Source organism: Accipiter gentilis, chromosome 8, assembly GCF_929443795.1.
Source record: "Accipiter gentilis chromosome 8, bAccGen1.1, whole genome shotgun sequence".
In the NCBI taxonomy this organism is placed as follows: domain Eukaryota; kingdom Metazoa; phylum Chordata; class Aves; order Accipitriformes; family Accipitridae; genus Astur; species Astur gentilis.
In genome coordinates this window covers 36,095,399-36,159,932 of record NC_064887.1, presented here as the reverse complement: position 1 = coordinate 36,159,932, position 64,534 = coordinate 36,095,399, and the positions used below count along the sequence as shown (strand labels likewise).

The 64,534-nt window shown below is 50.3% G+C and overlaps 1 protein-coding gene across 2 annotated transcripts; it reads right to left on the bottom strand.

The window, feature by feature from the left end:
• Positions 1-16,384: 16,384 nt before the first annotated feature.
• On the bottom strand, positions 16,385-57,047 carry PRRX1 (paired related homeobox 1). Of its 2 annotated transcripts, XM_049809340.1 has the most exons (5): positions 56,430-57,047; positions 23,036-23,211; positions 22,235-22,416; positions 20,675-20,743; positions 17,326-17,458 (listed from the first exon to the last, which is right to left on the bottom strand). In XM_049809340.1, exons 1-4 carry the CDS (start codon positions 56,668-56,670, stop codon positions 20,692-20,694), a joined length of 651 nt encoding a protein of 216 aa, XP_049665297.1. In that variant the 5' UTR covers positions 56,671-57,047; the 3' UTR covers positions 17,326-17,458; positions 20,675-20,691. The 2 variants fall into 2 exon arrangements, with proteins under 2 accessions (XP_049665296.1, XP_049665297.1); XM_049809339.1 differs by lacking the exon at positions 20,675-20,743 and having other exon boundaries at positions 16,385-17,458; positions 56,430-57,041.
• Between the last annotated feature and the right edge of the window lie 7,487 nt (positions 57,048-64,534).

Genomic DNA, 64,534 nt, shown 5'->3' with positions numbered 1-64,534 from the left:
GGGCTTTCCACTGACATTTGCCCAGGGAGCTTATGAGGCTCAAGAAACACTGGTCCTAGCAGGATCATGAGAAATGATTTCTCTGCGCTATTTACAGCAACCAAGGACATATTTTTCCTTTCAGAAACACCGCAAGGAGGATTTTTCTCATGGCTGTTGAGAAAGAGGGGTCCACCTCGGGGAATAGCACGGGTTGGGGTGCGTAAGCTCGGAGCAGCAAAGCAACACATCAAAGAGAGCCAAGGACACCAAAAACGGAGTTTGGCCACTTCCATGTCAAAGTGCAGGGTTGTTGGCACCAGCTCAGACTCTTGCACACAAGAGGAGTGTCAACAGGCTGCAGAGATGTCTAATGAGCAGAGGCACCAAAAGATGGCTCCTCTCCATGTGCATGGGCCAGAGGCATTTCCAAATGCATGGCTGCTGGGTGCAGGGCACACATGACAGCTTCCCCGTCCCACGAAGCAACCGATGGGCAATGAAAAGGCTATAAGCGGTGAGCTTCCTACCGTGTCGATGGAGCTCCATAACCCAAAGGGTTACCCAAAGTGCTTCGTATCTCCAGAGCTGCAGGCTTCAGACAGCATGAGAAGCTCAGAGGGCTCCATCTCGGCCACAAAGCCTCCAAACATACTGCAAGAACTAGTGGAAGAGAGAAAACAGCACACCAAACCAGATTGGGTCAAATAAGCCTAGATCCATGAAGATTTCACATTGTTAGCAGCTCTTGGGTGGCTGTTGGGCTAAAAGCACCTGAGAGGAAGCCACCAGCCCCGGGAAGCAGGGACCAGGAGATGCACCTTCTGCTCTGAGCTTAGAGCAAAAGCAGAGCTACAAAGACCTGCACAAATAACATCATCCAGAAGCCAGACAGCAGGGATAGGAAGGCATATGTAGGAGGGCATACCTCTGCAAAGATGGGGAAAGAAAATAGATTGTTCAAGTGAAGAGCGGCATGGGCAGAAGGCTGAAGAAATACCTCCTTTCCACATGCAGTATTCCAGTCCCTGTAAGTCCAAGTGGATTTTGCCATTAGTGCAATCAATTCTCCTGTAGGAAATCCAGCATCTTCTCATGGAGCCCCTGATGCCACTTGCAGTGACTTCAGGTCAGCCCCATGTCCATGCCGACAGGCGGCACAGCCCAGAGAAGGGCACACAGCAGGATAGCAGCTGGCACTCTCCTACACACACCTTTTCCCTGCACCCCTTACGCTGCTGGGTGCCACCCAACACCATCAGTCCCTCCCAACCGCTGGTTTCCAGCACAGCAACAAGCTTCAGATGGTGGCTCTGGGGTTTCCACTTGTGCTGCCCCCTCCCAGGCGTGCAGGAGCATGGCCTCATCCCTGTCTCCAGCTCCATCCTCAACCCATTCCCCAGCTCCTCTCCCAAAGAGCTGTTGTTTGACCTTTCTCCTCCCAGCTCTCCCGTGCATCTCCAGCCATTCTCACTGGCCCCATCCAGCCTTTCACCATCCCTCTTGGGGCAAGGCAGAGCCAGGGCTGCAGGACCAGCCCCAAGAGGCCCAGGTCCATGCATAGGCACTGGCCCACAATCCTGCACCAAATCCCAGGGTGTCACCCAGTGGCAGAGAAGCATTGTCCTCCGTCACCCCTGCCCACCTTCCTCTTCTCTTGCACCACAGCTCCTCCAGCCCCTCCGCATCACCGTGAGGCATCGATCAGGTGATGGATGGGCTCCGTACTATTGCTGACATGGGCTGAGTCAGTCCTGGTGGTTGCCAACCATTTAGAAGACCACAAAGTATCACCATGATCGCTGCCGGCACCAATTCCTCCTGCCACAGGGCCGGGTGGCCTCTCTCAAGACTCCTATGAGCCCTCCAGGAAATATCCCATAGAGAACAAAATTAGATGTCAAAGAGCAGAAGGATTTCAGCTCTGGCAGGTCCCCAAAGCTGGGAAGGAAAAAAGTGTTATGAAAACACTTCAGAAGGCAGTGAGAAATTAGATGTAGGTCGCTTGAACTCCAGCCCTGAGGAAAGGGGTCAAGCCCGCAGGGTAAAGCCCAGCTGGATGGGAGGAAGCCAGCAGAGTTTTTTTGGAGGAGGAACTGCTTGGTTTGTTAATTTGATGACATCCCCTAGGCTGGGTTTTTCCTTCACTTGGGGATACAGGTCTGGACCCACATGCTCGCTCCTGCTCAGTGAGGACAGCAGTGCATCTCCTGCCAACACCATGGAGCAGCTTGTGCCTGTGTGTGATATTTAGATTTTGGGCACGGGCCACCCAGCTGGCAGCACTGTTGGATGATTTTACTAGACAAAGCACAAGAGCTGCTTGCCCGTAGGATGCAAACAGGTTGGGCACTAATGACATGGTCCAGCCCAGGATACTGGGATTGTAGGTCTGGTCTAAGCAAGTGGTAGTATGACGTGAATCTCCTTTTAACACACATTTTCGGATTGCGGAGTGGCTTTCTGACTGCTGTTTGACAGCCTTTCACAGATGCCAAACTTCCACTTTTAAAAGCAATTGATTTTTGAGCACATTGTCTCAAAGGGACTTTGTCTCCCAAGAGAAACTTCCTTTCGAAAACAGTCTCCTAAAGCTCTAAGGGCTCTTGCAACATGTTTTGCTTTTATATTACAATTTTTAAGGACCCTTTAAAGGAGGATGTGAGGCAATGGATGGGACCCCATGAACGAATTAAGTTATCGGCAGTCCTCCTGTTTATTTTTTTCCACGGCAAAAAGTCCTTTTTCACTTTCAAGTATTTAGAGTGGCTGCATGCACCAACAGAACTCACAAAATGTTTCAGTTACCTGGTCCTGCATATTTTGGACATGCTACTGAGCAGATTAACTGATGGGTTGACCTCCTGAGCTCATTCAATAATGTTGTAAATGTTTTTTGAGAAAAGCACAGCATCGCTGGAGATGAAAGAGAGTATTCGTTGGGTTTGATGGCTTGCATGTGTGAGTGTTCACTTTGAAATCGTGGCCTTTTGAGGATGGAATAGGTTGACTCCTAATAAGATGCTGCTTTCTACCCCAAGGCATCCTGAGGGAGTGTTTGGGCCGGTCCTCAACACAGCCCTGGAGACTCTCCAAAGACAGCATCTCCTCACGCATCCCCCAGGAGGTTGCTCCATCCAGGTCCATGCAGCGCCGATCAGCAGGCAAGTTTATTCTCCCTCTACTTCCAGCTTCAGCTTACTCTGGAAAGATCAGCATCCTTGTGAGAGCTACTCCTTGGGAGATTTATAGCTTGGCTCGGCAGCTGTACACAGTTCAGAGTTTACATAAATGTTGGGCATGGTCCCAGCACTGGGTGCTGACTCAGGCGCCCGCCCATGCGATGCTCCCACGTCACCGGTTCAAACGGACCTCACAGAGCATCCGCGCTGACATTTCACGCTGTCACGAACCATCACAGTCACTGGTGCAGCCAAATCACAGGGCTTCATGTTCTTGGGAGAAGGGGGTTTAAATCTTCCCCTCCCCAGCCCCTGACCTCAGGCAAACACAATGTAATTGGGTTGTCCCAGTTGGTGACGGGCTTGATTAATTTTCCTGTGGAGAAATCTCTCTGTCCGGTTGCACAAAGAGTCTCCATGGTCCTGGCTCAGTTTCTAGCACCTGCAGAAGGACTGGCTCCCAGGACCCCCTGCCACAGCCCACAAGCACCCACCAGGCACAGCCAACCCTTGGGATGCTGTCACAGGTGATGGTGGGTCAAAAGGCTGATGCAGAATAACGGTCTCACCTGCTCTCCAGGGGAAAAAAATGTTCTCCACTGCAAGAAAAAGCAAAGTGTGAGAAGTGAGGGAGACTCCCAAGATGAGGGAGAAGGGCACCATTGCTGCAGCCACTGAAGGAGAGGGTAATGGGAATGAGATGCTGTAAATCTTCCCCATTATGGAGATGCCCGCTGCAGCTCCGGGGGCAGATTCACAGCTTCCAGCCTGGGTGCTGCTGTTACGGATTGTGCTCCAGCTTGACATGGGGATTCATTTGCAGCCTGGGATGCCAAAACATGGCACAGAAAGGCTTTTTTTTTTTTTTTTCCTTCTCTTTTTTTTTTAATTACCCAAGCTGTCAAAAACCTCCATTATTTCTTACTTTGCCGTAACGGTACATGGTATTTCATTTTGTACCTCACTGGGGGTTTTTGGAGATGCCTGCTTCTCACAAGCCCCTCCCTGTGCATCTGTATCTCTATTCCTCTCCTGGGAACCCCCCCCCTCTCTTTCCTGAGAAGTGGAAGCTGCAAATGCCATAGCACCATCTGGCTGCAGCAGAAAACTGGTCCTTTCTGCAGCAATTAGGCTGACACCCCAACTCAACCTGCATCCAAACAGACCCTCCCATATCTGCTCTTCCTGACCATATCTCCATTCCTGGAAATTCAAGGCACAGCCAAAAGCCTTAGACCTGTTTATGACTTGTTGTACAAAAGTGATAAATGGCTGCTCAGAAAACATCTCCTCTGGGCTGCTCTTCATATGCTCCTTGCCTGCATTTTAATAAGCTAATGTTTGGGAATAGTTAAGTAGCTGTCTTGACTTGTTTAACTCGATAGCCACAGATATTTCACTAAGCTGACATGGGATTTATGTCTCAATAATGCAATAATGTTTGGTAAGCATCGTGGTTTCAGGGAGATTTATGTCCCATCAGCAATCTGAGAGGGATTTATAGGGCCCGTCAGAGGTAGGGTTACAGGAGGTGCCGTCTGAAAGACACCAAGAGCACTGTGTCTTACTGCTTGAGGGCAATTCCTTGGAGAGACCAAGTCCTGGAGCATCGTAGCCTGCTGACATATTGCCCTGCTAATGTTTTTCATTAATAAAACTAAACACGAGGGCTAAGGGAGCTGCCTGGTGATGGAAAGCATTTTGTAATGCACTTCCATTCTTCCAGCTCCGTGACGGGCAAGGAAAGGTGGTGGGGAGCCCACCACGACCCAGCCCGCAGGAGAAAGGCCATCCCCATCACCTAGCTCATGTGCTTTCTGGGAAGATGCCGGTGGTGACCACGCTGCTGCCCCTGTAAAGGTCACAACCAGCCATCACCAAGAGCCTGGAGGCAGCGGAAGGATGCCTGGAGCAGGGATGAAGCCCAGGAGGCAGCAGTGGGGCTACAGGGCACCCACTTCCGAGAGATGGAGAAGGACCATGTCTCCCAATCACACTCTAAACCAAACATTCCACAACACTGCCATTTAAATGCAAACTGTACAAGTTAGGGGCAAGCTGCATTACAAACAATCAAGTTCAGTGTTGCAGGTGGCTTTTCAGAGCAGTCCTGGTATGTCAGATCCCCTCTGTCTGGGCTTTCCCGAGGATGCTGGCTGGGAAACAAATCCTCATCTCCAGCAAGTTCAGGAGATCTTTCTCTCTGCTGGGACAGCCTACTTACTGTTTTTTGACTGCAAGAGGTTTGACCGGTATCTTTGCAATTTCCCTGCCAGAAATCAAGCCAAAGAAAACCTTGGAAATATAAGGGAGGGGAAAAAAAGAGAAAATATTTTTTCCTTTGTTTAGGAGAGCTGGCAAAGTCTGTGTAAACTTCTCAAAGTGTGATAGACCTGCGAGAGGCTCAATTGCACCCGAGGACATGAGCTCTGGAGCATCGCTTTTTCCTTGAGTCTCAACAGCCAATGTACTTCCCAAGACAAATTTCTTTGGGTTGAAATTGTTCCCTCCTGGGTCTCAGCCTAGACATACATCATCAGCAAGATTCATATGATTAAAATAACTGTAATAAAGTGATTGATTTTGCAAGAAGCAGGTGTTGGAGGGAGAAACAAGGCTCCAGAGCAGAGCATTGGAGCTCTGGAGCTGAAGGACTGCAACGCTGCGAGCTGCATCATCTTTGCTTTCCAGCTCTCATGGTGACAGAATAAAACAGGTCAGGACTGATGAGAATTAAACTACTTCAGATGTTGTTTCACTCCTGACAGTTATTAGGACTAGTTTGGTCTTTACTTCTGCAAACAACAGCACTGAATTTCCTGTAACAAAGCAGCACCATGACTTGTTCAGCCTTATCAGGAGGAGACCAGGACATGCTTTGGCTGCTCCATTCAACAGCCCTTTGGCTTAAGGGTAGCATTTACTAATTGCAGAATTGGCCAGATATCCTTCAACCAGACCCTCCACTGAGCTGCCAGAGCTCAGCTGGGATGAAAGAAACCTGTTGTATCATTTGATACATCCATACAACATCAGGATGGATACATCCAATCCTGAGATGCTGAGAGATGGAGTAAAGCAACTTACACCTCCTAGGAATGACCAAAAAAAAACCCAAAGAAAGGGTATGAAAAAAAGTTTTAAAAAAGTCCTTCCTCACTGGCCAGTTTTTGATCAACTGCTCTGAGCAGGCTCTGGCACCAGAAGGAGCTGGCGATCCCCAGGTTAACAAGCCAGTACACCAAGCTTTGAAGCCCAGCTCCTTCCAGTTCATCGCTTTTGTTGATAAGGTGGGAATTGCTATTAAACACCAAGTGTACATGTTCCTATTACTCATTCATAACAAGACATGGATGACCACACTGCCATCCTGGCCAGCACACCAGCATCTTCAAGCTTTGTTTTTTTAATGACCCATACCTTCAAGATTACCCAGGAAAAACAAGCATAGACAGAGTCACCCAGTGTCAAATAAACCACAAGTGTTAGAATTCATTGAAAAAGTGATGTTTGAGTACATGAGAGTTTTGGAGGGGGTTTTCACATTTTCAGTCTTCTCTTGAAAGGTTTTAGATTTGTTTGTTCAGTGTATTTTTTGGCCAGGAAACCCAATTTTTTTTATTTTCTAGACAATTTCCTCCAACTTTTTTTTTTTTTTTTTTTTTTTTTAAACTATGAAAGGTGAACAAAAATCATGGAAAAAAAGCAGCTTTTCAGCCACACTAACACAAACTCACTCTTCCTCCTTTACAGAAAATGAACATTTGGGACAAAAGCCCCCATTGCACCAGCCAGGTGCAGGGACAGCAGGTCTCATCCCAGCTCTCTCCAACAGAGTCCCCCAGTCCAGCCTCAATACACAGCAGACACTCCCTCCAGGCTCTGCCCACGCTCACCCCATCCTTCCCCAGGACCTACCTCCTCTCCATCCCTTTCTCTTTCTTTTCCCTTCTTCCTTTTGCTGCCCGAAAAGAGCTGTGCTACCTGTTAGCATTCGATGAAGAAAAAGGCATGCAGGGTGGCCAGATGGGAGAGCAGAGCCTGGACCCTCGAAGGGCAGCCACGGGTATACCAGTGCCGTGAGGTCCGAGTTGGAGGCAACGTCACAGCTCCACTGCAAGTCCATGTGCAAACCATCCCTCATGCAGCAACACGAAGAGCACGGCGTGCCTGTGCTCTGCTCTAAACACACTGCCGAAGGATGTCCACACTGCCTGGTGTCCTTGGTCAAGGTCCCACTAGGGCTCCTCCGGGCAGGATGAGAGCCTGCAGGAGAGGAGATATGCAAACCAAACGAAACAAAATCACATCTCACCACTGCTGTCCTGACTCTTGCACCTACAGCTGTAACTGCACACATTAATGCAACACAAGCAAATATTAGTTGAGTGTGTGCAGCACATGCAACGCACGTTCTCCAAACACATATTTTTGAGCACAGGCACCTTCCCACTACTGTTCAGCATGTGCTTCTCCCTGCTGGTTTCAATAAAGCCAATGCATACAATAAAATTAGCTTGAGGTTACACACATGCAGCAATAACAGCTCCTCAAAGGGAAAGCTATTGAATGGGACCCACCTTTGCATGCACAGATTCCTCAAGTCGTGTGCATGTGGCTGCATGGGCGCATTCATGCTTATACCTGTCCTATGCCACCTCAGTCCCCTGCGCTGGGACATCAGGGGCTGAAGATCGACCACAGCATGAAGGCACTGCCAGGGCTTCCATCCAGCGGAAGGAGAGCGAACATCCTGGCACCATTAGTGGTCTATATTGTGTTTTTTTAATTAGGAAAATAACAACTTTGCTGACTTTTCTATTCCAATCCTGTTCCGTTCTCGGTAACGGCTCTTATTGTAATAAACAGCATTGTAGCCCAGACTCGAAGCTAATGACTGTTGATGGGAAATATTTTGTTTCATAACAGCGGCTGCAGCCAGCAGAGCACATGAGAACATTTTTTCAGGAACATGGAGGATACTATTTTTAACTGTTCTCCCCCATATTTATGGTGCTTGGAGGAAAGATGGGCCAGTTTAAACACGTTGCAGCAATACGCGCCATTTAACTCTGCCTGTGCCATGTCGAGAGGGTGCACAGAAGTCCCAGTCTGGTGGCTGGGCGGTGGGATGACCATGCTCATTGTAGGCTAGTTTCCTTGCTGTCCATCCATCTACAGCTTTACAGCACCCAACACCAAGACTATCATGATCAGGACGTAACACGGCGCTCTGTGAACTGACACCCAGCCCCAAAATGCACCTTTTGGGGAGAGAGCAGGATCTGGTTGAGCCAAGCACTGCAGACATCCAGAGAATGACATGAGAGCCTGAGCAGAGCAAGAGGTGGCCGGTAAAGACGGTCACCAGGCGCGTGCAAGTTGCCCAGGTGCCACCCAATGCATTCCTCCTTTTGTTGGCAACCTTCTGCCCCTGCTGGGAGGGTCCTTCCCCTCGAGCAGGGACCAAACCCCATGCCTGCTATCTTTCCCACCTTGCCTCCTTTGGGATTATAAAGCCCCATTCAGCATCATGGCTTCCATTCCTTAGTGCAGCACAGATCCACAGAAAATCCAGACCTAATGAGGCTGGAGAGGCTCCACGTAGGTCTAAGAGCTCCCAACTGCAGCACCAGAGATGTTGCAAACCCAACAGCATTAATGCAGACAGAAGCGGCATTTAAGAGCGTAGTAAGTTGAAATCACGTTCCTCCATGTCCAACAAAAACACGTTCTTAATAGTCGTGGAGCTAAGTGGAGTCACCCAGAGTTATGATTTCCTTTCAGCAGATATTTCATCTTCAAGCTGTCACTTTCACTCAGGCCATGATTAAAACAATAAACCCCAGAGAAGCCATCCTGCCCCCCCATCAACAGCTGCTTCTCCTCCACACACTGCAATGGGAGCCATTCATCACCAAAAAGAGGGAGGAGAAATTAAAGACAGATTATTATTATTTATTATTCAAAGCTGCCATGTTTGGCCAGTGAGCTTCCTTGGTAAAACGAGAGTGGCCACGGCTATCCCCCTGCAGATTTTGATCAAGGAGGGAGAAGTCCCCCCATGATGTAAGGGGTGCATTACTGCTGCACGTGCTCAACACCTCTAGGACTTTCATCTCTCTTCTCATGCAATATGCAAGTCATTGTATTGGAAGGATTCCCCTTATTTACCTCTGACAACCTTGGACTTTTGCATTCCATCAGTGAAATCCCACCTTGACAAGCAGCTTGCAAAGGAAAAAAAAAAATTAAAAAAAAAAAAATAAAATCAAATGTCATGCATTGCCAAAATAAACAATGAGTGTATCACTGTAACTCCCAGCCCTGGTCCTCGTGATTTCGGGCAGGCTGTTCTGCTGGGTTTCTGCCCTTCCCACCCTTTGTCTGAACCTGGATGGCACCATGGGGTCCTCATGGCCTTAAAAGAACTGGCTGATGGGGAAGGAGTGGGCACCCAGGTTGTCCTCTGAAACTGCAGTGCAGTTTTGACCGTGCGTGCAAGTACTGTAGAGATGACAGGCAAGATCCAGCCACCTGGGCTGACCGCAGGGCTCATTGTGCAGTCGGAGGAGATACCTAGAACTAGCCCTGTGGCAGAGATGTTAGGGAAAACAGCCTACATCCTGCCAAGCTCAGACATGAAGCATCCTGCTCGGACATTTCACTTGGGCCACAAAGACAGGCATTGCAGAAATGCAACAGTTTTCTTGGAGTTTGTTTTCCAAAGGCTCAACATGTTCCACTTCAGTAAGGCTGGAAAATCTATCGTGTCAGTGCTCCTGCCATGCCTGCGCATATTTGCATTTTCCTTGCAGTATTTTTAGAGATTTCCACTCCTCAGCCTGATTTGGGATGAAGTCAAATATGTGAAATCTTGGAAGCTGCCACAGGAAAAGAAATTCCATTTTTCAACCAGCTTTAGATACAGCCTTCGGCCATGGCGATAAATCTTCTGCCAGCCTGGAGAGCTGCACTCCTCTCCCAGATAAGGGGCTAACGTGGTCCTGAAGGTGTTTGTCCCCCAGCCAGCCTGGGGAGGTGCTGCTGTCCTACCCCTCTGAGGATGTGCTGAAGCTTCCCACAAAAGGCCACTTCTCTCATGGGAGGCAACAGAAAGAGAGGGCACATGGCAGAGCTCCCTGGCTCCTTGTTCCATCCAGCCCTCCCGAGCCAGAGGAGTGGAGAGCTCAGCTATCTCTCCATGCTTCATTAGCTCTCCTCCAAGACATCCCTGTTCCCCAAGGGTCCCATACCTATAAGACCCACACAGAGGAGGAAATGATGGGGCTGGCTTGGAAGAAACTCAGTTCGCAGCTCTACAGAAGGACCAGCCTCAGCTCAGCCATGCCAACCCACATGTCCACTGACGACTCCCCAGCACCGCTCCTCCAAAAACCATTTCTACCTGCACTGCTACAACAGCCAGGCAGTTTTGTGGGGTACAGTCCCACAGGCAAAGCACCTGCTGTGGGAGTCACCTCTTTCCACTGTGGGATGGACCTGGTTTGTTGCCCTGGTCAAACACATGCCTTTCTGGTCTGCACTGAGCAGCACTTCCCAGGTAGGACGGCTCTCACCTGAGCTCGCTCTCTTGTGGAAGAGGAAGAGACCCTTAGTCGTCTTCACACCCCTCACAGCAGGGGATGAAGCACACTCTGGAGCTGCATTAATCCTGCCTTCACTTCTAGTTTGACCGTAGTCCATGTGTGTTACCAGGCCAGTCCCAAATCTGCACATCTGCTAGAGGGAAAACCACTGAGTTAGCTCAGCAGTCTTATGATGACCCATCTCAGTTCATGGTGTGACCTTTCCTTTCCCAGGATGGGCTTTGCCAGCCCCGTGGTGGGGATGGGCAGAGGGAGCAGTGGAAAATCCACATGTTCCACACTCACCTCAAGGAAATCTCACCACCTACCTCCTCTGCTCATCGGGGTTGACCACGGAGGAACGCTCATCTCCTTCACACATGGCTGCTTTTTGGGCAAGTGGGACTGGTCTCGCTGCCCAGCCCTGGGGCAGCCCAGCCAGCAAAACGGGGTGCTTTGTGGTATCCCAAGATGTGTTTATAGCGTGACTAATTTTAGCACCTCCCATTCACAAGGAGGGCTCCACCCGGCCCTGTGCTGAAACCACCTCTGGGCTGGAAAAGAGCAGCTGTGAGACAACATCTGGCATCGCTCGGACAGGCAGAGGCAGGAAGCAAAGGAAAACAGCATCTGTCCGAGGCTGCTGAGGGACTTCAGCTAGACAGAGAGCAGAATTTGGCCAAGACGCTGGAAAGAGTAACTCTAATCTTAAAAAAAAATATTAAAAAAAAAAAAAGAGAGACATAAGATGCCGGTTGCCATTTGTCATCCTTCAGCCTGCTGTTAACTCCCACTGTGCCTCTCCCTGCCATGACATGGAAATGTCAACCCCTCCTTCCTCAAAGTTGTTTGGACTTCATCTTCCCAGCTGAAGACCTCAGTGTCCCATCCCAGCATTGTCCCTGGGACCCCAGTACATGGGCTGGGAGGCTGCAGGGGGAGCACAGGGCAAGGTCCAGCCATCTCCTGGCTCCACTTTGATAGGGGACAGTCCCTTACTTTTCAACTTCATTTAAAAATCAACACCTGGCTCTTAAATGATGCAACAACTTTGCCAGGGTTCCCCCCACTCAGGGCACTCTGGTCCCAGCAGCCCCACAGATGCGCTCCTGCCCCACACCAGGCACCACTGGGTGTGGATGACGGTTTGGGCACAGCATGTAGTCCTCACCAGCCCCCCCAGAAGTGATTGCTGGCCTCACTTCCCTCCCAGAGAGTATTTTTTGGTAAGACCCAACTTGTGAATGGCCTCAGGTGCACACCACATCCCTTAACTGTCTGCTGGTAGGAAATGCAGGTGCTCCAGGCTCGTGAAAGGAGCTGGGGTTTCCCTACTCCTCTATTCTGAATGAGAATTCAGCCCACCTGGATGGGGTCTCCTAGAAAGCCAGGAGCTGAAGTCCTGCCAAAACTGCTCCTCTAGCCTGAAAGCCCCGCACATGCAGCTGCGTGCGGGGAGGCTGCCACACGCTGCTTCTGCCATGGCCTTTATTGGTCTTGCTAGGAAATCCAGGCCAAACTAGGAGCTGGAACTCCATGGGTTGGCAACTCCTAGTGCATTGGTGACTGGCAGCCATCAGGCAAGGAGCCACAGGACAGCAGTGCCAGGTGGGGAGATGGACACTTGCCCAAAGGATGCTCAGATGAGCCAGCCGCAGGTCTGGATGGACATCTGAGGCTTGGTTTAACTCAGTCCGAACCACTCCAGTCTCAAAATCAACTTGGAAGCTATGCTACTTGCAAGTCTACTTCTTTTGGCAACCAAGAAGTAAGTGAGAGACTGATATTATTATTTCAGCTTCAGAGGGGTGAATAATCAGTTTTGCAAGGAATGCAAGCTTGGCTGACTGCTGAGGGCTTTGCAGAGATACCCATGTCCCCTTAACAGGGGCTCTCTGTGGGCTGGGCTGCTGAAATTTAACTGTCCCTTGCATTCAGCCTGGTTAACAACCCTAGTACACACTGCCCATGGAGGGTCAAAAGCCAGATCAGCAGGGAAACGTGAGGCCAACCCAGACATGCTCCAGATTCCCAACATTTGGCTCAAGTCTGAATGAAATCACTTACAGACCAAGAAGGGAAGTTGCAGAAACCCACCAGCCCCAGACCCCCAGCCTCTCACTCCCCACCCCCAACAACAGCTCCCAGCAGAGATCTGCTCTCTAAATCACAACTCTCCAGCACGGCTTGTTATCTTCCCCTGGCAAAAGCCTTTTGTCAGCACCTTCCCCCGCCCCTACTTCAATAGCCTGCACCAATTAGCCCTCATTAGCCTCTGAGCTCCTTCTGAACATCTCCTGCTTTGCGGTGGAGCAGTCTCCCTACTGAGCCCATCTCTTTTTGCTCCCTGCACAGGTGATGGGACTCAACCCTTTTCCTCTCCTTATTTGTGGCTTTCCCTCCCACCACCTCCCTGCTGCTCACCCACCCCCAGTACCCACATAGGGATGCCCAGCCCTCCCTCCCCTCTCTTCTCTGAACAGAGACCCCCCATGCTGGTGTCTCCCCAGCCCAATGGGGTGTAGAGAGCTGGGGGCAAAGCCAGGGGTGCGTCTTGCCTCTTCCTGAAAACCATCTCTTTTAGGAGAATTCTTTGTGGATGCTTCCTGCCTTAATGCTCCTGCTGAACTCGTTTGCAATTGCTTACGTTGACAGAAGGATCCTGTGGTGCGGGCAGGGGTCTCGACACGGTGTCTGTCCCTGCCTGGCTCACTGGCTAGCTTGCACAGCGTGTGCTGCAGAAGGGTCCCCATCTCCACTGGGGTCTCTCTGCAGTTCCCCGAAGGGCTGCACGGTGTCCCCAGGATACCTCTGCTGGGCAGGCAGCCCCAAGCCCAGCTCTGCTGGCCCCAGTCCCCCTGTCCCCCCACCCAAGGCTCCGGCGTGTTCCCAGTCCCAGCCAACGCTCTAGGACACCTCAGGGCAGCAACACACAAAACGTATGTGGCAGCTTATAGAAAGGATTGGGGAGTCTTTTCCCCCTTTTATTGAAAATGATCATTTCTATTCTAGTACAAACACTGTACATTTTACATCACAAAGCAAGAGATAATTTACAGGATACACTTCCATCTGGGAATCCTTCCTGTGGCTTCACGCGTCAAGCTCCACCAGCCTCATCAATCATCCATCCCTGTCATGCTCAAAAATCCCACTTAGAGGGAATCAGCCACCTATTTCTGCGTCAAGAAAGGGGGGGGCCTGAGAAAACAGCGCTCATACAGAGCAGGCGAGAGGAAATGTGCCTCAGGACCATCTTCTCCCCTGAATGGTACCCAAACTTAGTGATAACCGGGGTAACCATGGCAACTTCCTAGAGCTGCAACCAGAAGTCTACTAAAAGCCTGGAAAACTCCATGCTTTCAGGACATGGCCCTTAATTTGCACATATATTTACATGGTTCAGTAAAATACAGATTAAACATACACGATCATAAAATTTCGCTTTGGCTTGATAGACAACTAGAAACTGCCTGTCGGCTGAGGTCATCATCAATTAAGAAACAAACAACAAAACCCATCCATTCATCCAGCTGCACTCTGTTTAGCAAATCCATGTAAATGAAGCAATACTGTCTCGGAGGCTCTGGTTTACGTCTTGATGTTGCCCAGCTCAAAGGTGATGTAAAGGTCTCATCTGGACTGACAACAGCCCAGTCAGCTGTGATGGCATCCCCAACCAAGCAGCCCAACCCAAGGCAAGACCCAACTAAAACTGGAAGTACAAAAGCTCACACAACCTTCCCGCAGGAGCAGCCCCATGCAAGTCAATTCAATTCCTCACACAAATGAAGTGAGGAGGGTGAACAAGGGTTTGCACAGGGATTTATGTGAGCCCCTTCATGTAAACATCACAGCGTGGTGGTAGGGATGGTAATCTCAGTCCACAGATGGGTAATGGGGTACCAGGAGCTTCATGCTCTCTGAACTGTCTCCTTGCTAACTTCAGAAATAGGTGCCCACACACAGACTCCAAAGCAAGCTGCTCAAGGTGATTCTTCTACTGCAGAAAAGGTGCGCAGAGACTACGGGAAAGCCACAGGCCACCACGATGCTGAGGGAAGCAGCTGAAACCTCCTGGGTGGACACTCGGGCAGCCTCAGGCCACCACAGGGGAGTTTGTTCAGGCTGCTGTCACTGTGGGGGTGTTGGTGGTTGCGGAGGTGGGCAGCAAGGCAAGGAGAGGGGAGGGCACCAGGCTAAGGCACTCAATAACTGGTTCAACCTCTTGAGTAACGCTACATTGGACCGGGTCCTTTTTCTTTCTGATCGTGCAGGACATGTTCTTCAATAGTTTCTCCATTTGTGTAGGCACAGGAAACAAGAGTGAGTTTCTAAGTAAAGGCTGAGATCACTTGGCTCTAGGAGCTGGAACCACACTACTCATGATAGAAATATTTTGGTTTAGAGACGTTTAGCTTCTCCAGACTACAGAAGGAAAGGCCAAAAACAGGGGATCAAACAGAACATTATGGATTTCTTAAAATGCAGTGCTTGTCCAGCCTCACTTCCCCTGCTGGTGTTCTGTCCGCAAGCATAATCTGTGACTTCTAGCTTTTTGTCCTGATCACAGTTAGATTTTTTTTCCTCAAAAATATCCATACAGGGAGGAAAAAAATGCCATTAGCAACACACACAATCACGAGCACAACTTACACCACTTTGGATGAGGGGCTTTTTTCCCAGTGTTAGCTCAAATACTTTGGCTGGATTTCCATTCATCCTCTGCCAGTTTAATTTTCACCTTCACTTTAAAGAGATCTATTTCTCATTTCCTGCAACATGCTGTTTTAGACTATCAAAGCCCACTGTCAGACACCTACATATGCCCAGCATGTCTGCAGCAAACCCCAGGATGGAGACCTAAGCCACTCTACCAGAAGTATCCTTCATGACTGAGCTTCATTCTCCTTCCCATATGGCCCAGCCTGGACCACGGAGTAGCTCTGCTGCCTTCAGTGGGACTATTCCACGGCAAAGTCCCACTCAGTTTGGGCAGGTTTCCTGCACAAAGCACTTATTTGCCATAAATAAGGCCCCTCCTCCCCCAAATCTGAAAGAGGCAGGCATCACCAGCAACACGAAAGATCCTAATTTCCTCAGGATGCTTGCATGGAAGAAACCTCTTTTGGGTTGCATCTCCTCTACTCTTCATGGAGAGATCAGGTGCTAATTAGCTCTCCAGATCCCGAGGAAGGACAGCAGGTAAGGAGAGCAAAGGAGAGTGGTTAAGGCTGCGGGACAAGCGTCATTGGGCAATGTACGGGAACTGGGGGCAGATATGGTCTTCATGTGGGATACACTCTGCTGAGACATTACCTGTCCTCAGAGGGGCTGGCAGAGACTTTCCATGGGGATGTCCTTGCGTGTCCCCAAGAGCCACATGAACCTATCTGACTGGAGAGGAGATCCTCATCTTATCCTATGAAGCTGCAAACGCCCACGGGGAAAACCTGCACAGAAGCATGGCTCCCTCCAGCGCCACTTCTTTGGGGTTTCTCATGGGAAGACGTGAGCTGGCCATTTCGAGCGTCGCCCGAGGCTACCAGGAAGAGCTCTGACAAGGGCGAGAGAGGCTGCGGCTAGAATTCCAATGCATGGCTCCAGGAACCTGGATGTAGCACAAACATCCCAAACATTTTCAATGGATTTTATTTTGTTTAATAAAAAACACCAACCAAGCTTGCATGTATATCTTATATATATAAATATATACAGTATATATAAAACAAATGCATCTGGACAACACCTTTCCCTGTGGCGCAAACTGTAAAGCATAGAAAGGAGTATCCCAACAGTCCTATTCTTGGCACTACAGAGCGATCCCCCCACTATGCCTCCCTGGCTCACGCACCCACGTTGGCTTTTCTCTCTTTGTTGGCTTTTTGAGACAGCAGTGCTGGGAATACTCAAGAAAGCCATGAAGCACTGCGAAGCCCAAGAAGGTCCTCCTCATGTCTCAGACTGGTCCAGGCAACCCAGGCAAGATGACCCCATCTTGTTGCACTGTTGGGCTTCTTGCAGAATAACGGTAACGGCGCTGGCTCTGTGGCACAAGGGACTGGAGGGATGAAGGGTCAGGTGGATACAACGGAAAGTGGTGACCAAACCTTCTTCTTCTAGGGTGAGCTGGGGCAGGGGGGAAGAGGAGCAAGCTTTGCATCTCAGCGTGATGGTGGATGGGACAAGTCCATGGGCTGAGATCAGCAGAGGTTTCTTTTTGCAGTCCCATACAAAAATGGAAACCAACAAGGGTGAGACTGTCCTTTACTGAAGAAGCTCGTAGTATATTGAGCAGAAGCAATAAACCTGACAATAACAAGAAAAAAAAATGGTGGCATTATCCCAAAAGGAAGGAGGAACCTTGTCACTCATGAGCGGTTCAGTTTGCTCCCAGTTTGGTCCCCATGCTCAGTTCTGGGTTAGGGTTGGCTTTTTTTCTTCTTTTTTTTTCTTTTTTTTGTGTTTTTTTTTGTTTGGATTTTTTTTTTATTTCAGCACAAACAAGTTGCGAAGCAGGACGGGTGCTGTTGTATTTTCTCCTTCTGCAAGGCAGCTGCCTCCAGTCGTTAATTGACTGTGGGCACTTGATTCCTCTGTAAACTATATTCCTTTGCCTTCAGTCTCAGGTTGGCAATACTGTTGGCCATATTCATGCCCTGCGCTGGGCTGGCATTGGTACACGTGGCGGAGTAGGTGGCCATGGCGCTGTGGGATGGAAAGAGAGAAACATCACGTCAGACGTGGTCTTCACACCATGCAGAGAGCAGATGCGCGCTGCAGAGAGGTTAAACCCTGGGGTTTCAATACCTGCGGGATGTATTTCTTACGTAAGCAGGGAACGATCACTACTTTTTATGTAACACCCCTGTAAATCTCCCTGCTGCAGTTCACTTACCCAGGGACAGCCAACAGCAAAGCTGGTTGAAGTCAACAGGAAAATTTCCATTTCCTATTTTCTAACCCAAAAGGTTTACAATGAGGTCAGGGTGCTGAGCCTGCCAGTTAGACCATTGTCTTTAAAGTATTCCCACTGGAAGCAATGTCTTTTTGATGAGAGCAATTGCTGGCTTTATTGCCTGTGAAATCATGTAACTTCTGAAACACATTTTACATTAAAGAAACACTCTGGGAAAAAAACATTTCAACAATTGTGATGTTTTTTGGTTTCAGCCTTTTGGAATGAAAATTTCCACATTTTTCCCTCAAAACTTCAGCTGATCATAAAGAGCATGCCTTAAAGGCTGAGGGGAAAAAACCCCAAACATTTTTTCTCCCTTCAAATCATGACTATTCATGAAAAACATTACTTTTGACAGCAAAGGCTGAACAAAGATCTCCAAGTCCTTTCTTATCCTACCAAAAATTTGCAAATCTGCTTTCCAGACCACTAGAAAATGTGCTTAACCCATGCGTCCCAGGTTTCTGTGAAAAGCAACCCTCCACCCCAAAAACCAGCAAACTACCTGTTGCACTTCCTGTACATGGGTCCACGGATCAAATCCAGTTGAAAAACACTGAGTGAACTAGATATACCCATTTAACGCAGCCAGCACATTCAGGAGGAAACCACAAATGATCTCCTGGAGGCAAGCTCAGGTCTGGTGCTGACCCCTTCCATCTGCCTGCCCGGGTGGCTCATGTCTGAGGCTCTGGGAAACACTCTCCTCCATCCACAGCCCCCAAAAAAAGATAGCTTGTTTTCTTCCTTTTTTCTTTTCCTTTTTCTTTCTTTTTTTTAAAAAATTTCTTCCAGCACTGACCTCCACAACTAGAAGAGCCTTTGCAACAGCAAATCTCCCTTGAGGGAAGTGGGCATTTGCTGCACAAACAGACCCAGGCCATGGGCATGCATGCTCGCCTCAAAGTGCTGGTGGCATCTGTGACTTTGTCGGGCAGAGCTGACCTGCGAAGAGTTTAAATGCAATCCAATGCTGTCTGAATGCTCAGCCTCCAGGAGATCCAGACCAGGTAATACTAGTAGGTCCCATTCCATTCCAGATGACTTCTCTTTCTCACTTTAAAATCAGGGACAAGAACTTCTTCAGGGAACAACTGTCATGGTTGCATCAGTGGAAACACAACAGCTTACACACAGAGAAAGGACAGGTAAGTCCCGTAGATATAAAGCTGCTTACACCCATCCAAGCACCAAAAACTCTCTCCAGGAGAGCAAACATTCAGGGCACTTTGAGAGTCTCTAACAGCTACTGGAAGGGCATGGGGGATGGACATTAAAATACACACATCAAAATACAGGCTTGACCCTGGCCAACTCGGGGTGCATTGGCTGCATTTCGCTGGTGTCCAGGGCACGATGGATCGGCGTGCCTGAAGCCTTCCCCAGCCGGCTGCGCACCCCCTCAGCTCCCTCTCCATGGCTGGGTTGGTGACTTTACCCTCTCCTTCCCCATTAGTCAGCAGCAATGTGAGACACCAAGTGCTGCCTGCAGAGGCATTGCAAAGTTTCACAAGGTGTATAGCCGGTGGCTACTTATGCACCCATTCCTACCTGCTTCCACAGGGTAAATCTGCCCCGTGTTTTTGTGCTGGTCGAAATTAGAAGAGCCTCAAGGATACTCTAGATTAGATAAAATAGGAATTTTCAGTCTTGGGTGTAAACTGTCCCCATTCAAAATCAGACTGCTGCCCAAGTCTGGTCTAAAAGTCCAGGGAGCCTCCTGCTCTCAGCTCCTCAGAGGTGGGGGGAAAATTACTGTTGCCCAATGAAATCTCTGCTAAATCAAAAATCTCCAGAAATGCTCTTTTAGCAAGTTATTCCACAAGGAGCAGCGCGCAAGAAGGCTGTCTGCAAACATCGGTATAGCTTGAGGGTTGCTCCAGAGACCGTCTAGGGTCTAGTAAGTCTTGAAGTCACCCTGCTGCCCCCTCCTTCCACCCCATTCAGGCACAGAAAGGGTCTCCTTCCTCTTCTCAGCTGCCTGCTTTCATGAAACACAGAGGAACATCATGTTTCTGGGGCCTAAAATCCTTCTTTCAAATATGATTTTCAATGGCCCATGGAGTCAAAGGTTGTTAGAGTGGGAAGTACAGGCTGACAGCACGACTGCTAGTCTTGTTTTCTTAGGAACCTATGCTAAAAAATGTCTAAGCAAAACATTTCAACTTCAAAAAAATAATAGTATCTACTTGGCTATCCACGTGACACTGATCTGCAAATAGCTTTGGTTGACCTGTGGCTGAATGTATTTGGAGAATAAACACACTGATTGAAAACTTTCCCCAGATCTAAGAGTAGAAACAGCACCAGCCACACAGCTCTCAGCCCTGCTCTCAGCCCTCTCCCGGACTAGCCATTAATCAGGGGCTGGTACAACAGCGCTGAGGAGATGGGGAGGGGGGCAGAGGGCCATGCAAACACTCTGCATGGCTGTTTTTTACCAAGTGTCCAATACTTTAATAACCCTACTCAGTTCAAAGCTTTAATCAGGCTGTGACAACCTGGCCCAGGTGCCCATTAAGATGACTGCCACTGCTAAGAGATGACCAGTAGGATTAGAAAGCCTGGGGAGCATACAGTGTCTGAGGGTCCTAACCGCCCCACATTGTGAAAACCAGCTGCTCTGCTCCTCTGCCAATGCCTTCTACCCCTCTGCAGGTCAGTGGGAGGGTGACAGTCCATCCTGGTTTGGCATGTCAGCCAGTGGGGACGGCTATAAGCTGCAAATGCCTTTGCTGAACCATCTTGGCTTAAGACAAGGGGAAGAAGATATCAAGCCAGTAAGGATGCGTCATCGCACCATGGAAAGGCACATCCAGGTCTGGACTTCAGGGGGAGAAAAACTATCCCTAAGGCTTTCCTTTCTCCCTTGCTCTCCTCATCCGCACATCCCAGATGCCTTGGGCTTCTCGTTGCCCAGGGTGGCCCCAGACAGCCCTTCCCAGTGTGCCCCTGGAAGTTACCTTTGCAGGGTCTTCTCCTAGTAGCCGTTATGAAGCCCCTTGTGTAAACAACATCTTGGGAGGGACGATCTATTTTTAAAAGTGTGAGAGGTAGAAATAAGCCACGAGTATTCAGTAAGGATCTGGTACTGTGACCAGAGCAGTCTCAGCGGGGTGGGGAAGGACGTCTGCTTCTTTCTCTCCCCTGAACTCACCACCCAGACTCCTCCCTAGGATGCTACACCAAGAAGCACTTCACAGAGAGAAAGCCTTAACCCCAGAAGGGGGATTTTGCCAGACAGCAGTCCTCAGATAAAATCCAAAGGATAAGGGCCATCTCTAAGATCAAACTGGTGGTCATCAAAAGCATCCTTTCAGTACCTGAAGTGGGTGAACCTATGACTTGTTCTTCTGGAGCTACGGGGTGGATGAGGAGGACCCCATGGCACTGAAGCAACAAACTATCAGGAAAGCCACGTGTTTGCAGACCTAACTACGCAAACAATGTTTGGGTGCAAGAAGGGGGTCAAGGTGACTGAGGAAGAGAGGTCCTTGGCAGTGTGGCTCCCAGAAGCCAGTGAGAAGCTGGCTGCAACCAAGCCGGATGAACAGGAAGAAATCCAGCCAAAGGCTCCAAGGTCCTGACCAACAATGAAGCCACTGTGCTAAAAAACACCCACCAACCTCATTTTTAACTGCCTACAAGCCAGCTGGCTCCCCACAAACCAATACATCCTGTGGATCTTGCGTCCACACCCAGTTCCTGCTGGGCTGTGGATGGCACGGAGGAGGACAGGGAGGCCTGTGACATGCATGGACATCCCAGATCCTGTGAGCAGATCGGGGCTGCCACATCTGCACTTCTTTCCTGCCACCCCTTAAGCAGCACTGGCCACAGGAGGTGGACATTGAACACCAGTCTGCCACCCAGAGACACCTGGTCCTTACTGCGGGCAAACCACAGCACAGCACAACAGCACAGCTTGTGCACGCACGTTTGTGCTCTAGCAACTAGAAGGAAATTGCTCACCAGTTCAGTGCTGACCATTGAGGGGAGGATTGGGAGCAACATGGAGTGAGTTCACAGCCCTTCCTTGCATCCCAACCAGTGACTGCCGTGGGACAGCCACAGAACTCCCTCTTCTGGCCACTGTGTGGTGGCTGAACCTCCCTAAATGCTCTGCCATCACCTCCCCTGGATCTTTCCCCATGGAAAGGTTTCTTCCTTGCTTTAAACTGGATGCAGTAGGGACGCCAATGCAACCCCTTCTGTTTCCATGTATTTCGACCTGATCCTCTTTCAAAACTTCCTGAATTGCAGAGAGACACCACCAAGAAGAAGCCGCAACCTCCCACGGAGCCAGCTGCCAGAAAGCCACAATGATGCTGAACCAAGCCCACCTTGTAAGCCTGGCAGTGAGATGGGGTGGGATGGGAACAGGTAAGGAAAACCAGTGAGGTGGTATCCTCCAGTTGTCCCATGCAAATATAAACAGGCCATTAGAGCTGTCTGAGGGCCACTCTCAGGCTGCTCTATACTATACCAGAAACTGGTCAGTCCCAGGGAGGTTACTGACTCACCTGTAAGGCGAGGCGGTACCCCAGGAGAGATAGTCGGTGGGTCTCGGAGCTGGGCGAGGTACTATGGGCTGCTCCACAGCGGTCACGTCCCCTGAGTAGGATTTAAGCAGAGAGGCATTCTTGCTGGCCAGCATCGCCCTCTCGTTCCGGCGAAACTTGGCTCTCCGGTTCTGGAACCACACCTGGGGTGGGAAGCACACAGACCCACCAACCATCACAACCAGCTCTGCTGCAACACTCGCCCTTTCACCGCACCACCTCGGCCCTGCTGGGCAAGACAGGACTCTGTAAAATCAGGCTGCTTTAGCATGCCTGTCACTGGAAACTCTCATGACAAGACAATCCTGATGTCTGCCCTGATAAAGCCCTTGTGTGAGGAATTGGCTCAGTGAGGTCCCCAGGGGACCAGGTCTGCCTGGTGCTGTAGGCAGCAAGGTCTGGGAGTGCTGTACAACATATCAAGTTCCATGGTCTGCTTTGACTTTCAGAAGGTGCAGACTTGCAAGCTAAGAGCTGAACAGCTCAGGATAACGTGAGCAGCCTGAACACAGGACATCCAACATCTTGGCCTTGGACGAACAATATGAACACATGGAATTGGGAAGGCAGTACGTATGGTGACAGATCAGGCCTGGCAGTCCTCCTCAACGCACGGCACGTTTGAGACTGCAGTACAGCATGACCCAGAAGCCTGGTGACCCTAGTGTGCCATGCAGACCTCGAGGATTTCTGCTGCCGTACTGGAATGGCCTGATGACCCCCCGAGGTGAGGTGTGCCTGGATACAAGCTGTGGTGGTTACCTGAACTCTGGCTTCAGTGAGGTTGACTCTGCGTGCAAGGTCTTCCCGTACAAAGGCATCGGGGTAGTGTGTCCTCTCAAAGACCCTCTCTAACGCCTGGAGCTGGCTGCTGTTGAAGGTAGTCCTGTTCCTTCTCTGCTTTCTTTTCTTCTTCTCTTCTGAGTTCAGCTGATCATCTAGGAAAGAAAACTGGAGATGTGAAAGGCTAGAAAGCTAAGAGCCCACAGCAATGGGGCAAATAACCCCATTTGGAAATTGGAAAGGGCTTAGGAAGAGGCTTGCACAATTTCAACACTACACCTTAACCGCGCTGTGTTAGTCCCCATGTAAAAAGGAGGTGGAAAGCACACTGACACCAAGCATTTATTTCCCAGCTCAACTGCCTAAGACTTGTACCAGCTCTCTCAAGCTACCCCATGCCTGTGCTTCCTTACCTCTAAAAAGAAACAAAAAAGTTCAAAATGCACGTCCCCATTCCTGGCAATCCAGGCTTTTCTGACCATAAAGAACCATGAACCCGTTTTCTTGGCTTCAGATTTCCAGGGCCTGCCCTCACAGCCCTCTGGGGTGAGCACGAGTCCTGCGCCAGCTCTTACTGACTGTGAGAAGGTGTGCCCGTTTCTAAGTAAGAAAAGCTCAAGGAAACGGCTATTACTCTGGGCTTGACTATAGCCAAGGTAATGCTGTTCACTGTATGTAGCTCCATTTGGCTTAAATGAGAACTGTATTCTCTTACTCTCCCCACATCCAGACCGAGAGGCGTCAATTTGGGCAGAGATGGGGAGCTGTGAACAATGAAGCATGACTGATATGGGCCTGAACAAGAGACAAGCACAAAAGCCAGTTTCACTTGTGTGCTTGCAAGCCAAGGACATGGAAATACAGTCAGACAGACATGGATTGCATTGCAATTGGGAAGCAAAAACCCAGTAAGAGAGAGACTGAGCATAAGCACGTTGGATACTGTTGACTGAAGAACAGATACGCACTCTCCAGCAACCCCCTTGCCTTGCCCAGCAAGGTGGTGAGCAACAAACTATGCGTCCTGTAAGAGACCATCTTGTTTTGTGCCTGGTTTATATTTACTCAAGCAATAAATCAGTACATCCATACACCTGGAGTCACACTTATCACTACTGCCTGTGCCTATGGTCACTGGAGCAACATCAGTGCTGAGAAAAACTATGAAATGGCTTTTCTTAGCAAATATCTGCTCTGTACCATCTCTCCTTTTTCCAGTGCTGTTGCACGTGCCAATGTAGCAGCAGTGATGGAGCTATCAAAGCACGGGCACTTGCGGGTACTGGCGAGCAGTTTGAATGCTCTCTATTAGGACAAGCTGGAGGCTGTGACACTGGTTTTGCTTCTACACTACCTGTACCGAATTATGTTCACTCACCACATTAGTTACAGCCCAGCAAACACTTCAGTTACTGTGGAAAGCCACACCGAAGGAAGCGGAGAGCAAGGCACCAGCCTGCAGGAGCTGGAGGCCACTGCTGCCTCCGTAAAACAGCCCTGTTCAGGCTGCAGGACTGGTATGCCATCACTTTCCAGTTGTCCCTCTTCAAGTGCTCCAGTACATGTGGGGGTCCCACCAAAACCATCCAGGCTTCTCATGCTCCTGCAGCCCCAGGCTTTGATGCTCCCAAGCACACTGGGCAGAGCCCCAGGTGGGCAATGTCTGCGTGATCCCACTCTTACGTGGAAGGACAGTAGTTACACCGAGGAGGATATGAGCCAATATACATATCAGCATGCATTAAAATATATTGATCACTGTATCTATAAAAATGCATGTGCCAGTGAGTTATATTTCGCTTTCTGTTAGTCACTGCACACCTTGGCCCAGATGACAGTCTCACCACTGAGAGTCCAAGGGCTTGACCTGCTATATAGAGTTGCAGAATATCCCCTCGACAGTCATTCCTTTTGCCATATCCAAATATGACAGCTCCCCTCATCCTCCTGTTCCCAGGGCAGTATGTAAGGCACAGGGAGAAGCTGACAAGGAAATTAAAGTCTACGGTTGTTGTCCTCACCACCTGTCTGTGTTGCTTTTCACAGCCCATCTGGTAACAGTTACTGCACCTGAACGCCTTTGGAAGGAGGCCCATCCATTTGGGAACAAAAGGACATTCCTCTTAAATTAAAGTAGGTTTTTCAAATTCCTGCAGGGTTACAGCTCCTCCATCCCCAATCCTTCTCCAACAGCCTGATGATCCCCAGCAGACTCCCTTCTAGCCTGGGGATTCCTGGGTGCAAAAATATGCCCTCAGTTTTCTTGTATCTGAGAGGAAGCGTTCGGAGACCAGTTTTTAACAGGCATGTTGAATCGTAAAGCTGAGCTGGGAAGGCAGGAACGTGCAAGAAAAACAAATGCATGTAGCAATCCCCGGGCATTCAAACAAGGCTACAGGTGAATCTGTCCTGCTCAGGTGATAGGAAGCAAAGCAGTGAAGCAGAGGGATGGGATTTAACCACTGCTTGAGCAGAACACCATGCACACATTTCTGCCTGCTGGGGGGTTTAGCGCTGTCACAGAGCCCGTCCCTTCTAAAGAAGCAGAAAAGTCCTACACATTCCTCTCTTGACTCATCATCAAAGCCTTTACAGAAAGGGTCAGTGATTTCCCCCGGCTCTACTGGCAAGCTTTGATGCAGTTGTGCTGCTGCGCGCCACACAACACAGCAAACAGCGAAGAACAAGCCTCAGGGCACGATTGTCCCTCAATGGCAGAAACTTTGTAAGACCGGCCGCCGTAGAGGCCAACGTCAACATGGGTGTCTGGCCTCCTTCTGAGTTATCCATTTGATGCTATTTTCTCATCTAAACCCTGCCTACGTGGACTGGATGAACAAATCAATAAAAGCCTTTGGGACCCCTTGGGAATCCCCCCCAGGCCTTTGAAGCACCGGTTCCTGCCCAGAAGATGACACGTGGCTGGAGGGAGCAGCAGCCCAAGGCTGTCTGGCCATTGCTCAGATCCTGCGTGACAGTTACACAGGAGGAAGGGTGAGCACATCACTCTGGGGAGCAAGAAGAAGGGCCAAAGCCTGTAAAACACTGGAGAACAAGAATCCCTCCTGCCAAGCACGTTAATGCAATTTGCCTGGTTTCCTCCCGGCGTAAAGTGAGACACCGGTGATTCACAGCTCACCTCGTAATTACTGGACCCAAAAATAGCAGGGCCAAGAAATGGAAAGTTGCAGGCAGTGGCCGTGCTGCAGTGACTCATGGCCAGGTCACCGTTGGCTAATGCACCTCCAGCATCGGCTGGCACGGAGCAGGGACGTGAGTCACCCCCTTTTTCTAGGACGTAGCTGGATGGAGGTAGCTGGACAGCAAAGCACAACCTGTGACAGGGGGGTCAGGATTTTGAGATCTCCTTTCACTGCACCTGTGGAACAGCACAACACAACTAGATCAAAATGTCTACAGGAGTTACTTAGATAACAGGAAAAAAACCATAATAGCCTTATTAGCCCAAAGCACCGCTGGTTGATCATTCCTTGCGTTTTGCCATGCAGACATGACATATGTTGATTACAAACTGCTAACGAGGGATTGCAGACACCTAAACCCCACGTGTCTGCAAATGTCACCTTGCTCACAGCAGTCACTGCCTTCGACATGTGAGCGGGGTTGGTTTTTTTTTCCTGCCATTATTTCTTTATCAGGAAACAATGCTGAACACTGAAAAATGGTACTCCTAAACAGTGTTGACAGCAGTAGTGACTGGAGTCAGCAGAAATGGAGAGAAGAGAAAAACAGCTCTAAAGCTTTTTAGATGGGTCAGAAGTCTTTCATCAACATTCTTTTAATCAGAAATATTTTATTACAAGCAGCATTCTCAAAAGCTGAGCTGTTTGCAAATGCATCCCCCAGAGAGATTGAAATGCACGTTCTCCTCTCAGGAACCTGATGCTGGAAAATCTGGGAATTTCATTTCAAACTCCCAACCTTTCATGTTGGGCTGGGGGATTTTGTTTCCTGTTTCCACACTTGCGTTTTCCTGTGTTACTTCTGCATTCACCCATGACATGCAAATCCTGGTGTCATACACAAACGCACTTCTAGGACGCACCAAAGCATTTTTAATTGCTCCTAAATGATACAGTATGAAATGTCTTATTCTTTTTTCCCTTGCTCATCATGTCTCCTCTTGCAGTGAGGCAGATCCACACTTGAAGACACTCTGATCTATTCTCCTTATTGCATAGCGGCTGTCCTAGTATCTTGACTATCACTGGGGTACCATCAGACAGCTCCTGTTGGGATGCCGCATTGAAAATACAACGCATTATAAAGCAAAACAGAGTTGAGAACTAAATGCCTACATATAAGTTACAAGATCAGTATTTTTTCCACCAATACTCACAACCGCAACATATTTTGGATTTCCAGTTTGCAGGAATGCTTGTGCATACTTGCCTTCATTCCAGGTCAGAACAAAAACTAATTTCCAGATGGGATTTACATTGTGTGGGCAGTTTTGAAAAGTTTTGACCAGTTTATTAAGTCCAGAACCGGCTATTATAGTACATTAATTGGATCCAAATTGAAAGTAAACAATTGGATTTAATTAAGTGAAGGACAGAGACATTTAACTGTAATATCGTATACGGTAAGGCAGGAAAGATTTGTCATATCAGTTATATAAACTGTAAACTGAGAAAGGATTCCAGGAAGAAAATAAGAAATCACATTATAATCATAGCCTTCAAAATAAGAAGTTACTGATAAAGTTTGAACACAGATTAAAGAAAAAACAAGACAAATTATTTCACGGGGGGTGGGGGTGGGGGGAATTCTAGCAACTAAAATTCTAGCAACTAAAAATTCCTTTAAAGTAAAGAAAAATCCTGCAAGCCAAAAGAGTAAGTTTTATTCAGAGTGGTGGAGAAAGAAAGGAAAAAGAATAGAAGGGAGAGGAACATTTTTTTTAATTGGGTTTAAAGCTAAAATTTAAGAAGCTTGAGTAGAAATATTTCCGTGGGTCCCCCTGGCTCCCCAACACCAACCATCCAGACAGTTACAGCCCTTTGCAGGCTCATGTTCCAGTTTTATGCGTGCCCTGCTTCGCTTTTGATTCATTATATCCCTCCACAATATTACAACTCTTTGGGCGCAGGGCAGCTTTGTCAACTTATATCATAAAAAACCAATAAAAAAACCCCAACCCCAAAATGTTTAATCAAAGCTAAAACAAGGCGCCAGGAAAGGGAGTTGGAAGCCGGGACAGGGGCATACAAAATCCACCTGATGACAAAGCCCTATCCCAACCAATTTGAGACGGGTCTCAAGTGATTTTCCACTCATGCAGGATCCTGGAGACGAGCCAGCGTGCCGCAGAGCAGGGCTGCCCGTGGGCAGGGGGTCCCACCACCATCACTCGTGCAAAGACGAGATCGCACCCCATCTAAAACAGCCAACGGACACCAACCGCGCTTGGAGCTGAGCCCGGCCAGAGCAAGGTTCATGATCTCAAGCTGAAAAGCCACTTTCCAGCCTGAAAACATCACTTTGGCAGAAAACAGGGAAAAGCCTCGCACCTCTATTTTCCCTCAGCTTGTTTTCCATGTCTTTGACCAGGCTGGATGGCCAGGTTCATCGCTGCCTCCGGGCAGCAGGAGTCCATTGACCAGCAGCTTCGTCTTCGCCACACGTAAGCAGAAGAGGGGCAAGGGGACCCACACGGGTAAGATTCCATGCTCAGAGCTGTCTGAAGTATCTCTCTAAAAGCTCCCGGGAGAGAATGAACTCCAGTTTATAGGTATTTCCATGCACGAAAAGTATTTTCAAATGGAAATAAGGTTTAACTTCAGGGTATGCAAATGCTACACGGAGAAGTTATAATTACCCTACACCAGACATCACAAATGTAGGCAATATGGAGTGAAGATGACACTTAAAAGAAAACTGAATATGTTAAGGTAGGAGATGCCTATTAAGTCACGTACTGAAGCTAGCCCTGACGAGCAGCGATACCAAGCCCAGCTGTACAACCGTGATAACAGCGGGTTTGCTTCGTGACTGCAGGTCAGACTATGGAGATTTTTGAACTATCATTTTTCTCCCATTACACAACACCCGCTGAGATTTTTTCTAACCTTTGCTGTTTATTTGTTTGCTTTTTCTGCACCATCTGTGCAGAAGACCTCAAATTATTTCAATTATACGGAAAATTCAAGTATCTGAAGTTCCAGCCTTGTTAAGATCACCAGGAACACAGAAAAAAAAAGAAGAAAACAAAGAAACAGATGCTATATTTCTTTTAAAAGCCTTTGCTTTTGATTATCTCATAAACTAATCAGGTTCAATTTTTGCACATAAAAAATAAGTTATTTTGTGCACAAGCATGGAACTTCAGAAAGGTGATACTGAATTTTTCATACAAACCCCAAATTTTAATATTAAATGGAAAAGCGCGTATACTTCCAGCGTTACCCACGGGACTATGGCAGTTCCTCTCCGAAGCGTCTGCAATGTGGAACCTATCAGGATAATTTTTAGCTGACCGCATACAAACAATTACATATCATTACAGAGCTGTGAATGGCTTTTGCATGGATAGCATGCCTACAGCCTCCCGTTGCACTCAGCTCTGCCTGCCAGACTACGGGAACTCACTGAGGTCCTGTACAACCACGGCTCCACCAGCGCCGACAGCGAAACCCTCGTCATCCTCCACCAGGACAGGCGCTGGAGCAGTGGGACCTCCCACCTGCACCATGGCCAAAAGGGACATTTCCAGGTGGGATTCAAGGCACAGCACCAGCCGGTGACTCTCACCTCCCAAGAACGATGTCTTGGGGTTGTTGTTGTCCTGGTGGAGAGCCTGTAGACACCTTTTTGCTCCTGAAGACTAGTTTCTAGCATGCAAACAGTCTTCACCTGGACTTACCGGGCACTGCAGGGACCTGACTGCAGAGGCATTCCCCATGCTCTGCTCTGCACTTTTGCGGGTCTGCAGAGCTGGGGATCAGGTACCCCTGCAACCCCAACCTGTCCTGCTCCTGACCCACAGACAGGGCAGTGTGAGCTCCTCCCTAGCAGCTAAGAGCCCTATCCTATGGCAAATGTAAGACAAAACTCCCTTTCAGTGCGGTTTCAGCTCTGGTGCTTTGCCTCTCATCTGGTGGGAACCTGCAGAGCACATGGGCAATTATAGTGGCTAAGATGTGCACCCTCCCTAACTACGTCAACATTCCCACTTGCTGGAGCTGACAGAAGAAATGATGTTCGAAGAAAAAAAACTAATCATGATCCAGTGGAAATCCAGAGAGTCTTCCTGGAAAGACATGACGTTAAGTCTTAATTACTGGGAGAACAATATTTGCGGGGGCAAAAGTATACATCCTTCTCCAGAAATTGGTACAAAGCCACTGAAAGTCTCCCTAGATCCCAAGACCAGTCTGAGTTCTGCTGTAACAGCTCTGCTTTTATATTCGCTAGGGTTTTCCTTCTGGGCATCCTACAGCTCATAAGGCACATGGCTTAGTCCTGCTCTACTAACAAGCCTTTCCGCCGGGTCTTGGGGTCAGAGTGTTCCCATAATACAATAAGCACTGTATGGATCTCATAAGCTCCAAGGCACAGTATGTTATGTGTTTGGAATTCCTTGTATGCTTTTATACTTTGTTTTACATATTGTAATTTTTATATGCATTACCACATTGATCCTTGGAAAATTAATTTTAAAAAAAAACATAATCAAAAGCAAACACATATTTTAAAAGCCTGCCAGCAGCAAATCATGTTCTGTGAGACTGCACTTTGTAACTGACAAAGAGACCAAACCACCAGACCATGGCAGCGATCCAGCGGGGTGGATTTACCAGGCTCGGGAGGGGACAGGATCCAAGGGGGCTGTAGTCCCCCCGAGTCCCTCATTAGGTTAGCCCAATGCCGCAAAAGCACTGGACCCGTGACAGAGGAGCAGAAATGCAATTGCACAGCTCCGCCAGCCAAACCCCACTGCATACCCAAAGGTATCCTATCCAAAATGGGTCTGCGCATCCCAGCGCAGCACTGAGCTGCAATGACGTCCAGCCGCTGGTGCCAGTATGACCATCCCTGGAGAGCTGGAGCACCTCAGCCTTCACAGCCGCTTCCTTACTCTTGGGTAAGACCCGGGATCAGTGCGTTTGGCAGCTCTGAACACGTGCGAAGTCACGGCTTTGCAAGGTCAGGGGTATGACTTCCAACGCCCGCATCCTCTTCCCATCAGCTCCCTTTCCCATGCCATGTGTCCTGATGTTTCATCTTAGGAGGCACTTCATGCAGCCAAGATCAAACTTCCTAACCTCCGCCCTGCTCCATCGGTATTTTCTCATTTCCAAAGCCGCCTCTCTACGCCCTTGGCCCCCTCTGTGCCCTACTTCATTCCAGATAACATCCTTCTCGTCTCTGCTCCGGCACCCTTTCTTGTCCTTTTTGCAAAGGCTTGAAAAGCTGAGTTGTGTAATTCTGCCCCCTTTAACCCTAACGTGCACGTGGTGTATATCCAAACCAGCACAACAGCTGAGAGTATTTTTCTTAAGAGTCACCACTGCTCTTAGCTTGACCATGTAATGAGGACTTCCCATGCAGGACCAGACTCGTACACCAGGAAAGCCATTATCCACGTCCACCTGGATACCACCAGCTGCCTCAAGACAGTGGCAACAAACCACTGTGACAATTAGGCAAGAACAAGTTATTAATCTATTTTCCACACTCGTATCCCCCTGCAGTGAGCTCGACAGGGTTACACATTATACAAAAGGCACACGGCATTATTTCCACCTGCTTCCCTGTTGGATTTACCTGGTGTCCCCCTTCTCTTTGTGTACAGAGGTGACCCACAAACCTATAGCTGGACACCAATCACAAACCAGTGTCACCTATGCCCCTGGTTTCAGGGATCAATATGCCCTTAGATGCCAAGTTGCTGGGACAGCCCTCAGAATAGTCCCTGAGACCAAAACAGATAGAAACCACTTCTACCCTCTTCTGATGGCCACAGATTCAGAAGGTTGATCCACCCTGTTAGTACTCACATAGAAGGATGCATCAGCCAGAAGCCACAAAGTGGGGACCCTGCAGTCCCTCTCCCATTGCATACCCACCTGAACTCTGGGCAACGTTGCTTTTATTAAATTTTCTCTTGCATTTAAAAAAAAGTGGCAAAAAATCCTCATGAACTTCAGCTAGAAAAATTTTTTAATGGGGAAAATTAGAGATATTTTTGCAAGAAGCAAATAAGTAAAAAAAAAAAAAAAAAAAAGAAAAAAAAAGAAAAAAAAAGGGGGAAAAAAAAAAAGAAAAAAAAAAAGGGGGTTTTGCCAAAGACAGAAAAGGGCTGCTTTGGGGGGGATTTTTTTTCTGTCCATATATACATTGCAGATGAACCACTTGGCATTTTGGGCCTTTCAACTGGCTCACTTCCAAACGCTGTGGCAGCTGCAAAAGTCTGCAAACGTTACCCAGAAATCTCCCACCCGCACCAGGAAAGACTGACTCAAACCGACCAGGTTCATCAACGTCTCCGCTTGTTCAGGTCCCCGCGGAGGCCGACCGTGCTGCTGAGAAGTGCCATTATTAAACAGCCCCATCCCAACTGGATCTGGAAATTCACTTGGATGTGTTTTTTTGGTACGCAGGACCTGTGCGAGCAGACAGACAAGGACTGGTGGGATGCGCGCGCCAGCTGGCCCCACCGGTAGGCAGAAATGCTGTTCTCAATGGATATTTCATCTGTTTATTGCTGAAATATCCAGGGCTGCAAACTGCATGGCACAGAATGACCGTGCTGGGACCACGAGGCGCCACGGGCCAGGAGAAGGAAAAGTGCAAACGACAGTGAGAACACTGAAACCAGCTCTCCAAAGGCTGCGCTCCCCTTTCATTAGGATTCAAGAACAAACGTGTTTCAACCAAATCAGACCACCACTGCCATCGCTCCTACCAAGCAAACTGGAGTGGAGCCACGGCAGAGCTTCGCTTAGAAATCCAGATTTTGACTGCTAATGCATTTTATGCGTCCCTCTTGATCACAAGTGGAAAACCAATGGCATCTGAGATCCAGAAACAACAGAACTTGAGCCCGGCTGTCAGCACCAGCTCACCTGCCTCTTCCAAGGGCTGAGCATCCTGACCAGAAGCGCGCTCCTCGGCCGGGGGATAAAAGATCTTTACATCCCGTGTCGCTACGGGACGCAAAGGGATTAGAGCGCGTGTGGCCATTTCAAAACAACGCTTTCTCCTTCCCAGGTCCGTAGTGACAACCTGCTCTTCTAAGGCCAGGGGACAGGGAGGAGGGACAAGGCTGCTGCTGGGCTCTGGGGGCTTTTTCCTGGATGGAGGGAAAACAGGAAAAAACCAGGAGGGCGGATGGGACAGGCCACAGGCTCCAGCGTGCTCCGCACCCCGGCTCCGCGGGATGCAAAGGGAAATCAGGCTCAGACCCACCTCCATCCTTAGCCTCTTCTGGACAGCAAATGCATTTCACATTAGCTAATAAATTGCTACATCTTATGTTTCTTAGCCTGCTGGAATGATGAATATTTTGGAATGTATTTTGAATGGTTCCTTGCCAGAGTTGAACAATCATCTAGAGATTTTAAATCAAAAGGCTGAAAAAAGGAAACCTCTGTATTTCCACAGAGTTCACCGCAGTTTGAAAAGCACAACTCCCAGCAGAGGAGGCAGAATAATGATTGTCAGAGCTCCTGCGAATTGGGGCAAACGAGGGATATGTTGGAAACAACACTCCCTAATATAGAGTAATAATCTTTGCCTCCAGGTGATGAATATATTACAGGATATCTGCTGATTGCTGCCCTTAATCTGACTAAAATATCAGATACTGTAACCCAGAGGATCAAGACAATTTAGGGGACCTGTATGGAGATGCAGGATATCTCAGCCACAAAACTCTGCTTTTGGTCTGGTGCAGGGCTAGTAGACAAATGCTGCCGTTTTAGCACAGTTTAATGGAATTTAAGCCTTTTTAAAGGCTCTAGCTAACGAATCACATCCATTGCCAGACTAGCCACATCCTCACCTAACAAAGGAGTATCTCAAAACCAGCAAAAGATCTGATGGCTCACCCAAGGTAGCACAGCTGGAGAAACATGGCTACACACCTGCGCCCCTGCTCCAACCGCTGCATCCCACCAGCTCAGGAGCCCAAATTGGTTCACGTAGATGATCAGACACCAGGCAATGAGGGCTGAGCAAGCTCAGCACAAACCCAAAGCTTGGATGGAAAGCCTCCATTGATAAAGGAGACCATAAGTGGTCTGGTCTCATCAGAACAGCCACAGATGGAGTGGGTCCAAGAAATAAGCTTCCCTCTCCCCCGTGGAGATGGGCTGTCTAGACACATTGGCAAAGCCGTGCTGCCGAGCTTGCAGTGCTGCATCCTTCTTGTATACAGCCCGTCAAATACAGCAAATTCCTGTCCCCCAGCCTGTTAGTATGGGCATTTTCTCAAACTTCCTAGTGTCAGTCATGTCCAGAAATGCCAATTATGTTTAATGAGAAATTTTTAAACATATTTTTTTTCTTCCCCCCCCTAGAAAAACATCTTATGATTTTTTTGATCAACCTTCTGGCAAAATCATTTGCTGGTTACTTCATTATGTATATTTTTACTAACAATTAAAGTAAAAATATAGTAAGTTGAGTACAAAGTATTTTTAAGCCAAGAAAAACTGATATGTGAATATGAATTGCAATGGAAACCTGAAAAAAAAGGTTCTCCAAATAATCAAAAACCTATTCAACAAAGCCTATGGGAGTTAGATGATGTTTTTCACTAGGAAAACAATGATGTTTGATAACATTTAGAGAGAGCATGCCTAGCCTCAGGGCCACATTCAACATAGTATATAAGTGTAGGTTTAAAACCAACCAGACCAAAGCCCTCCTGAAATAAGTAAATGACCTTCCACCAGATTCAAGATTACACGAGTGATTAGTGTACATTATACAGCATGTGCAAATTCAATCTTGCCCTGGGGTAAAGGTGGACCGATGACACAACTTCATCAGTTCTCTGCCAGACTCACGTCCCCGGAACCAGCACCACACTCCCAGCTCTTGGTGAAGCTGTATTTGGGGGAAGAGCTTGGGGAGATGGCAACAAAACCAGCAAAAAAGCAAAGCTGGGGACAGCAGATAGAAGAGCAGGGTGGGATTTGGCAGCCAGGGTAAACTCCCCAGCTCCAGCTTTCTAAATGACTGTGGGCAAGCCAGTCTGCTCCTCTGCGCCTCCGTTTCCTTCGCTTCACCTCGGCCATCTGTTTAGACATCCCACTCTCGGATGATGTGTTGTGCCACTCTCTTTGTTCAAAACACATCGAAGAGTCCTGTGCTTACAGGGGTGCAGACAAGAAGCAAATCCCATCAAAATAAACCAGAAGTGGGATGCATTCACATTACAATCGTGCCATTCATGCTGTTGAGTTTCACAGCACAGAGAATAAATTAACAGCAAGCAATTAAAACACTTCCAGTGTATGGTGTAAAGGTACACAGCAGCTATTTCATTTCAATTGCATATGCAAATGCTAGCTGGTATTGCAGACCGCATTTCCTAGCCATGATCAGTGCTGGCTCTGCTCTTAACCCTTTGCAGAAAACCTGTCAGTTTTGATTCATAAATGAAGGCAGATGGACTTATTTCACGTTAGTGGGGCTCCAAAGCAAGGTTTAAGGGCACCCCAACAGCTGATGGGAGCCACCATGTCCCTGTGCCGGTGCTTCATAAGACCGAGGCAGCGCACAGCTCCTGAAGCTCAGGCTTGATCCCCTCGGAGTCAGCCACAGCCATAGCTGTGTGATGGCAGGCGAGCACTGGGCACAGCCTGCACGGGGCCCCACAGCGCCCCACTGCCGCAGTGCAGAGGGTCCCTCAGCCTCGTTGACCTACTGAACCGTCATCCCAGTAGCCTGGATGTCTGGGTCGATTTAGACCCAAGTGGCCATGGGACGGGCTTTCCACCCTGCTCCACCAACAGCATCCCTTGAGGACTTCTGAAATCACCTCGTCCCTAAGAAAGAAAGCTCAGCTGCTCCTGGCTGCTCACAGAAACCTCGAGAGCCTTCAACTTCACTTCGGAAATCTCCGCCAACCTCTCTGGTCACAGGAGTGAGCGTGCAGGTGACTCCCTGTCAGAAATGGCTTCCTCCTTCCTCCTCGTGCAGCTCTCCAGACATCTCCCAGAAAGAGGTACCAGGGACGGACACCACGGCTCAAGCTGAACGACCTCTCCTGCCAGCCCCCAGTCCCAGTCACGTGCTGGAAGTGCTGGCAGCAATGCTGAGCTGGGACTGGCGAGCAGCCATAAGCAGCCGTGAGCAGCCAGACACGAAGCTGCTGGCCACGGGCCACTGCTAGCCTGCATCCCTGTGGGCACGTCCTCCAACCAGCCCTGCGTCCCAGTGCGCTCACGCCAGCTCTCCAGGCTCCCCCTCGGTCACAGAATTTAAATGGAAAGACTTGAGATCCCAGCACAGGAATCCAGTGTCTTAATATGCCAACAACTGTACCTGCAGCCTGCATTTTCTGAGACGGGTCAGCTGCGAATACCCTTCAATCCCGGCCACGAGGGACACTGCAGTGTGCAGCTGGGTGGACCGAAACATCCCCCATGCAGGTCCTGGAACATGCAAATTGCTACGCAAAGACCATTGCCATGCAACATGGTGTAACAAAGATCAGAGCACCCAAAGAGACCCAAACCAGCTTGGAGAGAACTAAAGCAGAACAGTCTGGTCCTGAAATAGGTCCTCTTTTTCTTTTGAGCACAGCTCATTAAATGTTTGCTGGAAAAACAGAAAAGCATTTTCCACAGAGAAGAGGACATCCAAGAAAAGCCCTTTCGGACATAAATTGGCAAGAGACTCCCAAGCATTTATCTTCGGCATAGAATGTGCGCTGTCAGGAGGGCTGTAACTAACAATATGCTTAAAAACATGCCACAGACTTCCACTGTATTTTATTTGGCGCTAAGGGGTTATTCCTCAGCACAAAGTATTTGCAACTGGCATCAGTTAAACGAGAAATTACAACCTTCAAAAGACCTATTTAGCGTCAGCTGCAGAAAGTACGGAATTTGCCATCGGCTTTGATGACAACAGATTATGCCCCGTAAAACGCTGCAAACACGCTTGGCTACAATGCTGGGCGCAAGCCGCCAGTTCAGCAGGGGGACTGGGCACTCGGCGCTTCCTGCCCCTTCTCAGGAGGCTGCCGCCTGGTTTAGAACTGGTGACACCCTTCTCCCCAACCCTCCGGTTCGTGTGCCGGCCAAGTTCAGCCACAGGGCTTGAGACACGGCAAGCTGATTTCTTCAAGTGCCTTGCTGAACCGATGGGCAGCCGGCAGAGCCGGGCTCGCACTGGCTCTAGCCAGGCTGCAAAGAACCGCTGAGCCGCACGGCAGCATCTTGCTCCATTTGGAGCAAGATACTCCAGGCTCGTTAGACCCACAGCTCATTAGTGCTAAGGAGGAGTAAGAGGGAAGCGTCCCATTCCTCTAGACTGGATGTTCAGCTGGGACAGACCGAAGTCAACAGCATGGAAAGGTCAGGAGGGCATGGAGCCCAACGGGTGGGTTACCTGGCTCTGCTCCCACCGTGGCGATTTGGGAGCTCCATCACCTCCTGATCCTGCACAGCTCAGCTGCGTGCCAGGATGAGGGACAGCCGCGCTGCCCCTGTCCTGCGGGATTATTCCCACCTCCCCAAGAGGAGGAAACAGCTCTGCCAGCAAACTCCTCAGGCCCTCAAACCTCTTTCCACTCAGGCTTGCCGAGCGCTCCAGAAAAGGAAACCTCAGAGTCGGGAAACCTTCCTGGCGTTTGCTCAGTACGAGTGCCGTGTCCATGCAGGAGTGCAGGCGGGAGCGCTCTGCGGAGACTGTGTATGCGCGGGGAAGGGCAAGACCATCACTCGGCCAGTGTTATCTTGAGTTAACCTGGAAAAAGCGACGGAGATTCTTGGTCCAGAAACAATCTCTGCCTTGGCAGAGTGGGCTCCGGAGAGGTGAGCCTGAGCTATGTTTTTCTGCCGCAAACCCAGAGCCCGTTCAGTGAGCTGTAAAACACTCCCATCCCCACATTCTGCAAGAACTTTACCGTTTCCTTCCCAGCCTGAGTCAGAGGCACACAGCTACAGCAGATCTACAAAGACAGGGGTTTATTGGGCAAAGACCCTTCGTTTACCTTGCCCTGGCAGGATATTTAACCATTCACAGGACTTGCACAGCAACAACAAAAATGAAAGGGGGAAAAGGAGACTTTGCACATAGCTGCAGCCTGCGGCAGGCAGCCTGCCCCGCCACAGCACACTCTGCTCCAGCACTTGTAAAACTGATGCCTGCATGGCATCTGCAGCCCTTGAGTTAACCCCCGCTCCTGCAAGCCCAGGAATTGTCACTTGGCTTGAAATTAAGTGCATCTGTGAGTCTTTACTGGGCTACTAGGGGATGGCTTTGCCCTGGCTGTGCTGCCCAGTGTTGCTTGCACACAGCAGGAGCAGCCAAAATGGGACCAAGCTAAATATTCATGGACCGTAAGTTGGACCCTGTGAGAACTGCGCGATTGCCTCCATAGGAGACCGGCATCAAGACAGGCTCTGGACAGACTGTGCCTTCTCTTGGTGCACCCCCTGCCTTTTTTTAACCTCAAAGCTGGCTGAATCTCATCCTTCTGACTTATACACACTGCCAGAGATGTACTTTTTATCATCTCAGGTTTTCACATGACCACAGAATCTGGAGCTTAAAAAAAACAAAGAATAAAAAAAAAGAATTAAGAGCCACGGTCTCTTCAAGGAGTCACACCAATGCCGAGACTGGACTTTGGTCCCACTGTACTGGCATGGCACATTCATGCAGCAAGCGACAGTCCTCCCATAAACGCTTCAGGCACTCTGTTAGCCAGCCCAGGAAAAGCTGGCATCCTGGTAGTAATGGTCTATCGTTAGTTGGCCCAATTTTAAAAGCTGAAGTGTGACAGCTAAACCCATCTGCAGAGCCCTTTGATGCTCAAGCTGCTTGCAGTCAGGCACTGAAATGCCCAACTTGAGACAACCGGACAGGAAAATCTTGACCATTTCCCGCTCCAGAAATCAGACGGCCTTTTCGACAGGACATACCCTGGAGTCCCCTCCCAGCTTTCTGTCAGGGAAAAAAAGGCCTTTTAAATTTACTCTCCTTACACAGAGACTCACAGGGAGACCAAGCCAACATCATCAAATGATTGTATCGGAATCATGTTTTATTTCCCAATGTCTGACGGGAAGAAGCGTATCAAACCGCATGTCATCTGCTGCCGCGGGCTTGTTCCTGAGCGAGCGCCGGCCGAATTCACAGCGGACGCAGGGACCGCTCCCAGCTTAGACGCCGCTTTTACTTCGCAGATAGTTTAAGTGCCCCTGATGAACACAGATGCTTTCCTGAATCAAAAGCAAGAGGAAGAAAAACCCAAGTCTTCACGTAAAGTAAACCCAAGTAATATTTCAACCAAATCTGTTCCCAGCATTAGACGGATTGCAGGAGCTGGAGATGAAAAGCTCCTTTTAAGCTGGAGAATTCATCCCCTCATCCCCAATGAGGGATGGATGAGTAACTAAAACAAATATTACATTTCATTCTGGCTAACAGCACTCTGATCTTGCCTTACATGAACAGGGGAGGCAAAAGCACTCCCGATGATTATCACTTACACACAGATGACTTCAAGCCCTCTTGCTCGCTGAGCCCGGGCTGTGATACGACATACAGGTTTCTCCCACAAACCTCTTTTGTTGCTCAGGCATTTGTTTTGCAGTTGCTCTGGCAGTTTTATTGCATCTATCACCTGGGCACAGAGGTAATAAAATACTAAAACTCCTCACCCCTGGGCACAGGCTGTATCTTTCCCTGGTTACCTGGTAGCCTATGACCAAAGTCAAGAGTCTCATCCTCACCGCCTGCCTTGGGAGACCTGCTGTTGCGTTCAGCCAGAGCTGTGTCTGGAGAGATGGGTGCCCACATCCACCATAACCACGTGTCTGCCCTGTAGCTCCAGCACCAGCTCCACCAGCACCAGCTGAAACAGGCGAGGCTTCCTCAAAACAGTGCTGAATCCCTGCAACTGCCTGGGCAGCTTGGGGCTATCCTCTCCCACCTGGCAGTCCCCAGTACCTGAGCATCAGCCTTTTCAGCTTTCAGGTACAGCCTGTGTCCAAAAACTCCCCATGCCTCAAGTTTTCACATAGAAAGGGCTCTGACCTCTCTCAAATCGTTAGAGAAAATGAGCCTGGGAAATTTCAAGGCTTGAAACCCAAGCACTCTAAAAAGTTACTACCGATAGTAACCAAAGGGGTAATACCTCCTTGTGTTTGCCAGAGAAGAAAGTACATTTGCAAGGCAGAGATACTGCTCCCGAGCTATTAGGTCTCCTGCTGTGGGTCTTGCCTTTAAACTGTAAAATAAAAAAAGTCAGAAAACCCCATCGAAGCTCTCTTCCCCTCTCCTGGCTTTCCCTCCTCCTTGCTCCTGTGCCAGCTGAGTTCAAGGCAGGCTGTGTCTTGCTCAGAGCGTGGCTTGCCACGTTGGAGCGAAGCAAGCCGAAGACGAGCCTCGGCCCTTTGAAGCAGCCACAACAGAGGACATCCCTCTCCCCAGGGACGTGCCGCACGGTGCTGGCCCAGCCAACGGCAGAGCAAAGCCAACGTGCAACGTGTGGCAGAAGAGAGGCAGGGACGGAGGAGAAACCCTGCGGCAGAGCTCCCACCAGCCTCCTGCGAGAGCTGGGTACCCGGAGAAGAGACTGTGTCCTTGGATGGGCTGCTCTGGGCACCGAACCCCTTGGAGATGCCTTCCAAAAGGGTGGCCCAGCTTCCTCAGCTGGTTTCAACTGACTTTCCAAAGAAACTGCTTACAACGAGACATGCTCTTTGCCTCTGATCCCCCAGCAGTTTTTTAGTTGTCGGCCAATTTCGACCACAATTTGACAATTTGAACAGGAACTGTGACAATAATTCAGCTCCTACAATTTTCTTGAAAACCTGGTGCCTCGGTAAAAGGAAAGAGGCATTATTAATGCCGGCAGCGGGCGAACCTAAGCTCTTACAAGACACCCGAGAGCCCTGACAAGAGCACGTCACTGCTCTGACAAAGCGAAAGGAAATCCCAGCAGAGCTCAGCCCTGATTGCTCCATGGACATCCCAACCTGGAGGTGCACAGCGGCAGAAGCATCATCACCGACGGCTGCCTCCTTCACATCACCTCCCCTCGCTTTTCCTGGCAAGGCCAGAGCTAGAAAAGCCCAGGGCTCAGACCGAGCAGCCCAAGCCCCAGGTTTCAGTACAGCTGCACCAGGCTTTTTAACTATTAAAGCAGGAGAAAGCAGAGACCGAGGCGAAGGGGCATGCAGCACCAACCGCATCCGTGTGCCCTGCGTAGGGAGGGTGAGCAGCCCACGCTCCTGCGGGACCCTGGCCACACCACACTGTCCACTCGTGTTTCCCTCCCGTTTCCCGCTGCCACAGACCTTTCTGTGGGCTTGGACCAGTAGATGGCACCAGAATAACAGAAAAGCCCCTCTGCATCTCCCCAAATCTTCCCCGGACATCACTTCGCAAACACCAGGCACTGGCAGCAACTGATGGCTTTCGGCTCTCTACTTTAAAAGCTTGTTTGGAGCTGACCTCTAACAGGTCTTCTAAAAGTTTTAGCAAACAAATTGAGGAGAATAAAAAAAAAAAAGTCAAACGAAGTGGTTTCTTTCCATTTTAAGGCTTATAAAAATCTTCTCCCCCCCCCCCCCCCCCCCAACATAGATGCTGCTTTTCAATAAAAAGCAATATTGAAGTATTTACCCAAAACATCTGCTTTCTCCATAATTGCTTTAATTTGGAGGAGGTTTCCCCCCTCCAGCTGGAGCCAACAGAACTTTCCTGCCTGCTGCAGTTGAACAGAATTGGCATTTCTCAATGTTGAAGCAATTCACCTGAGAAGTGCCTGGCTACAGTTCTAGGTAGGAAGGTGACCTTTTCTTTAGTTGTCGTGACTGTTGACATTGTTAAAGGAAAGTCTAGTACTTCTTCCCAAGCAGCTTCAGCTATTAGCTAATGACAACATCCTTGTCCCCAGTGGGTTGAGCACCCTCTCAACTCTCTCAAAACAAGCAACAGGACCAGCTTGGGTCAGGGTAGGCATCTCCCCCAGGAGGTACTTGCCTCTCTTTTGCACGCCAGGCATACAAGAGTTTTTCTCTTTACAGAGAGGCTGCCCTAAAGCAGGATTAACAGCCAGTGCACAGCCTGCAGCAAAATCCAGCCATGTCACAGCCAGTTTAGGATGACGCTACTCACATCTGTGCCTTGTAGTACCTCCTGATAGTGGCAGTGGATAGCCACGTTTTCAGAAGAAAGACCTGGGCAAAGATGATGGTGGTCTCCAGGGATGCTCTCTGCAGTGCAGACAGGACTTCCCCCAGTACCCTCGGCTGTGAAGTACGACAAGGTGTATCTGAGCACTGTGCAGTGACGCCAAACGCCCTGGAGCCATGGCCACGGCTCTTCCTGGAGGGGGTTTCATGTGCCAGGATTTTTTCAGAAGCTTGAATCCTGCCTGGAGTCAATCTGGGACAAATTCAGAGACCTTCTGAGTTTTCACACCCAGACTGTTCTCAATGTGGCTAGCCCAGCAAAGTTTTAAGAGGAGTTTGATTATTTTGATCTTTTCCCCCCATCCCCATTATTAATCATACTGAAGGAAAGTGTAATTCCTCCAAACCATTTGCCAAAACATTTCTCGGCACATTTTTTACTTAACATCCCTTCTAGGAACGAAGTGCATTGGGAAACTCCACGCCTCCATCCTCCTTGGCCAACAGCGTGTCCATGAACACGCGGCCGCGAGCACTGCGCATCGGTGCTGGGAAATGCCCAGCCTGGCAGGATGGAGAAAGGCTCCTGTCCCCATGAGCTCGGCAGTGGAGCAGAGGACCAGCCAGGAGGGTTTCGTGCTATAAACGCTCCTGGGGGAGCCACCTTTCTGTGGCTCTTTGGCCACTCCTGGTTTAGCAGGCTCATTCCCGGCTGGCAACAAATGAATGCAAAATGGAGTGCAGACGCAGGCGGCGAATGGCTCTGACTGTTGCGGCCCTGCAAACCCTTTTGCTCCCCTTCCTTGGTGCCAGGCCGGCACAGCCATCTCTGACCTTCCCAGGGAGCCCACCCTACCGATTCGGAGCCCCTCTGTCCCATGAGGAAGCTGAGCACGTTTATCCCCCTCCTCATCTTTGATTAGATTTGCAGCTCTCCCTGTTTTCCTCATTTTACCCAAAGCCGACAGGGTTGCGATTACAAGAGACACCGTTCGCAGACTCTCAAGCTGGCCAGAAATACCAGAAATCTCATGCAACAGCCTGTTTTCTTCAGAGCCGCAGTAAACTCAGAAGAGGTCCCGAAATACGAGCGTGAATTGGGCTATTTGTGTGTCTGATATTCACCCTTTGTAGCTCTGCAGAGGCCTTCCTATCTCTGTTACTCCTAACAGTGGGATTTTGAAGAGGGGATTGTCCTATAAATGAGTGTGGCAGCTGGTTCACATAAGGGCCTGAGTTACGATCAGAGATGAGGACATTGCTTTTCTTTTGTGTTTCTCACTATGTTTTGGTTCAAACCTGTAAACAGACTGCACCGAGTGGATCTGCATTCTCCATCTGGTCCTGTGATCCAATTTCCTGGCAGGACTAGCCCTGACATCGAATTGTGCAGGAATGCTGCAGCGCATCCATCCATCCCACAGAAAGAGCCGAGCTCTTCAGTTTGCCGGTTTCTGTGCGAGACCCAGCCATAGCATTTCACCCAGTTACCCCGCTAGGGAGACCAATAACTCACGGCTGATAAAAGCAGCTCTTCCAAAAGGGCTTCCAGACATTCATGGATGGATGAAGCCAACACTCTCCTTCAGAGTTATTTCTAAGGATTACATAACATCTCGCAGTTAAAAATTGCATGTTTTCCACCTCCTTTGAATGCACGTCTGGCTTTTGCTCCCAGCCACTGGCTCTCATTCTACCTTTCTCTGATGGATTAAAGAGGAAAAAAAACAAACAAACAAAAAAACCCCTCTTCCTTGAGTCAAAGAAACAGGGACTCAAATCCATCATCACAAGTGTCTGGAATGACTCTCAGCATTGCATGGCCTGAGAGGGACAGCAGTATGTCACACGAGTAAAAGTGCTCCCACTCGGAGCAGAGACCGGGGAAGCACAGCAGAGAGAGAAGCCCTTCCGAGGATGCCTGGAGAGCAGCGCCGTGCACGTAGCAAGTGGGACCAGCAAAATGGGGAGCCTGGCATCACTGCTGGCGACAAAATCAGGATTTGGCACCCCACTCTGCACAGTGCTCTGACCCTCCCGAGAACAAGGAGTCGTCTTCGCTTGCTGCAACCTCCTCCAGAGACACACACTATCTCTGGCCGGAGAAGCACACGGCACTCACGATGGCAGACACGAGCCTGCCCAGATTGATGAAGGGCAGCTTTTCGGGGTGTTTTCTTGCTAATCACATACTATTTTATCTTTTCTATCACACCAGCTGCTCCCAGCCCACAATGCCCAAGCCAAAAGGCATGTCTAGGAAATCTGTTGCCTGGTTTCCCAGCAGCGGGTCACCCCCAGCGAGCGTGTCCCTTCCCCATCCACATGCTTTCCCTCAGCTGGCTAGGTCCCTCTTGCCCCACAGGCGCCCCAGTTGAGCACAGCACAGCAACCTGCTTGGAAAGTGGGGGAAAATTGGAGGCAGCATCATTGCGCTGGCTAGGACAGATGAAACACAGGGTTAAGCATACAGGCACATTCCCACTAAAGTCATGCAGTCACTGAAACTTGGGGAAAGGATGTCCAAGAGACCCCTCTTACTCCTTTCCCAAGGCAGGACCGGCTCTACCCTGTTTATTCCTTTACACGTTTGTTTATCAGATCTGTGCTTGGGGTCTCCACAGCATCCTCACACCATCTCTTCCAGGGTTTCCCTACCTTCACTAGGCCTGGGAGGATTTCCCCACTGCCTTACTTACATCTCCCTTGCTGCACCAGAAGTAGGTGGGCTCGGAGATCAGTTTATACCCTCCTCTTCTTGAGCTTAAGTACCTCTTCTTTCCTCCTAAACTGGATGCTGGAGCTCTCCTTACTGCTTTTCTTCTCCAGACTTTTTTTGATCTGGTTCACGTCTTCCTCGACATGCAGCATGCCCAAGCAGAGCCCACCTGGAGCCCTCTCCATGGCCAAGCACAACAAGAGGACACTCCACAAACAATGCAGAACTGCAGGAGATGCAGGGGGTGAAAAACATCTGCCTCTCCTCATAAAGATGCGGTGTTTTGCCTTGAGCAGAAGAGTTGGTTCAAGGCCAGGCGAGCAGATTTGCGAAGGGCATGGAGCCACAGCGCTCTAGCATAAGCTCCTTATGCCGAATTCATCCCCCTTTATAGACAGCAGGTTGACACCAGTGGCTCCCATGCTGCCCTCCTTTACAGGACACCATGCAGAAACGCACTGGGCTGTGACGTAGGGGAGATCTGCTCTGTAAGCCCTCCAGAGGAACGAGAGCAGCCACTTCCCCCAGCAAGCCCAATTTCCCCACTGGGAACCACCGGTGGAGACGAGACAGATCCATCCCATCGGGTGCCCGTGACCGGACCTCGCAGAGCACATCCCATGGGGGACCAGCTCTCCCGCAGCTGGAGGGCTTGGCTGGTGGTGGGGCATTCAGAGGAAGGGTTAGCACCAAAATAGGTCATTAGCGAGCGACGTGGGGTTCTTCATTCTTCTCCAGGCCCCTCATTTTCCTAAGGGGAATGCCTCAGAAAACCCAGTGGGGGGGGAGGAGGAATTTACAGTTCCCTTCCAAAAACCAGTCTTTGTTTGTTTGATCGTTTTTTTAAATGATCGAGTAACTTGTGAATACATTTTCTGATGATTCCCACATCCTCCCAGCTGGAGAACGGTTCATGAACAGACTCCAAACTCTGTAAATGAGCTTGTTAGTCATAAGTCTTCAAACAGGCTTGATAAACAACTTTCAGCCTGCAGGATATTCATCAAGCATTCTGTCTGCCTGGTCTCCTGACACTAATTTATTATTTACAACGAGAGATCCCTCTCCTAAATCACAGGTGATTGTTTCTTTTTACTGATTAGCTGATTTTTTTTTTTAAGGAGAAACAATGAAAAACAAATCACAAACAAGCAATGCGTCGCAAGCACTTATTCCCTGTGAGCACTTATTCCCCTAGTTTCCATGAGACGTATCAGCAGTTGTCCAAATGAAACAAACTGTAAGTAAAGATCTTTTTGGCCAAATCTTCAAGACGAGACTATAGCCAAGAAAAAGAGCGCGACCATCCCAACCAGCCGCTGGGAATTTCACTGCCTGCCGCCAAATGCTCCAGGGACCTTCCAGCTGACCGGCACGTGCCACTCTTCGCATCCTTTGGGTTTGTGGAGAGCCCAAGCACCTCAAGATGTTCAGAAGATCCAAGTCTGCATGCAAAAATCTGCCACCGAAAACCTTTTAACTCCACGGACAGGTTCACACAGCAAACACAACTCACCCCAAGGGCATGGGGTGCCCTCAGGTACACCTGGGCAGAAGGTGGGTTCCCTGCAGGAACAAACTTGCTGTAAGCTGCTCCAGTCCATGGAAAGGGATCTCCTCAATGCTAATCAGTTAATTAACATGGAAGGTGGCTGATTCCAGAGACAGAGGCAGATGAAATAGCAATTTGCTGGGGGCCATGCAGAGGGAGGAGAATCTTCCCAAATCACTGTTAAAGCCAAGCTCTTCTATAACACACATCCAGCAGATTTCAAAGCCCCTAATTAGGGTCCAGGATTGTACCCAGTTATATGGGTAGGAAAACTGAGGCATGGTGAGGTGAACTTGGTCAAGTTATGGCAGCAAGTATACAGAAAAAAAAGACCTCAAGACTCTGTGGCCAAGGCACAAAGGCATTCTGGAGCAACAAAAGACAGGCTGGGTCATCCTACTAGGCCATCTCAACTGATGTTTGAAGGAATAAAAGCCCTACTGTTTCAATTTAGATTTTGGGTGCAAGCCTTCTCTGGGTAGGCTGCTCCCAGTACCAGCAAACGCTGCACTCTACAAACCCTGCCCTGCGGCACCCCCAGGCGGAGTGGCCCTACACTGCCTGGGGAACACGTGGAGCAGACAAATGTCCTCCCCAGCAGGCTGCCTTGTATGTGTGCATAAAATCCAGACCTGTGTTTCCACCACCACCCTAGCTCCCCAGCTCTGATCCACAGAAAGGTATAGACTCCCGTCAGCACTCAGAGTGAAGGCAACAGGATGCAGAACTTGGCTCTGGATTGGTCTTGAAAGCTTTTTTTCTCTCTCTCACTGCAAAATCACCAATACATTTGCTCTGACAACCTCAAGCACTCAAGACCGGTCAGGCTGCGCTACCAGATCATGTCTAGAGACAGCCTTCCCAGTGCCAAATGGAAGGGGATAGGAAAGTGACACAGACTTGTCACCAGCTTTCTCCAGCACTGCCAGCATGGGAGACATCCATCCCAAGCAGGAACTCGGTGCTGGATTCACAAACCTCCGTTCTGTACCTTTGATCCACGAGGAAATGCAACACTGCGCAGGATGCAGAAGGATAACGAGTACAAAGTGTTACCGGCATTTCAAGCCATGGGGTTGGGAGAGTGCTGTAAAGTTTTACGTGAAACCAGCCCAGACTTCATAGGGACAGGAGCTGCCTGCAGAGCCACCGGCAAGGGCAGCCCTTTCTGCAGCACCAGGCCCAGAGCATTAACACTCTGTTTTCACTGTTACAGCTCAGGCACTTTTCCCTACCGAAGTCCAATCCATCCCCACAGAGCCCTGACTCTGCTGAGCCGATGCCGAGAAGTGATGGCCCTTTGAAAGCTGCAAGCATGATTTTTTTTTCAAATGTGGGTCCTATTAGGAACACTTCCAGAAAACAGGATGATTTCCAGAAGCACTGAGCAGGTCTTCACAGCTTCACCAGCACACCACCTGCAGCTCAGCGCAACCCACCCACCACTCATTCAGCAGCCACACACACAACAAAACCGAGAGCAAACAGCAGACTACTAAAGGTCTCCGTGGGTTCAAAACCTACCCAACCTTCACTGGTCCAGCACCTACACCGGTCCAGCACCTGCACTGGCTACAAGAGAGGGCTGGAAGCTACTTGGATGCTGCCTTCTGCAGCCACCCACCCTGCTCCAAAACCCCCAGGCACCCCGTTTTGTTCCCAGTGTCCCCTTCAGAGCTGGATGCCATTTTCCTTCTCCAAGCCCGCCCACTCAGCGGCTGCTGCTGGCAATTTTATCTTGCCCCAGACGTACCGGGCCACGGATAACTTTGGTTTTACTTTGGTCAAGGAGGCCACAAGAGAAGTTCATCTGCTGGTAGACTCAGAGCAGGAAGCAATGTCCCCACGCTCCTGATGAATTCCAGCTCTCGGTGCAACAGCAGTTTTGCTGCCTGAGCAGCTCATCAAGACGTGGAGAGGGTCCTAGCCAGATACTGAGCGGCTCTTTGGACGTTTGCCCTGCCCAGCAGTCTCGCTGACTGGCTGGAGTTTCTCCTGTAGGAAAATTTCTCTAGCCAGAAATGGGGGAAATTTTGGGTGGAATATGAACTGGATGCTGCAATAGGATGTAGTGACTTGTTAACAGCACAGCTGGCTCCCCTCACCTCTCTTCTAACCTTCCCTTCCAGGAACACAAGGCACCAGGACGTCCCGGGCTGCCACCCCAATGCAAATGTTCACTTCTTACGGGCACGACAAATCCAGACTGTCTGGGACAGTGCTTTAAACACTGGCGTAACCTTTTCTCAGCCTCTGGAGGTGAAAGAGGAGCCCAGAAAGCTATGTAAGCTGAAATAGATGCTCCCTGGCTTGCTCATCAGGCCTCTCTTCCCAGCTTTGGCCTTCGCAGACTCATCCTTGCAGATGCCAGGCTTTCCATTGCGGGAGGTGGCCCTCAGCCCTCAGCTTCGGCACCACTGCTCCCTTCCCTTCCCAACCAGCATCCTCCAGATGTTCTCATTTGAAAGAAGCTTCTCTCAAAATTATGCCACCACAGTCCCAGCAGACACGTAGTGCACCTCTGCTGAGCTCCCGTTCCCACCTCACAGCACCTTCTGGGACTACACAGTAGAAACCAGCCGGGTCCAGCAGAAAGAGTGCAGAAGAGGAAACGGCAGGTTAGGTACATACCACGCGTGTACAGGTCAATGCAGGAATGACAAACGTGAGCAGGGCCAGCAAATCTAGGGGTAAGAACCGCAGGACTGCCCTGGAGGACCCTTGGTCCCCTGGCTGTAAGAGCGCTGCAGTCACAACACGGGGTGACCAAGGACAAACCCCTACAGACCCAGGCCACAGGGCTGGTGGCACCTGCGTCTACACACGTGTGAGCTTCCACTGACACAGTCCATAATAACGCAGAGTCTCCAGAGACTCTCCAGGGGCTAGAGAGGGGTTGAATTTATGCTGCATGACCCCCTCAGGGGGAGGCACTGCTAGCATCCTTCTCCGCACCCCACCGGACTGTCCTAAACCCCCCTGGGATTTCACACCCCTTTGAGCTGTCTGCTCTCCCACCAGAGCAGCCAGCGGGTTCAGAAGATATTTCCCATGGCGGCAACCATACAACAGGTTTTTCTTGAGGGAAACAGACTAAAAAACTATGCCCTGTGCTCCACCACCCCAGGACAAGTTGAAACCTTTCTGTGCCCTGCGCATAAAGCCACGAGTACAGTTCAAACAGAAAGTGAGACCAGAGCCTTGGACAACAGATCCTCCAGCCAGGCTGTGATGATTCCCACTTCACATCCCCGTATTCCGCCCCAAAATCCAAGCCTCCTTTAGGACAGACGAGTAGGGTGGGGAACCAGCAATGCAGTGATTCATCCTCCCCAGAAACAGAGGCCCAAGTCTGGAATATTGTGACACTTGGTAAATACTCGTGATGTACTTCATTATGCAACGGAGGCCCAGCAGGAGCACAGCTCCCTAAGGGCTATTTAATATGGGTTTCAAAAACGATTAAATATATCATAAACAACTTACAACCAGGAATAAACACCTATAATCCCATCAAGCCATTCTGGTGATGTCAAAAACCATGGGAGCAAACTCAGTTACCAAGGAGAGAAAAAAAGAAGAATATATCCTCACAGGAATTACAGTCCTGTAATTCTGTGTCTGCCTCATCAAACACTCGACTTTCCCAGCCCCTCCTGCCTATACTCTGTTCATGCTCTTGCTCTTTCTTTCCACGCTTCCTAACATTGCATATTTTGATGCATGCTGCACCTCTGCTGACAGGCAAAAGGATCATGCCCCTGAATGCAGACAGCAAAACTGTTTAATGCCTGCACAGAAATATTCCACCGGCCAAAAAAAAAAAAAGTTTTTTGCATGACTCAAGGCTGCTGGTCAAGTCTTTAAATGCTAATATTCATCAATTGGCATACATATAAGCGGCCCATTGAATTGCATGCAATGACTTCTGTGAGTAAGGATTGCACAAATTAACCCTGAGATAATATTTTCCCATGCGATCACTGCTTTATACATCATCAAAAAGATGGAAAATAGACTGGCTAGTAGTGGAAACTCGGTGCAGATGACAGAAAGCTGATGTTCATTAAAAGTGTTCTAGCAGTTTAGACCAAGCCTTTAAGTTTTACGAGAGATTTCAAAATGTAATTTTCATGGAAGTGTTTTCATTACATTTGGCGGGGGGGCGGGGGGGGGGGAGAAAACAGTAAAAACCTTCAGCAAAATCTTTTTCAAATTAAAAAGTTGGAAGCTTTGTGTGGATGGATTGAAAACACAAATACCATCAGCAAATTATGAGACCATGAGAACCAGGAAGCAAAACTGATTATGATCAAAAAAAGTGAAATTCACAAACAAATAAAAGTCTAGTTTCGCCCACCAAAAGGAGGGGAGCACGGCCAGCACTTGCAAACTGAGTCAGCTCCCTCCTTCAAATTCACATGGCTTTTTAAAATTTGTTAGTAACGGTACATTGCCCATTTTTGTTTGCTTTTTGGTGCCTTTAGTTTTTTATTTTTTTAAGACTCTGCTTGTGACAGAGTCACATTTCCATCTTTTGTCTGCATCCAGAAGCTCTAGAAAGTTACATGAAAAACACAAAAGGTTTTCCCGCTTCAAACTGTAGGATTCAGGGATGTAAGAAAAAAATCCAGCACTGAGATACTTGCTGGAATAACCGTGTACCAGCCAGCCTGAGAATGAAATTAAATAGGTATGTCCAAGGAACATAAATGGAAAAAAGTTAATCAAACTTAACAACTGCTCTGTGTTAGGTATCTGTTATTCCACCTTTACTCAAGTGAACACCATTCACTCTTTGCGAGAAGCCTCTAGGATACGCGCGGTACAACTGGCACGCGTCAAGATTACTCCGGCAAGAAAAAGCAAGCTGTTGTATTTTTCATGCAGATAACGTAAACAACAAGTGCCTTAAAAATAATATTGATCTGATCCTCAATTTTTCCAGCCGCTGGAAGAGGAGGATTGGTTCTGGAAAGTCTTTCTTGGCAGCACCTTGTAAAGAAGCTCCCTGCTGCCCGCGGGGTTAAAGGCACCGGTGGGTTTCCCTCGGTCACCCGTGTGTAACCTGTGGACATCAGCAGCCAGCTGCTTCCCGCAGACTCTCCCTTTGCCCATCAGCTATGCAGGACAAGAGAGGAAGAAAATAGTCGCTAGATTTAATCAATTTACCCTGCATTTTTTCCCCCCTCTTTCTATTCTTCGTACATGCCCACTCTACAGTCTCAGCATCTTCTGGGAATAAGGGCTGTGTTTTACTAACAAAAGAGCCACTTAGTACTTCAAGATAAAGCAGAGGCTTGCAAAGAAAACCCTGCAGTTGTCCCTGGTGCTTCCTCTCCCCTTCACCCTCCATGCAACTCAGCAGCCCACCAAATCGCTTTTCACATTTCAAAGCAGTGCCGGAGCTCTTCCACCTCTTTTTAAGAAGGCGTATGGTGTTTTGTGAAGGGTGGGGAGGCACAATACCGCAGACAACCTCAGGATCAGCAAAAAAACCAAGAGAAACAATTCAATATTTTTACTCCTGCAGCAACCTCACTTGCTCTGATTAAAAAGAGGCAATTAAAGCATAAAGGACAGCCATGTGGGAGCAGACCAAAGGTGCTTCAGCTCAGGATCCTGTCTCAGACTGCCAGTAATGACGGAGTCAGAAGGTATAAACCCAGGCATCAACGCAGCGATCTCTGCCCCAGCTCATCCTTCCAGTCTCCGCAAGTCGCGGCTCCTTGAGCCGGACGCCGCCTCCATACACTGCTGCAGCGAAGAACCATCCTCAATCCTCCCTGAATTTGTCTTCTCCTTTCTTGAAACCATTTCTATTTCCGATCTCTGCAAAATCCTGCGGCAACAAGATCCATCACCAAACAACGTGCCAGCTGAAAAAGCCCTTCCCCGTGCTCTCAACCCGCTGCCTGAGAAGAGGGGGCTGAAGCCAGCACAGCTGCTCTGCTTGACCCAGCCTGAGCAAAGAAACTCACCTCTTCCCGGCCACCCCGGCAGGGTTTCTGCTTCCTTGGGAAGGAGCAGCAGTGCTGAGGGGTCATGATGCCCGCGGAGACAGAAGAAGTCGTGGGGGGCTGCAGGCAGCCTCTGCCCCAGCTCTAATCGTGAACCAGCCCTGACAGCCTAACATAATCTGCCAGGCTGGGAGAGAAGTGCAGCACCCAAGATGCCATCGCTTTTATACTGAAGAGAAATTACAGGACAGTAATAACTCCAATATGCAGAACTTGTACACGTACTGGACCAAAGTGGGGTTTATTCATTCCTCACAAAAGAAATCTGAGCGTAACAATTTTTCTTTCGCTGCTCACGCTTTCTCCGCTTCGTTTTATGAGCCATCAACAGCAAGACTCAAACAAACCAACCAAAAAAAAAAGCAGAAGTCAAAAATGCCAACTTATTAAAAAAAAAAAAAAAGCAAGCTAATAGCTTACCAGCTCTGGATTTGGAGAATTAACCCTACTCAGAGTTACAAGCTCTAGAAAATCATAGGCCACCAACAGGTTTCTGCCACCCCCAAAGGGCACGGGAGTGACAGGAGCCGACTGTCTTTGCTAGGAAGCTCAGGGGGTCCCCTGTGCTGAGCTGGGACCCGCATTTTCATCCCAGTTTTAGCTGGAGTTAGCACAAGCCCTGCAACCAAAGCAAGAGTCGGTTCTATCTTAACAGGTGGTTTTGCAATGAAGAGGAACTCAGATTGCAAAGTCTTCCTGGCTAAGCAGCAGAGGCAGGGAGGTTTGCTGTGAATCGTGTAAGCTTTTAGGGTATGGTTTTCTGAGCTACAAGTTGAACTAAAGTCAACGAGAGTGACAGCTTCGCAACGCCACTGAAAAATCAGCTCCTTAATACGCTGACAGTTCTCCCTGTAAATATTACAATCACAGCTACTCCCAGGGATGATGGGGTTTTTTTTCTTTTTAATAAGAGAAACATTTTCTTCTGATCCTCTTTCAAATGAAGTAGTGGTAAAACAGTTCCTTCAATCTGAAATGTCCAAATAAAACCTTTTGTCAATTCTGTGTCAGAGTTTTTCCCTTAATTTTGGATGACAAAAATAGCACCAATAATTTGGCTTTTCACTTTAGTTTGGGACAGAAATTACTGACAGACTACCTGACTTTCCTCCCGGTTGGAAGAACATTTTTAGTATTCTTGAGACATTCCACAATTTCTCCAAACGGCTTTTACCTTCTCTCCCTTAGTAACATGGAGAATAACCGAGCCCTGTGTTAGCTTCTCCACTAAACCAGCTCTCATTTTTCACCAAAAAAATCTCATGCTTCTGTAGCCTAGCTCCAGCACAGTCCTCTTCCTGCATGGATTGCAAAACACTTCACGAAACACATGCAATAGGTGGGGAAACTGAGGCAGGGAGAGTCATGGGATCTGCTAAACACATCAGTGAAAGAGTCAGAAAGCCCAGATGACAGCTCTGCCCAATAAACCAGGGAGAATTTACCCCCCCCCCTTTTTTTTTTTTGCTTACTTTAGAATACTTTTAAAACTTTCTAATTCACCGCAACAGCATTAAACTTTTACAGCATTCAGAGAACTTCTAATTTATTTGAAGCTGTAGTTTGGTCCCTGCTTGGCAATGCTGGCTGGGAAACACACCCTCAAGACAGGGATTTTTGGTGCTTTTCATGCCCCAAGAGCAGGGTGGGTATCGGGGAAACACAGCCCCTGTTTTCCAGGCTGACCAAGCAAGCTCTGCGGAGCTCAGCAGTTGGCAAGGGGCAGCATCAGGAGTAAATCTCGTCTAAATAAAATATGATAAACGAAACTGGGGGTGGTGGTGGGGGGAATAGAATGAAAAAAGAGAGTTGTCTATATAACTTGTTGGTTAGTATCTCAGAGACTCTCCGGCCGCAGTGCTGCGGCACAGAGAGCTGAATCGGGGGGGGGGGGAGCAGCAATCACTGCCTTCCCCGCTAAAATATATACCTTTAGAGCCAGAAATTGCATTTTTCTGGGTCCTGGGAAGGGAAATTTTTTACAGCCATCTCCCAGCGCCCTGGTCCGGCTCCCCGGGAGGGAAGGGAGCCGCTCCGGCAGCCACCCACCGGTCGCTCCCTTCCCGACCGCCTCCCGCAATAAACCCACCTCGGGGTGATGCTTCCCCGCCCGGAGAAAATGTCTTGCCGGGTTTAAGCTCGGGGATCCCACGGGTGGTAGTGTAAGGGGCGGCTGCTTTTTTGGAAGGCTCTCCCTTTTCCCCAGCCCGGTTTCCTTCGGGATACCGAGATAGCCACGTCGGATCCGTGGGGAAAAAGAGGGTCGGAGGCAGCTCCCAGCTGCCGGCGGAAAACAAACAAAACCTGAAAAGCGAACGAAAACTGCAATTGCAATTTTCGTTCGCTTTTCAGGGTTTTTTGTTTGTTTGTTTGTTGGTTTGGTTTGGGTTTTTGTTAGTTTTGTTTTGTTTGTTGGGGGTTTTTTTACCCCGCTTTTCGCCGGCAGCCGCAGGGCAGCCCCCCGGCCCAGGCTGGGGGGGGGGGGGGGGGGGGGGCTCCCTGGGAAACGAGCCCGTGTCCGCAGCCGCGGCCCCTGCCCACTCCACGGGAGACACGGCGGGGGCGGCCGCAACCAGCCCTTACCCGCAACGAAAATCGCGACCAGTCCCTGCGGCCGGCGATATATATATTTTTTAATAGAAAGCAGAGGAAGGGTAAGGGGGGGTGAGGGGGTTGCTGGCCCCGCACACCCACCTCACCCCGCTCCGCCGCGGCTCTCCCTTTCCGACAGCGCTGCCCTTGGAAAAATAACAGGAGGCGCTTGGAAAACGCCGCGCAAGCCGGCGCCCATCCATCCGCGGGGCGGTTGTTTTGGGGCTACTCGCCGTTCCCAAGCGAGGACCCGTTAGGACGGGCGGTTCAGCGGCAGGTCTGCGCCCTGCCCTGCCCGCCGGGCCTGCATCAGGCCCGCACCGGGAGAAGCGGGGCTCGGGGAGGAGGGGATCGGCGGCTCCGCACGCACCCTCGGGCTGTTTGCGAGCCGCCGTGCTCCGGGCGGCTCGTCGGACAATCGTCCGGTCTCCATCCAGAGCCCCGAGCAGCTTCCCGGTATCCCGCAAACCACGGCGCCGGTCCCAGCTCCGACGGGCGGATGGATGGAGGGAGGGGAGGCTCAGAGCCGCCTGCCGCGCCTCGCCCCGTCCCGTCCAGCCGAGCCCCCGTGCTCAGCCCTCCGGCAGGCGATGGAAAAAGGGGCTCAGCCCTGCGGCCCGATCCTGCCCGGCCCGGCTCCTCCTCCGCGTCCCCCGAAGGGAGACGGAGCAGCGCGGCGCGGGACCCGACGAGCGCGGCACGGCGGCCGAGAGCCGCCCGCCGCTCCCCCCCCCCCCCTTCCCGGGACGCCGCTGGGGGAAAACAAGCGTTTTCGCACGCCGCCGGGTGCCGGCCCCGCCGAGGGCGGGGGGACGACGACGACGACAGACGCGGGCTCCCCGGACGGGGCACAGCGGGGAAGGCCGGCTCGGGGAGCGGGGCGAGCCGGCTCGGGGAGCGGGGCGAGCCGGCCCAGGGACCGGCCGCCGGCTCCTCCGGCCGCTTCCCCGCGGGAGTCAGTCCGTCGTCCCCGTCCACCCCCCCCGCCGGGGCCGGCAGCGGCCGCCGCGGCTCCCCCGGTCGCTCCGTTCCGGCCCGGAGCGCGGCGCACGTGGAGCGGCCGCGGCGGCCCCTCGCCCCGGGGAGGGATGGAAGGAGGTTTGGGGGGGGGGGGGGGGGGGGGTGTCCCCGCACTTACTGTCCTGCTGCGGGGTATCGCTGCCGCTGGTCAGCCCGGGGGACTCCAACAAGCTCCGGCCGGGCTCTCCGCCGCCCTCGTCCGCCTGGGCGGCCACCATGTCGCCCGCCTCTTCCAGGTCCAGCAGGTGACTCACGGAGAAGTTCTTCTTGGCTTGTAAATTGTCCAGGCCGGCGGGGCCGTCGAGGCGGGCGGGCAACAGGGCCTGCCTCTCCATGGCGTGGGCATAGCTGGACGCCATGGCGTCAAGCGGGGCTTTTCTGCCCTCGCCGCCCCCCCCCCGGGCGCCCACCGCCCCCGCTCCCCCCCAGCCGCCGGCCCTTCGAGGAGGAGGAGGAGGAGGAGGAGGAGGAGGAGGAGGAGGGCGGGGGGGGGATGCGCAAGGACCGAAAGCGGGGAAACGGGACGGGACCCGACGGCAGGAGGGGAAGCCCGAAGGGGAGCGGGCAAGGCCGGGCTTAAAACATGCCGGAGGGGAGAGGCGGCGGCCGGCTCGGGGCGCCGGGGCGGCGGCGCGGGGAGCTGCCGCCGGCCGGGAGGCGCAGGGTGGCTGTGGGGCCGCTGGGGCGGGTGCGCCCCGTCCCTCCGCCTCCGCTGCCGGCGGCTCCCCTCCCTCCGCCCCTGCGCTGCCCTCCCCTCCCCTCCGCCCCGCACTTCAAACGGCGGGGGCGGCTCCGCGGAGCTCCGGCCGAGCCGGGTACCCGGGGGAGGGCGGCCCGCGGGGCCCCGCCGGGACGTGGCACCGGAGCGGCACCCCCACCCCCAAACACGCACCCCACCCCACCCCCCCTGCCCCGGGCCGGGCAGGGGGTGGGCAGCGCCGTGCTCATTAGGTCCTCGTGGGGGGTGGCTGGAGGAGCGCTCGCTGGGAGGGGGAAAGGGGGCGTGGGGGTGTCCCGTACCCCCCCCCCCCTTGTCAGCCGGAGCTGCAGCTGGAGGGCAGGGTGGGCGCAGCCCTGGGGAGTCCTCCCCGGGGCAGAGGAGAGGAGCAGGAGGAGAGAAAGAGTGAAAATGAGAAATGCAGATGAAAAGGTGACAAAGAGAAATGGAAGAGAAAGAGTGAACAGGAGAGAGGGAAGGAAGAGGAAAAAAAGAGTGAAAGAGGAAGAAAAAGCGCGACAGAGAACTAAGAAAGAGAAGACAGACCAAAAGGAGAGCAAAAGCACAGAAGGGAGGGGGAAAAAAAAAAAAAAAAGGCCTCAAAGAGAAACAGCAAAGAGAAAAGGACAGGAGGAGGAGGACGCGCTCAGAGCTCCTCAGGCCAGCAAGCAAAGCGGTCCCAGCAAGAGGTCCCAGCAGCCCGGCCTGGCCCAGCTGGCCCCCGTGGCCAAGGACAGGTAGAGGGGCAGGGAGGTACCCCCGGACCCTCGCTTGCTGCAGAAGGGGCCTGAGGGCAGCTGGGCTGGCAGCGAGGGGCTGGGTCCTGCAGGCCAGGAAAGGCCGCTGTGTCCCAGTGGCTGGAGCCTGGGCTCCAAGCTGCCACAGCCAGCCCAGAATTTCCATCCCCCCTGATCTGGGGAAAGAACATTTGATGCCATCAAAGGGCTCCAGATTGAAAACAGATGTGCTTCCCCGAGCCTCTCCATGCATTTAATTAAGGCACAGGCATGGAGGAGACATTTTCATCATTAGTTTGCTTTCAGGCCCCCCCCCTCTGGTCCTGGTTTACCCTTTGCAGTCTCAAAAACCCAAATGAGCATGGCAGGGTTGCGGGGCTCTGCCGTCCCCTGCTTGGGGGCAAGCAAAGCTGGTGGGTACAGGCTGGAAAGGCCAGAAAAAGCACTGGGGCAAGGTTGCACGTGTGTGTAGAAACGTGTGGGTGTCTGTACACCCAAAACACCGTGTGTGCATCTATGTATGCAGCAGTGTGTGCCTTATTGCATACCGGTGTGGCTCTTTTTCTGCATCTGAAGGAGCGTTTTTGTGCGATGTCCCATGGCACATGCCCACATGTGTTGGATGGGGAAGGAGCTACATCTTCACGTGGGTGTGCGAGGCTGTATCTGGCTGGCTTTCATATGCTGGCATCTTGTACCCTGGCTCTCAGGGTCTCCAGGTTTAGGCACAGCAGGCTGGGTGGGTGTATGCGCTTCCATGCTCTGAAGAACCATTATCTGTACAGACCCCTATGGGCTGCCCAGCACATGAAACACCCTTTTCTTTGCCCTTCCCAGATATTTGAGTGCTTGCTTTCTTATTGAGCTGGGTTTTACTCTCTTTCTCCCTGTTCTCCTTCAAATCAACACTGCAACTGACCTGGCTTTTCGGAGTGGGTGCTGGGGAATCCCAGCCATAAACATCCCTTTCTCTTAGTCTCAAGCAACCTCTGCCATGGGGGTGACAGCAGAAGCCACAGAAACCAGAACAAGAGCTGTCTGTGCCACCTTCACCGATACTCTCACTGACATCCCTGCTAAGATGCATTTCTTCTTAAATCTCCACATGTCTAAGGGCATCCTTCAGCTAACCCTCCCTCCTAGTCTTGGAGATTGGGAATGCAGCCCAACACCAGCAGATGCTCTGGAAAGATGGTAAGTGAAAGCATGTTGGTGCTGTGGGTGACCAACATCAACATTGTGTATCTGCTACAAAGGCAGAATCTCACCTGCAAGGCAATAAAGGGGCCCAGCTCCAAGACCGGCTACTTTAGCCGGCTTTAGCCTGAAGTGAGCCATGGGTTTTCCCCATACATACAGCACCCACAGGCTGAAGAGCAACATGGGATGCCAGATTCACATTCTAGAGGTGGCCTAAACACCTCCTTTCCCAGATGCCTTCTGCGGCACAACTGGATTTCTGTGACCGGGTGGGAGAACTCTGCTGAGGCACAAGATGAACCCAAGGGAAACTCTTGCAGCCCTGTCTGTCTCAAAAGAAAGAGAGTTAGGAACAGTGGGAGGCCTCCAAGGCTGCACAAAACACCGCAGGGCTGTGGCTCTTCTTTCAGCTTGCTATGATCAGCAGGCCCTAGGCCAAGGCATACCTGCAGTGTGGAAATGAGCATGGTAGGAACCCCCGGGCTCCGAGAGGGACGGTGACCGTGCTGCCACCTCAGCTAATGAACTGCCTCTCTCCCTAGATTATCTGTAGTGCCTTTAGGACCAAGCTAGTCTTTCAGAGCAATGCTGCCCTGTTCTGCCTGTGCCAGAGGGCAGAAGTAGTGCAGCATCCATGATACTCTGCTCAATGGAGAGCATGGTTTGCCTATGGGAAGCCTAAGGAGGGTGGAAGTAGAGAGTGCCAGGGAAAAAAATCCCACCAGGAGAGAACAGTGGAATGTGCTCTTTGTAGCAGGGTGTCCTACTGTACTGGGGATCAGCCCAAGCTTGAGGGAGCGGGTGGGATGGGTGAAGGGACCTTGTCACGTGCAGGAAATAAGTCACATGAGAAGAAAGTGATGGACCAAAGTGGGTCAGAAAGATCATGAGCAAAAGACAAACAGAAAAAAAAAGAATCAGAAAGATGAGGAGAGAGAGAGGATGAGGGACATGCTCTCTGAGCTCCCGAGGGAGCAAGCCAAGGGGTCCAAGGGCCCTACATAGCTGCAGATCTCAGCCTGCCACTAAAACAGAAATGGGAGCATCTTTACAGGATGTGCATGAAACATCCCTTTGTTAATCTGCTTCCTTTAACTTGATTCAAAGTTTTAGAAAACTTCAGGTTAGAATACAGGCAGGTATCGCCTTACCTGAATGCTCAAGGGCATTGCCTTCCAGTCTTCACCTTCTCCCCCTCCAGCCACCAGCAGTGAAGGCAGAAGAGGATGGGGCATTTGCCACTCATCTCAGACGCATCAGTTTCTTCCCCTGCAAGCGTCCAATGGCCAGCCCACACACTTGCTCTAGGGCCTCTAGGAGTTTCTGCAGAATAAATAGCCATAGGACAGGAATGAGCCACACCATGGCCTGCTGTAATCCAAAGATCTCAACACACTTCCCCCTGTTTCAGATAGGGAAACTGATGCAAAGGCAGCTTGTCCTCAGCATCAAAGGCAAAGCGGAGGTTGATAGGATACCCCAGTTCTCATGACCTTGAGGCTGGGAAGGACTCTTATGCCACAGATGGCCCGTGACAGCAAATGCACATACCACTTCAACATCCCACAGACCATCATGTAATTAGTTAGACATCTATTTCCCACCTCACGACTGGCATGGTGTCAAGCTGAACAGGTAGCTCCCCTTCCCCACCATCCTCCCATCCCACCTTTCCTCTCCAATGTGCACCTGCCTGGCAGCTGCTTACAGCCCCATTCCTCCACCTTCCCAGGCTGTCCAGCAAACTACTGCCTCCTACTCATGCTCTCAGCAAGGCAGGGATCTCTGAGCCTCTGCTGCCAGGGGAGGAGAGGAGAAAGCCCAAACATCCTGAAACAGCGAACAATCTGCTAGGTAAAGCACCCACAGCTGAAAGGCCAAGCCTCACACTGCAGACAGACCCCAGTTTGGCCCTTCCTGCTCCCAAAAGTGGTTATAATTTTGAAGGACATCAATGAGATTCTCCAGCTGGAGCTCTGCCTCAAAAACCTATCTCCTATGCTGTGACCATATCTGATGCTCAGAGAAGGTGAGGCAGAAGCCACAAACTCTCCCATTCTCCCTCCCCCAGCTGCATATCAAGAAGGGGAAAACCAAAGAGCTGCGCCTCTGCAGATGACCAGCACATTTGCTTCTGCTTTCTTTTCTCATAGAAAATTACAAGCTCAATCTGCAGTGTCAGTGAGAAAGTTCCTAACTTGAGTATTTGCTCCACTTCCTGAAATCTCCCATGAAACCCAGCACTGGCAGCTCCTGTGGTTCCCAGCTCCAATATAAGGGCTACCCAAGTATGCTATAAACCCTCAGAAACATTCCCCTCACCTTTGCATCTGTCTGAACAGGGGCTTCTTAGCATCTTAGTCTTGATGACAGTTTTCAGGTACAACAAACAGGAGCTAACAACCTTCCCAAGGGTCTCACAGCCAACAAGAAATACTCAGAGCAGATGAGCAGCTAGGTAGCAGTAACATCCCCAGGGCAGAACACGCTCCTTTTAGTTGGTATTAGTAGGATGCAGGAATGCACCAAACCCTGAGTAAGCGAAGCTTTTGCCTGCTGTGCTCCCACATTCAGCTCTTCTGCACTGACCACCACATCCCATGCCTTTCCTAGCAGAGACCACCCGCTTGTTTCAGGTGCCCTAAGTATCTTCTCTTCAACCTAAGTTTTAAAAAAATACAGACAGAAGAACCTCTGGAGGCTGTGATACATGGGTGTGGATTCTCAGCTGTCTAATAATATCATGGCACTCAGGTGAAGCATTTTGCTCAGTGAGGGAAGGTAGTTTGGGTCTCTCTACCTTATTTTCATGAAACTTGTAATCGTGTAATGTCTTAGAGCCCTTTTTCCATCTGCCAAATTTGCTTCATCCTAACAGTTTAAAAATAATACTGCAGGAGGGCAGCAGGGAGAGGAGGAGCTACCAGCCAGTACCATTGCACAAACTTGTGCCTTTAGGAAACCTGGCCAAAATGCACACACAATTTATTACTGCTCACTTCTTGGCCTTAACCGTGCAAGGTGCTCAGCTATTCTAAGACAGGCTGGGTGCCCTCCAGCACTGCTTGCCTGAGGACCAAAATGAGGTGCAAGCAGATTAGACAGGTGATCCAGAGGACAGGAGGGGACAAATGATGCTTACTCCTCTCCTGTGCTCACAGCAGCAGCTACTCTGGAGAGGGACTGCTCCGACATAGACCTCCACCTCTTTGCACCCCAAAACATCAGCCACAGCTCCTTAGGGGCAAGCTGACAAGAGGCATCGAATCTGCTGCTGGCCATTTCTCAGGCTGCATCCATAATGTCCTGTCCCTTGCCCAGCCCAGCGACATCCCCACTGCTGGACTCTGTTGCTAACGCTGAGGTGCTGGGGAGCCAAACCAGAATTCTTTTGCCCTGGAAAGTTTTCCTCCCATCACCCTGTCATGCTGATTCACTGAAATGTCTGGTCTCAAGCCTCTTCGCACTTGCTCTGCACAGGGCTGGATGAGAACGACACTGAGCTGGAGAGAGAGCACCTGCAGGAACATGTGTGTGCATGTAGGTGTGTCACCTTACACGTGTGTGTGAGCGTTTGGGTATGTATGCACACATTCAAGTCTAGAGCCAGACCTCTCCCCCACAAACTCCTGCTATACACTTGGGCCAAATCTCCCCCTTTTCTTCCTTTCTTCCCCACACAGAGGTGCATTATTAGATCTGTGGGGATCAGGTAGTCTACAGTCATTTCAAGCTGTAAACTCAACTTCGGGGTTTCTTTTAATCCCAAACATCTTGATATCATCTGGAAATGCCATGAGCAGTTTATAATTAGGGTTTAGCATGCAGATTAATACCAGCAGCTCCAGGGTGAACAGACCATCAGAGTCTAATCAAAGCTTAAATGGGGCAGCAATTTAAAACTGAGATTTATTATTCCTCTGCATAATATTTTGAACCAAGGGCTGAGTTCACATCACACACAATCATTCCTGGAAGTGCTATCACATCTCCAGTCAGAGCGAGGTGGCTTGTTACTGGTTCATGGAGGTGATAAATACTAGGCTTCGGGAACTTATTTAGGAATATCGCAGCATTGACACTGTACAAGATTTAGAACCTGAGGCAGGAGAGCACTTGCACACATGCAGAACGCATGGGGCTCCAGCCCTGCGTGGATGGTGGGGCAAGGCCATGCAGTTACTTTTTTTTTTTTCTGGGTACCAGTTGTAATAAGGGAGGTGGCCCAGGACACCAGGTAAGGGGTTCTCTGTTTGCTGTCTCCTCTGGCCACATGTGGGTGGGGGTGAGGAAGGATGGGAAGGTATGTGGTACCCAAGGGGGGGGGGATAAAGCCACCTCACAGCAACATAACCATCACGGCAACTGGCACCATGTAGCAGGCCTGGTGGCATGGTCAGCTAAGGGTTGGGGAGGGAGTCCTGGGCCAAATGCAGCCAGGGAAATTTCCTCCTGAATATTTCTGCAAAGTCCCATCTGGATGGCCTCTGGGAGTACCCCCAAGTCTCAGAGGTTTGATTTTCAGGGTAGGGGCAGCTGGGCTGTCTGTGCAGCACCTGGGTTGAAGTTTTCACTAGCAAGACTCCTACCTTTTCAAATCTGCCCTGCCCAGACCTCCCCCCACCCAGTTAGGGCTGGAGCCTTTCCTGTGCCTTGTCATTTATAAAACACAAGTGGAGGAGGGGGGCTGGGAGAGTCAAAATTTGTTCATCAGTTCGTCTGTACAAGCCCCAGTTTTTAGATTTCAAGACAGACTGAGCTTCAACAGTTGCCACCTAGCTTTCAACAGAGATGACAAGCACATTCACCAGCTGGCAATGGCAAGAACTAGTTTCCAATTTTCTTTTTCTATAAGCTTTCCACCAAGTGGAACAGGGGCTATGAGAAAGGGAATGTCCTCATCTCTAGCCTGCATGGTCTGTGCATTTGAACTAGAGTTCAGCTCTTCACTTCCCTGGCTTTGCTCTCGCTAGGGATGCCCATGGGGCTATCAGCTCAGCCTCTGGCCCCAGATGCTGCCTCTACGGGAGGTGTGTGTCAGCACTGCCCTGAGATGGTCCCAAGGATCAGCACCATGTCTGAGGTGGAAGGAGCAGATGACACACATCATGGCCTCTCAAGACAACACAAGACAGGGGTTCATAGATCCCACCGAGGAAACCACAGCAGTATCAGCACAAACATCTCCCCACCGTGGCTTTGCTCCAGCAGCCAGGAGCTGCGTGGGCACAGGGTGACGGGGCACAGTCCTGCAGGTGGATGGCGCTTGTCTTCATCGCACTAAGCCTGCTCCATCCCCTTCAAGGATTTCGGTGGGGTTACCTGCCTCAGGAGCCAGGACTCTGCCTAGTAAGAAACCAGGCTGTGGCCCTTTCAGGTTGCCTGCTTACCTACCGTGGCTACCTGGGGGCACTGAGACAGCCACCAAGAACCACCCCCCCACCCTGGACCAGCTCAACAGAGCTAGCCAGGCTAAATTAGGGCTAAGCAGTGTGTTCCCAAAGGCTCAGACTTGAGCTGGCTCCAGAGCTGGCTGCCTAAAGAGCCACGGGTTTGGATAAGCCAGCC

Coding starts and splice junctions, on each gene's coding strand:
- PRRX1 (XM_049809339.1), bottom strand. CDS start 56,670: ATGGCGTCCAGCTATGCCCACGCCATGGAGAGGCAGGCCCTGTTGCCC. Junction 23,212..56,429: donor CGATACCCCGCAGCAGGACA/GTAAGTGCGGGG, acceptor TTTCTTTCCTAG/ATGATCAGCTGAACTCAGAA. Junction 22,417..23,035: donor TCACTGAAGCCAGAGTTCAG/GTAACCACCACA, acceptor TTCCCACCCCAG/GTGTGGTTCCAGAACCGGAG.